We start from the raw sequence: 55261 nt of genomic DNA on the forward strand, positions 1-55261 counted from the left end.
CTTTATTTCTCTTCTTTTTTTCTTTTTCTTTTTTTTTTTCAAAGTAACGGGCCTGCTCTCCAGTCTGCAGTCACTTCCCTCTACACGTCTCCTCCTCCAACCCGTACAAATTAGCACTGAGCCCTCCAAGCCACCGTCCACAGGTTGGGCCTGCCCAACGCCGGCTGGAGACACGACGAGCCACTCCTTCGGGTCTCTGCTCTCCCTCCGCCCCACTTCCTCCCTCTAGGCCCCGCCCCACGCCGGTGCGCATGCGCACAGACGAACACGTGGCTGCCGCGGAGCCAGGGCAGCAATGGCGGCGGGTGGCCGTGGTGTTGCCGACCCCCTGTCCCCGGCAGGGCTTCCGTGCGCTTTCTCCCCGCTGAACCAGGCCTACTTCGCTTTGGCGTCTGCCGACGGTCAGTTGCGAGTGTGGGAGACCGCCAACAATAGGCTGCACCAAGAGTACGTGCCTTCCGCGCACCTCAGCGGTACCTGCACCTGCCTGGCCTGGGCGCCAGCGCGACTGCAGGCCAAGGTAAAGCAGGCGGGACGGCGGGGGGCGGGCATGCGCCCAGACTCGGACTCAGCGCACCCCCGGTCAGACGGCGCGTGGCCCGGCATCTCGCGCGGCCCTCCGAGGCCCCGGGTGAGGAGGCACGGAGTGCGGCGGCGGCGGCGCGGACTCGGTCCACTTCGCCAGTCCCGCGTGCGGCCTGCCCGCAGAGTAGCGAAAGAGGGCGCGGCCCTATTGGACGGGCCGTAGGCTGGAGCCCTCCTGACTGACTCCATGCGGTCTGCGCCCCGCGCCCCGCTGTCGCCGGGGCCGCCATGTTCGCGTAGGCCCCCAGCTTCCCAGGGCGGCTTCTTTCTGCGAAGCCTGGCGCAGCAACATGTGCTCCTCAGCGTCCTGGATTTTGACAGAGCCCCTTCTTGGGGCTGGAGTACCCTATTCCGATTTCCCTAGCTCATCGTTTTTGCCTTAGGAGATTGGAATGAATAAGTCTGTTTCCTTGCTTCCGGACACCCCCCCCCACCCCCGAATCCTTGGGTGCAGGCTCACCACGTGTTCTCTTCCACGTCCAGTGAGTGGTATTCTCACTCTTGAAACTCTGGACTTTCTCAGGCTCATTTCCATTCTCCGTCATTTGAAACTTTATGCTTTTTTTTTTTTTTTTTTTTCTTAAACCTCTGCTCAGTTCCCTTTTATACACCCCCTCTTAGCCAAGTCCGAAGTCTGCGTTAGGATGTGGAGGTAAAGTGAAGTAGCCGGTTTAATGTAATGAAGGTGAGTTCAGGTGAGGTTTCTCTGAGACAGGACATTGCCGTGTTAGGGAAGGCTTTTCTGTTAGGGCCCTATCTCAGGTAAGATGTCATTCACTGTGGAGTCACTCGACCACGTCTGCTCTAACGCAGTTGCACGTGGGTACTACAGGTAAAGGGTAGGCAGTCGAATCAGTCTAATGTGATTTGGAAGAACGTGAGTGTTTAGCTGACACTATGTGTAAAACTTCAAAGTCTATTCAAGACAGATTTTTAACTCCCATCCGACTACAGTGCGGTAAATGTGTGCTAAATTTGGGGGTTGAAAGTAGGGGTACATCTAACTATGCTTTGGGTGAGTATGTTTAGGTATTTTTCGGATCTTAAGATAGTTTCTTAGTTTCTAGATGAAGTGACTTTAGTTAATAAATAAAAGAAACCTTTACAAGTGCTCTTAAGTCAAGGCAAACTTGGACTTTGGAAAAAGAAAAACCATAGCCATTGTTAAAGTTACAGCAGTCTGCTATTTTTCTTTTTTAAAATTGTTTTCTGTGTTTCTATTTAACAGTCCTGTAAAGAGGTGATAAGACTGATGCTGGGGGAATACGTGGAGCAGAGATTAGATGCATGGATCCAAGCTCTGCTGCTTCCATTTGTATCTAGGTTTGGCTTCATAGTGGTGATTGTACTTCTGGTTTCTCCTTTGTAGAACAGGGAGGGGTGATAGTATCCACCTCAGAGTGGTTGTGAAGGTGAATGTGGTTAGTAACGTAGAAACATTTATTAGTGTATGTAAGTGCTGCAAGTGTTGTTACTAGTATCTCAATATTTGTATGGTTAGTCCTTGCCGGTAGATAAAGGCTAACTTCTTGCCTTGTTTGTGAAGAAGAAACTGAGACTCTGGAAAATTAGTCAGCTTGCATAAAAACCAGAAATAGAACCAGGACCAGAACTCAAGTATTTAGAGCTTTGTGCTCCATTATCTACAACAAATAATAATTAATATTAGGATAGTAAAAATTTGTTGTCCCCTACCCCTTTGCTTTTCTGTTGACTTAAGTCACATGATATGCCTCAGGAATAAAACTTTGACCTAATCTTAAATTTCCTGTTTAAAGTCAGAGTTTTGGATTATGTATGCCACTCTGAAATAGTAGAAAAATATCTGGATTTGGTTTCATGTCCAGGACTCAACTCAAACTTGCTTTTGTCACAATGAGCAAGTTACTAATTTGGAGGGCCTCATTGAAAAATGAGAATTTGGCTACTTAAAAAAAGTTTGTATAGGTTTCAGTATTCTTTTAGCTGCATGTTTTCATTTTAGCCACGCAGCTCTATAAAATGTCCTGAAATAAAATTTTTAAAAACTTGAGAGTCAGAGCTAAGGAAGTTCCAGGTGACTTCACCAAATCTTTAGTAACCAGTAAAGAGACTGTGACCATTAGAATCAAGGTCCTCTGACTCCTGGTCTACTGTTCTTACACTGTAATCCTAGATCTTGAGTCACAGAATTGAGAGCTGGGAGGAATGGAGAGAGGACATTTTGATCCTCCTCATATTGGGGATGTATCCATCTAGAGCATCAGTTTTAGTTGAAGATTAGAGGGAGAAGTGGTTCTCTTAAATATGCACATTTATTACAGAATAAAATTATAAAGTCATGTGATTTTTTTTAAAAAAGCTAGATAGGGCGCCTGGGTGGCTCAGTGGGTTGAGCCGCTGCCTTCGGCTCAGGTCATGATCTCAGGGTCCTGGGATCGAGTTCCGCATCGGGCTCTCTGCTCAGCAGGGAGCCTGCTTCCTCCTCTCTCTCTCTGCCTGCCTCTCTGCCTACTTGTGATCTCTCTCTGTCAAATAAATAAATAAAATCTTAAAAAAAAATAAAAATAAAAAAGCTAGATAATGAAGAACGACGTGTAGCAGCTGCTTCAGTCTCTGGTCCCAGGTCCCTGGGTTAGGATCCTTGCCACGGAAGTTTTAAGATGCCCTCATTTTATTAAACCTATTTATTTTAAATCTTTGAGGATTAGAGTATGAGTCTTAGTAAGGATGTTATTCTGAAGCCTGTGTTCCCAACAACTTAAGATTTTTTTTTTTTTTAAGATTTTATTTATTTGACAGACAGAGATCACAAGTAGGCAGAGAGAGAGAGAGGAGGAAGCAGGCTCCCTGCTGAGCAGAGAGCCCGATGTGGGACTCTATCCCAGGACCCTGAGATCATGACCTGAGCCGAACACAGTGGCTTAACCCACTGAGCCACCCAGGCGCCCAACAACTTAAGATTTTTGTTACTCAAACATGAAGTAGAGATTATGCTACCCACCTTTTATGGTCCTTTGAGAATTAAATGAGGCAGTGTATATGACTGGTGTAGTAAGTGAGTAGTAAATGTTAGGTGTTATTATTGAATGATACAGTGAGCATTCTCTTTGGGCTCTTTTTATAATTTACTGCTACATTTCTCAGTGTAAATCATTTTGTAAGAGTATCCTGTATCTGGTTCAGTAATTGGCAGTTTGCCACCCAAGGACAAAGTTTGGTGAACATTACTCCTGTGAGTGGAATAAAATGAATTAGTGCTGGGTTACTTGGGTAATAAGAGTTAAAGTAGAGGTTCCTGGATGTTTAGAAAAATCATACTGTTTTCTTGGCCAAGAATGATCATAATACCTCACATTTATGCCACAGCAGTTTTTGGAGGGTTTTTGTACATATTAAATAGCTGAGTATTTCATTTGGTGGATGGAGCCCGGTGGGGGGGAAGAGGACCTCAGATGATAAGAAAAGTGCAAGGAGACACATGGGTGGACTATAGATGGATGCTGTTTTTAAAGCTTCGCAGGTATGTGTGTGTAAACTGAGGCTGAGCTGTTAAGTGATATGCCAGAGCCACAAAATAAGTGCCCTTGTCCCACCTAGTAACTGGCCCTATTTTGTTGCCCCCTAAAATCTCTCAAAACTTTTCTACTTTCCTTCCCTAGCTGGTGTATAGCCCTGAAGAAACAGACTTTGTCTCCTCTCAGCTTCCATGCTGCTTTGCTGTCACTGCAATTAAAATGATCTCACACAGCTTAGTTCTTGTTAAACGAAGCACATGGCATTTCAGACATGAGACAAGGCAAGCCCAGTAGCATTAAGAATGTTTCTTGGAAGAATCTAAGTTGAGTATCCCCATTCCTATCCTTTGGAGATATGGTGCAATCTCTTTGTATTCCTGAATGTCTGGTGCTGTATCTTAGGGTCTCTCCAGTATGTAGACTTGAAACAAGGAAGAGTGTGCAGAGTAGATCCTGTTGGCAGGAATAGAAGGTCCTGGTATTAGAATTTGTTTTTGATATAAATATTATGTAATTACATGTGAAATGTACACATTTTGTTCATTGTTACCCATGACTTAAACATTTGCCAGAGAACTGACAGTAAGGTGGGCCAAGAAAAGGCATAGGAGACTAACTTGCAGAATGAAACTTGAAACTTGGGCATAATTTTCAGTGTCTAGAGGTCAGGATTTTTCAAAGTTAGGTTTTGATCATTATGAAACAGATTTAGTGGGTTGTGATAGAGTTAAAAAAATGAGTATTAAAAAAGTGAGTATATTTTGCATGGAAATGACAAGTTTTTTTGTGGAGCTGGTTTCAGTTATATGTACATATATTTTTATGAGTGTATGTACTAGCTCTCAATGTAAACTTTTCTTCCTTGGGATCTCAGTCTAAAAAGTCATTACTTGATCAGATTCAGACTGCTCAGCACTTTCCCTTTTTTCTTTTTGTCTTTACCACATCTGCTCTATGTCTTGCTTCTGTAAATTATGCACTTAACCCCTTGAGACTCACTCAGCCTTCTGATTGCCTTCTGCATCAGATGCTGATAAAATTTTTCAGACTAGTGTTACTTTTTTTTTTTTTCTTTTAAGATTTTATTTATTTATTTGAGAGAGATACAGCGAGAGAGGGAGTGCAGTGGGAGAGGGAGAAGCAGTATTCCCACCAAGCAGGGAGTCTGGAGCCTGATGTGGGGCTTGATTCCAGGATCCTGGGATCATGACCTGAACCAAAGGCAGCTGGTTAACGACTGATCCACTCATGTGCCCCATGGTGCTACTCTTTATTGCTTAGCCTAATCCGACTTTCACACTGAAAAAAACTCTTGAAAGAAATCACATTTTGGGGGTCTTCACTCCTGGTACCTCTAGAAACTCCAGTTTTTTAGTCACAGATACGAACTAAAGTTTTAGCCTACCCTTTTCATTATTTGGTGTATTTACATGCATAATGAGTGTGTACATAACCTTGTGCTAGGTACTTCAGAGGAGGTAAAACTGAGTGTGATTGAGACACATCAAAGAAGAGTGGACAGTTCAGATATACCGTGTCTGTAATGCAGAGCACGGTGTGATGTGTGTCTTAAGAGAAAGAAGAGGGGGGACCTGGGTCGCTCAGTTGGTTGAGCATCTGCCTTCAGCTCAGGTCATGATCCCAGGGTCCTGGGATAGAGCTCTGCATTGGTCTCCCTGCTAAGTGGGGTCTGCTTCCCTCTCTGCCAGTCCCATTCCCCATCGTGCACTCTCTAAAATAAAGTCTTTACATAAAAATGTAGAAGAGGTTTTTGTAGAGGGATGAGAGTTGGGGTGGACCTTGAAGCATGGATAGATTTTTAACCAAAAGGAAGTTGAGGGAAAAGCAATTCCCAAGTTGAGGGGAAAAGCAGAAGCAAAATGGGAAGATGTTAGTGATTAGGGAATGTAATGTAAAGATGGAAATTGGAAATAAGGTTGGGAAAGGTGGTCTGGAGGCAAATTGCAGATGCCAGTACAATGATTTATTCCCTGGGGAGTCATTGAAATTTTTGATCACAGGAGCAACAGATTCTGAAAGAAAATGCTGACAAAGGTCTGTCATAATCTGTAATTATCAGCACTAAATTCTTGGTTTCAGAAATCCTTGGTAAGGGGTAATATTTAAAACAGATTTTACTAAAATGCACATTGCTTATATAAACTTATCTGGGTGACCTGTCCAGACAGGCTCATCCTGCTTCCTAGGGAGTGATTTTTAAAAAGATGGTCCAGCTGTGCAAAAATATGCTTGAGTCAGTAGTTACTTGAGTTGCATTAATTGTGTTATTATTTAGGCTTGGACCACTGATTCTCAAAATTGGGCATTAGTTCTGTGGATGCTCCTCCACTTGCCTCTCCTTGCTTCTCCCAAAATACACAGATCTTGTTGATAGGGAAATTAGGGTTTGAATATGTTAATGATTAATATAGGAAGTTTTTAAGTGCTTTTTATTTTATAATTTTTCAAAATTTTGTTAAGAAATCTCCATAGCCAGTGTGGGGCTTGAACTGATAACCCAAGATCAAGAGTTGGTGCTTTTCCCACTGAGCCAGTCAAGTGCCCCTTTTTGTGCCCCCCCCCTTTTTTTTAAGATTTCATTTATTTATTTGTCAGAGAGAGAGAGAGCACATAAGCAGGGGGAGCAATAGGCAAAGGGAGAAGCGTGCTCCCTTCTGAGCAGGGAGCCCGATGAGAGACTCGATCCCAGGACCCTGGAATCATGACCTGAGCCAAAGACAGATGCATTTGTATCTGCAGAAAAGCATACACGTATTTGGAGCAGCCTATGTTTCACACGTTACAAACGTCAGTGTGAAATGATTTTAACTTGATTTGGTAAAACCAGGAGTTAGTTGGAGAAATAATTTCTAGAATCTTTCAGAGAAGAGTTTTCTACTGAAATGTAGTAAGAGGTTGGTACACATTCCCCTACTGCCCTTGCCTGAGATGGGTGTTTGTGTTCATAACCTTGTGCTGAAACCCTATCTGCCTGTGGGATCATTCAGAGGTGTCATTAGACGTTCATTGAACTGATGGTGGGACCTAGGACATTGCTTGTGCTAAGGTTTCACTGTTTAGGGAAATTACAGGTTACTGATAGGACCATCGGATTTTTTAATACTTTCTTTTTTTAAAGATTTTATTTATTTATTTGACACAGAGAGAGACTGATCACAAGAAGGCAGAGAGGCAGGCAGAGAGAGGAAGGGAAGCAGGCTCCCTGCTGAGCAGAGAGCACAATGTGGGGTTCAAACCCAGGACTCTGAAATCATGACTTGAGCTGAAAGCAGACACGTAACTGACTGAGCCATCCAGGTGCCTCTCATACTTTGGCTTTTAATCATAACTTCTCTTTGGGGTTTATTAATGTAGATATATTTCTTAAGACTTAAAAATGTGTAATTTTCTTTATATAAAAGTTACTTTTTTTGTTAAATATTTTCACTTTTTGTTGACCTTAATGTGTCAAGTGAATAAAATTTTTCAAATGTAACATCTCCATAAGACTAACTAAATGAAAACAAAATGGAAAATGCTTTCTAAATCTTATTTATCTTTTTTTTAATTTTAAAAAATATTTTATTTATTTATTTATTTGGCAGGCAGAGAGAGGAGGCTCCCCACTGAGCAGAGAGCCCGATGCGGGGCTCGATCCCAGAACCCTGGCATCGTGACCTAAGCTGAAGGCAGAGGCTTTAAGCCACCCAAGCACCCCAATATTCTTTTAAAAAAAAATTTTTTTTTAAAGATTTTATTTATCTGTCAGCACACATAAGCAGGGGGAGAAGCAGGCTCCGCTGAGCAGGGAGCCCAGTGTGGGACGCTTCAGGATGCTGAGCCAAAGGCAGACGCCTAACAGACTGAGCCACCCAGGCATCTCTACTCCTTGATACTCTTTATACACTTGTAACATCATAGTTTTCATTGTGTGTTTTGGATTAGGCAAAGTTTTACATATCCTGGGCTTCTGCTTTGTGTGCTGTAGAGCAAAGATCCTGCACAAATGAGAAAATGTTCTTTTTCCTGTGATAATGGTCAATTTTATGTTAAAAGAATGGATATCTCAGAGCTTTATGCTAAAGCACAGGCTGGCAAGCTTTAATTTTAAAAAAACTCATGTAAAGAAATTCTTAAATTATATGTTTTCAGTATTGTAAACTTTGATGTAATATCCCGAAGTCGTGATCATTGATTGTCTTTGGACTGTAAGTAAGCTTCAGTACCGTTTTTGAAGCAAATCAAAGCGGTCTTGTGGCATTTGACACTAGGTTGGAACTTGTGCCTCTTAAGTGATTAGGATCACTAAGACCGCATGGAACTTTCAGACTAATTCTCACACACTAGGGCAACTTCTACTGTGCTCTATTAGTTCCAACTGTTTTTTTACGGAGACTGAAATAAATATGTGTTTATAAAAACAAGTTTGAGTCCCCTTTCCTGAGAATGAAGCTAGAACACAGGAGAGATGAGGAGGAAAAGGGGGAAATATTGGTTACTTGGCTATGGATCTGTATTCTCTGCTTGGGAATGGAGACTTCACTTGGCCCTGTAACAGGTGGCTCATTTCTGAGACTTAGAAGCAGCGTGAGGCTGCTTGGATCTTTTAAGAGAATACCAGGAGCATGTCCTATTTGTCCTGTTCCTTCCAGAGAGGTAGGGGACAGGGACAGAGAATTATAAGCACTTCTTTTCCATTGGGGTGATTCCCCCCCCCCCCAAATAGTGAAAAAGAAAGCATTTGAGAGTGAGTTATCTGTCCCCGCCCCCCCCATGTTTAAGTTAAGCGTCTTTTGGTAGCAGTCACATTTCATTTGTGGGTTAGTGGGCATTTGTATTTATGCATTAATGATGTCTTGTGTTTGAAATACAAAATGAACCTTTTTTTTTCCTCCCCCAGGAAAGTCCCCAGAGGAAAAAAAGGAAATCAGAAGCTATAGGAACGAGTAACCAGATTGACTTGTTGGCTATTGGTACAGCAGTTGGTAGTATTTTATTATACAGTACAGTAAAAGGAGAATTACACAGTAAATTGATAGTAAGTATAGATAAGTGTGTGTGTGTGTGTGTATTGTATATAAAAGAAAAGGGGAAACTGATCATTAGAGATTTAAAAACAAAACAGAATAGTGTTGTAGGATCTTTATTACAGGGTTGTTTTTCTGCCCCCACATTTAAAATTACGAACAGTAATATTTGTTAAAAGCTATAATAGGTAACATAATCCTTGTTACAGGTGAGAATATGAAGAACTATTGGCTAGATTTAAAATAAAGGGTAGAAAGAGTTCTAAGTACCACAAACTGACTGCAGGAAGGAGCTCAGCACCTCTAGGGAACAAATGAGGGAGGTGGGATTACTGCTGAAACGCAAACCTTTGAGGACCAGATGTTGTTCTCTTTGCTTGCGGTCCCTTGTGGAAGAGTGGCCCCATGGGCTTGGGGGCCAGACCTCTGAGGACAGAGTTCTTAATTGACTGCTGGAGTCCTGGAAGGAAGGGGAGACTCGTTCCTCAGGTTTTGGAACAGTTGCATATTGGGTTCAGCTTCTACCAAAAGGATTGCTCTGCTGGGATGAAGAAATGCTGGGCTGATGCACACTAGGAGGCAGGATGGAACAAGCCCCTTGTTCCTCTTCCAGCCTTGTCTGTCTCTAGCACCTCTTATTGACGGTGCCTACTGGCCATCTAGCTGCAAAGCAGGAGTGTGGTCTGTGGAGTCTAGCCCCAGCATCACAGAGCAGAGTGAGAGCTTGGCACTGCAGGGCAGTGATTTAACTTTTAGCATAATTTGTTTCGGACATTGTCTGTTACATTATGTGTTTGGTGTTCACTGAACTTCTGTCTTTGTATAGGAATACTTCTGTATATATGAATCAGTGTTTCCTGTTTTAAGTAACATTTTTCATAGATAATTTGAAACTACATTAATATTGAAAAGGGGAAAAATTATTCTTACATCACCAGGAGATGTTTAGTAGAGTGTGTATTTCATTGTGCATATGTTTAACTGAATTCTCATCTATTTTGTATCCTGATGTTTTCCATTAAATTACAACATGAGCAGTTTTTGTATTTGTCAAGAACTAGTTACAAACATTTTCAATGACTGCCTAAAGTCCACTAAATTGGATAGTCCCTTGGTGATTTAACTATTACTGACCATTAAGGAGCCTTTCAGTTTTTTGTTACACATTTTGTTTGCTGTTTACATGGATTCCCAAAATTACTGACCTGTAATTAATGAGTAAAAGGGTTTTAATGTTAAAGCTTTTTATGCATGGTATTCAAATAGTTTCTGAAAATTTTCCTAATTTTATGTGTCACTAATGGAAAGAGTACCCGTATTCCAATGGCATTATTTCCGCCATTGGATATACCCATTAAAACAGCAGTAACGTTAACAAAAGCCCAGTTGATTTGATATATGAAAAATTTTATCTGATTTTAAATCTGCATTTCAGAGTATGTTACTTATTTTCATGTTAAATATTATAAAAATACAACTGTAAAGTGAATTAAAGCATTTAGAGGTACAGATAGTAAGGGAATTTCTCTTATTTCCTCCCTCCTCTCCAAGTCAAGTGTTGTCCTCATGCAGGCTTTTACCCCACTGTAGCTGGGAGCCCATCCTTTGATTTGATCAATCTTTTGTGGTGAACAGGTGCCTACAATCCATGCAGTGTGATAGCTGCTTTACTGAACTACTGTGGATGTGGACATAATGCTAACGAAACCTGGAACTCCTTTTTAAAGTTTTTGTTTGTTTGTTTGTTTGTTTTAATTTGACAGATGGCAAGAGAGGGAACAGAAGCAGGGGACGTAGTAGAGGGAGAAGCAGGCTTCCTGTGGAGCAGAGAGCCTAATACGGGGCTCGACCTTAGGATCCTTGGATCATAACTTGAGCCAAAGGCAGACACTTAGTTACTGAGCCACCCAGGCGCCTCTCAAACTCCTTTTTAGATTTTGGTACTTCATGGGATTATACATAAATCTTTAATAGGGAATGAGTGTATTAAAAAATAAGCAAGAAGATCAGAATAAGGGATGTTGGGATTATGATTGGGGAAGTAGAGGGGATCAGGCTTTGGAGCTGAGGTTCCATCCTGAGGTTGACTCCTTCTAGCTATGTGGTCATGGGGAAGTAGCTGAACTTCTCATTTCTTGAATGGGTATTCTATAACCTACCTTGCATGCTTTTTAGGGATTTAGATGTAATAGTATATTGTGAATCACAGACTTTGGCCACTGTATTGTCTTAGTGCTGGCATACCTGTCAAAAGCAAGTGGCATTTAGAATTAGCATCCTTTGGGGCACCTGGGTGGTTCAGTTGATAAGAGGCTGCCTTTGGTTCAAGTCATCTGGGATAGAACTCCACATTGGGCTCCCTGCTCAGTGGGAGGCCTGTTTCTCTCCGAGTCCCCCTGCCTATGTCCCTCTCTCACTGTCTCTCTCTCTCTGTCAAATAAGTAAATAAAATCGTTAAAAAACAAACAAAACTAGCATCCTTTGACTTGTGATGTGGAAGTGTATTTTTTTGGCGGAGAAGAGAAAGTTAACATTTGATGAATTTATAGATGATTTATTTCAGTTTTGATATTAGAAATGGATAGATGTGGGTTAGGGTGTTTTTAGTTGGGTTAAAGCCTGACTTTTTTGTTAACTGTTAGTAATGATTCTGGGATGTGTAATTATGTTATATCAGGCTGGTTTTTTTCTTTTAATCTTTTTTTTTTTTTAATCTGTAGAGTGGTGGACATGACAACAAGGTTAATTGCATACAGTGGCATCAAGACAATGGCTGTTTGTATAGTTGTTCAGATGATAAATATATTGTGGAGTGGAATACACAGACATGCAAAGTAAAGTGGTGAGTAATGTTGAGGGTTCCATGGTACTGGAGGGGTAACTTGGTTATTGTTGAAAACGCATTAGAGTTGGACAAATCGACTGTTCTTGGCGGTAGGTCAAGTTTGATACTGGACGCGGAGAGGAATGTAGATACTAAAGAGTTTATAGACTTTTCAGGGAATTTTTAATCAAATTAGGCATGCAAGATTTTAATACATGAATGTTAAGTAATGATACAAGAGTAAATACTTGCACAAGAGATATACCGTAAGATAGCATGCGAGTACTGGTCGAATGAGTTGGATAGCATTGGCAAGGCCTGGTGGAAGAAAAGAGATTTCAGTTGGGCCTTCTAGGAGAGGTAAGATTTGGATAAAGAGGGTGGGAGAATCCTTTTGAGTGGGGGGAAGGGTGGTAGGGAGATGGCAAGACTAAAGGCTAGGAGAAAGGGAAGTAACATATTTAGAGGATTTACATACTAGGGAATAATGGCTGGTAGAGGATATGGGCCAAATTATTTTAAGAGTCTGGCCTTAACTGTCATAGATAAAAATCTCAGACTACTCTTCTGGTTCAAGCACTTAATCTGTGGTAAGCTTTATAGTAGCTGTTCAGTGAATGTTGAATTGGTTGAACTTAGGCAGATGAGGATGGATAGGAAGGATAGGATGATACTAGGAAGGATAATGATACGGTCTTACAGCTAATAAGTGGCAGGGAAGAAGTTCTTTCATACTATCTTGAATTCTGGTACAGTGTTTTTCTACTGCATTAAAACTGTTTTCTTGGAGTTTTAGATTCTATGTCATAAGCAGGAGAGCACCACTGAAGGTAATGTCTAAGGAATAAAGTCACTAAGATAATGCTTTAGGAAAAGGTGCTTTGCCAGTATTGTGTACAGTAAATGGAAAGGAGCTAATTCAAAGGCAGAGAAGTCATTAAAACAAAGCAAGGCAGAGAGGCCGGATTCCAGGTGGTTGTAGTAGTTCAGGTGTGGGATGGTAAGAGTAGGAAGTGAGAATGAAGATACCAACTAAGAACATTTGGGTAGCATGGAAGGGGAGGTATTACGTAACAGAAATAAGTTAAATGTAGCTCTTCATTTTCAGCTTTGTGAACTTCCTAGGTGAATAGAGTTACAGTTCAGAACAAAATGGTTTTGAGTTTTCAGAGAAGTTGAATTTGAAATAATACATGAAAGGCAAGACCCAGCAGATGCGGTGGTGATAGAGGCTTAGAATTTGAAGGGGTTTGGGGCAGGAAGTTTGGATGAGCAGGTCATGTGCCTAGAGTTTCGGTAAGTGTGTGTCTCCGTTTACTTGTGGCAGTAGTTTCCCAGTGATGACTGTCAGAGACCCCTGTGCCGATTCTCCCCCACTGGGTCTGGGGTGGGCCCTTAGAATAGTATTTTTAAAATGCTGTCTGGGTGAGAGTTCATAATGTCAGGTCCTTCACATAGGGGCTACCAGTGTTCAAGGCTCTGTTCACTTCGTACACAGTGTTGGATTTAATTGTAATGCTGTGTGGTGGGCTCTACAGTTGAGAAATAGGTTGGATCCGAGCCTGAGCTCTCATCCACGGTATGGTCCCATACGGTATTGCTTCATTCTTGGCATTCTTATGCTGCTGTTAATAGAGTCTGTGTTCCATCTTGGGTACTATGTGTTGACTTCCTGCTGTGGAAGATGAGGATTTAGCTCTCGGCCTCTAGCCTCTCCCCTCTCTGTTCTCCGAGTATTGGTACATTACAGTTTTCGATGAAGGGCTAGTCATTGTTTGCATTAAATATTATTATAGTTGAGCCTTGTACTCTACCAGGTTTATATTATTTCTGGGCATAAAACTCTTATTTTCTTGGGGGTGTATAATTACCTTTTGTTCATTGCTTAGTTTCCTATATACTTATCATTAGCTCCACTCTCACAGTAACATGTTATTTTGGGGCACATCCGTTAATCAGTTACATTTATCCTTTGACAGCTTCCCCCAGTTTTATCTGTTTCTTGGAGGACTTCTTCGCTTTCCTCCAGGATCTGCTGAACAGTGATGATCCTGGGATATTCTTTCATTATCATCCTGAAAATTCTCTTGTCAGATGGAGCCTCTATTACTTGGATCCCATTTTTCTCTTTGTTGGGTTATTCTCCTCTTTTGTGTAAAACACACCAGTCGGTAGCTTCTGAAGAAAAGTATGCAGATAGTAAATTTCATGATATTTTGCTTGTCTACCAGCACCGTTATTGTATCTCATGGTTGATTTATAGTTTGAAGATAATTGTAGGTTGGAAATAATTCTCTCTCAGGATTTTGAAGCATTGGTTTATTGGTTTATTTTTATTTTTTTTATTTGTTTTTGGTTCATTGGTTTTTAGCTGTCAGTACTAGTTGTCCTTATGTTTAGTCAGTGAGTTACATTGGCACTCAAGGGACCATTTAGCCCGGGAGTTTATGTTCTTTTTATTTTAGTATGTGTTTGACCATTTCATCCCTCTGTTGTCTTTGATCTTTCTCTAAGTGCAACCTGTTGCTACTTAGATGTTTTATCCTGGGCTAATCCCTCAAGTTTATTCCCTCTTATTTTCTTTTTTGTCCTTTTCTTTTGTTACTGGGAAGATGGCCTTAGTTTCATCTTCCAAATCTAGGGAATTTTTACATTTCTCTAACCATATTTTTAACTTCTGGGAGCTTTGTTTTTGTTCTCTGTTTTCTTTTTATTGCACCATGTTTCTTTCATGGATCTAATATTTTCTAACTCTCTGAAGATAATAATTATAGGATTTAAAGTATTTTTCTTTTATTCCTTATATCATCTCCCTCTTGTTTTTTGTTTTTGTTTTTGTGTTTTGATTTTTATTTGATTTTAGCTTCTGTCTTTTGTTTAAGGCATTCTTCGAATGACTGAGGATGGCTGCCTGTCACTATTTGAAAATGAAACATTAAAAAGCTGATGGAAGGCCCGTGTGGGTGGGTGGCTCAATTGCCGAGCTCCATTTGTAGAGTGATGGGGAACTTTCCAATGTCAGTATGTGTGGGTTTTTACTTTGGCACCAGTCATATTTCCGAGAGGAATCTTCTAATCTAGAGCTTCTCAGGCTCTGGTGTGCATGTGAATTACTTGTGCAGATAGAGCTGATTCAGTGGGTCCAGTTGGGGTTTGGGAATTGGAAGTCTAGTAAGTCTCCAAGTGATGCCAGTGTAGGAGGTTACACTGTAAGTTGCACAGTTCTTAATGGGGGATAGGAGGGAGCTGTGGCAGTGGTGTTAATTCTGTCCCGGCATTTTAGTGCTGATTGGGGGGTGGATTCAGGGAAGCTTGTCAGGTGGTGATCCTGTCTTTTTTTTTTTTTTTTAAATATATATGTTAAGTGAATAGGTGTGGAATAGGGAATATAAAATGTGGGATCTCTGGGAATAGATGAGAAATTGTCAGAAGTGTTAGGAGCTGGAAAGGGTAAGGGAAAAGGTCTACGCTATTGCTGCATCTCCTTGATTACTAGTGAGGTTGAGTGTTTTCATGTTTATTGACAATTTGAATTTCTTGTATGAATTGCCTGTTTATATCTTTTGTGTTTTTTTATTTTGAGTTTTTTTTTTTTAACTTGAGCTAGTTCTTGAATATAGAGTTTATGTGTTCTGAATATTAATCCTTTTCTTAAAGTATATATTTTTGGTATTTTCTAGCCTTTTGCTAGAAAGTTTTTTGTTTTTACTTATTTTTAAAGATTTTATTTATTTGAGATAGAGAGCTCAAGGGGGTGGAGCAGGAGGGGGAGAGGAAGAGAGAGAAGCATATTTCCTGCTGATCAGGGAGCCTGATGCGGGGCTTGATACCAGGGGCTTGATACCAGGAGCTTGAGGTCATGAACTGAGCCAAAGGCAGACACTAAACCAACTGAGCCACGCAGGTGCCCTTAGCCTTTTGCTTTTAAATTTATGACTTATTTTGTGGTACAGAAGTTTTATTTATTTAAATCAGGTTATTTTTGCCATTATGATTTGTGGTTTGTAACTGCTTTAGAAGTCTTTTCCAAAGGGATGCAATGGACTTGTGGTCCTGGTACACAGCCTAATAGTTCCCGGGGTATTAAAATCTACCTCATATGTGGATATGTGGTAGATGTACATATACCTCACAGGACACACAACTGCCCATTTTACATTCTTAAAACTCTTACTCTTCCATTTTCTGAAACCTCTTGAGAATCTCTGTTTTATTGGGCAGGCTTTACCTTAGTGCCCACGGTTAGTCACTTGACACAGGCTTTTAAGGAATGCAATGTGGCATAGAACCTTAGTGATATTTTTAATGCCTGATTTGCTTTTTGCTATCCTTTTGCTCTCAGTAAAGTTTTCTCCCTATTCATTGAGACGTTTTTGTTTCTCTTCACAAAACAGCAAATGGAAAGGCGATAATAGCAGCGTTAGCTCCCTGTGTATCAGCCCAGATGGAAAGATGTTGCTTTCAGCTGGTCGAACAATCAAACTGTGGGTTTTGGAGACCAAAGAAATCTACAGAGTGAGTGAACCAAATTAGTTGTAAACCTAACAGTCATCTAGAGTAAGTATGGAGCAGGGCAGGAAGTCTGAACTGTTTTAAGGATATAGATTTGTTTTCAGGCATATCAAATAATAGAATCAGTAGATAAAAGTTAGTCTCCAAATCTGGTTTGTTGATACTAAATAAGTTAGATGTGTTCATTTCACATGCATTTGAGTAGAACAAATAAGTAGAATTTGAATTAAAAATATTTTATTCTGTGTGTAATGATAATAGTTTTGGTTTCTAGCTTACCTCCAGCATGTAGTGCATTTATAGTATTTGACTGTGGAAATGTAGTGTTATGTTTTGAGTGTGCTCAGGGGTGTACTTTTGGTGCTGTGATGATGCCCTAAAATTGTGGTTTCGACTCACTGAGAGTAAAATGAGGACCTACAATTCCTTGGCTGTGTCTGAGCACCCAGGCACCCCTTTAAATATGGATAAAATTAAGTGGATTTTTAATGCAAAAATGGAAGAAAGAAAGATTGTGGGTAGGACCCTAAGAGAAAGACATTGTGATTTTTCAGTATTTTCAGATGGAGTTTTTAAAAGGGAGAGGAATGTAGCACAAATAGCCTCAGTTGCTTAGAATTAAATTTAGTTGTTACCTTTATCAGGAGTTTTAATTTCAGATACGGATCATATATATTGCTTATGGTCCACATGGACTCTCTGATTTTTTTACTGCAATGTGCCCTCTCCTAAATGAGATTTAACTTTCTCCAGCACTTCACAGGCCACGCAACGCCAGTTTCGACACTCATCTTCACTACTATCAGACCTCCTAATGAGAGCCAGCCTTTTGATGGAATCACTGGTCTTTATTTCTTGTCTGGAGCAGTACACGACCGGTTACTCAATGTCTGGTATGTAGTCTTTTGGGTCTGGGAGGTAGCGTTGCCTTGAAAGAATGTGTCAGCTTGTATGGTTAATACAAGTGATGGATGTGAGTCTTATTTTATTGTATTTAGTATTAGATTTACCTTGACTGGTAATGAAGAATTGAGCCTGCCTAAAAAACCGATCTATATAAGAAAAATTTAAGAACATTATATGATAGAACCTTCTCTTTGCTTGTTTAGAGGTAGAACAGTCTGAATATTTTTGTGACTGGGCAAATTATAAATAACCTTTAAAAAATTTGGGATAATCTCTGATTTTGTTGAAGAAGATAGGACTTCTGGGTTAGTGCAGTAATGTCTACTTACTGATGTTTTACTGAGGACACTTAATTCCTTGGCTTTGTATGAAAATCCTCAGTTAGCCCCCCCCCCCTTTTTGTTTTTGCTTTTTGCAGTGGTTGCTATTCCTAATTTTCCTTGGAACTCCCTTTTTCTTTTCTTTTTTTTTTTTTTTTTGAGATTTTAAGTAGTTGACAACCAATGTGGGGCTTGAATTTACAACCCCAAAATCAAGAGTCATGTGCTCTATTGACTGAGTCAGCCAGGCACCCTTGGCACTACTTATTTATTTACTTACTTATTTAAATTCAATTAGCCAACTTAACAGTACTTCGGTTTTGATAAGATTTATTAGTTGTGTAATAACACCCAATGCTCATTACATCACATGCCCTCCTTAGTGCCCCTCACCCAGTTGCCCCATACCCCTGACACCTCCCTTTCCACAACCTTTTGTTTCCTGGAATTAAGTGTCTCTCATGGTTTGTCTCCCTCTCTGATTTCTTCCCATTTAGTTTTCCCTCCCTTCTCCTGTTGTCCTCTGCTCTGTTCCTTATATTCCACATATGAGTGAAACCTGACACTACTTTTAAAAGTAAAAATTAACTTGGTATTAAACAGCTATCAGAAAGTTTTTAATTTTAAGAAAAATAAGAGTTTTCTTAGATTTTATAAGATCTGATGGTGAAGATTTTGTTGTTGTTGTTGTTGTTGTTTTTAAAATAAATGGAGATTTAAAAAACATGTAGTTTCTCATCTTAGTAATCATTTGAGGATGTTCTTGACCATATAAAGTTACTATGAATTTACACAAAATAATATTCATATAGAAGTGGGCCTCATCAGATATATAATCCTGACATAGTTGGGTGGGGACAGGTTCATGAGGCCCAGTGTGGACCTCTGTTTACCTTCAAATTATCATCTAAGCCATAGTTCCTAAATATGCCTATGATAATCACATTGTGTTGGTTTTCTGTCCTGTGTTTGGATTTTGAGATGTGCCTTTTGGGGTGATTCTTTTTAGTTCTATGTATTAGTGAAGCCAGAAAGTTAAAATACACCACCAATGCCTCCTGATATTACTCAGGTGTTTCAGTCTTTTATTCTTTTAAATTTTATTTTTCATTTATTAGAGTGTATATGTGCATGCGCACAAGTCAGTGGTGGACAGAGGGAGAGGGAGGAGCAAACTCCCTGTTGAGCAAGGGAGCCCGTTGTGGGGCTCACTCCCTGGACCCTGGCAAGAACGTTTTAATATTTATTTTCTTAGTAACTTTGAAGTATATAATACAGTATTGTTAATGATAATCACCATATTGTACATTAGATCTCCAGATCTTATTCATTTTATAATTGAAAGTTAGTACCATTTCACCAGCAGCCTCTCTATTTCCCTTGCTCTGTAGGACCTGGGGTCCACCATTCTCCTGTTTCTAGGGGTTATGAATAAATAGCACATATTCAAAGTATACAATCTGATAAAGTTTAACATATGTATATATCCATAAATTGTTACCACAGTTGACAGTGACCAGGTGCATTGCTCCTAAGAGTTTCTTCATATCCCTTTACAATCCTCATCCCCACTCCGGTCGCCAGGCTTACTGACATGTTTGGGACATTACAAATAAAGGGACATTTGTGTAGAAATCTTTGTATAGACATAGGATTCATTTTTCTTGGGTAAATAAATACATAGGAGTGCAGTGGAGGGGGAGGGGAATCATCTGGTAGGTGTATATTTAACTTTTTAAGAAATTGCCAAATTTGGGATGCCTGGGTGGCTCAGTTGGTTAAGCAGCTGCCTTTGGCTCAGGTCATGATCCCAGCGTCCTGGGATCGAGTCCCACATCGGGCTCCTTGCTCAGCAGAGAGCCTGCTTCTCCCTCTGCCTCTGCCTGCCATTCTCTCTGCCTGTGCTCGCTCTCTCCCCCCGCCCTCTCTGACAAATAAATTAAAAAAATCTTAAAAAAAAAAAAAAAGAAATTGCCAAATTTGGGCCCCCTGCTGTCTCGGTCAGAACACATGACTCTTGGTTTTAGGGTTGTGACTTCAAGCCCCACTTTGAGCATACGGCCTATGAAAAAAGAAATTGTCAAGTTTTTTCAAAGTGATTATACCATTTTATATTCTAACCAAGCTGTGTTTAAGAGTGTGAATTCATACTCTCACCAATACTTGATATACTCATTTAATTTTAGCCATTTTAATGGGTGTGTACCCTAGTGTGGTTTTAATTTGTATTTCCCTAATGGCCACTGATGTTGAGAATCTCTATGTGCCTATTTGCTGTCTGGATATGTTTGATGAAGTGTCTATTCAAATATTTTGGTCTGTTCCTGGGTTTGTTTTCTTACTGAGTTTTGAGAATTGTGTGTATATTCTGAATATAAACCCATTAGTCAGGTATGCACTTTGCAAATATTTCTCCTAGTATATAGCCTTGTCTTTTTGAAGAGAAGAAGTTTTTTAATTTTGATGAAGTCCAGATCTTGTTTAGAGATCTTTGTCTAATCCAGGGTCACAAAGGTTTTCTCCTGAAAGTTTCAGTTTTAAGTCTTACATTTGGTTTTGTGGTCTGTTTTATTTTCTGTATATGGTGCAAGGATGCATAGCTTTTTTTTTTTTTTTTTTAAGTTTTTTTTTTTTTTTTTTTTTAAAGATTTTATTTATTTATTTGACAGAGAGAAATCACAAGTAGATGGAGAGGCAAGCAGAGAGAGAGAGAGGGAAGCAGGCTCCCTGCCGAGCAGAGAGCCCGATGCGGGACTCGATCCCAGGACGCTGAGATCATGACCTGAGCCGAAGGCAGCGGTTCAACCCACTGAGCCACCCAGGCGCCCCTTTTTTTTAAGTTTTATCTGAATTCCAGTGTGTATGTAGTTAACATGCAGTGTAATACTAATTTCTGGTATACAATATTCTGACTCAACACTTCCATATGGCACCTGGTGCTCATCACAAGTGTACTCCTTTTTTTTTCCCCCCTGAGAGAGCAGTGTGTGGCAGGGGCTGGGAGCAGGGCAGAGAGAGAATCTTAAGCAGACTCCACCCATGTCATTGCAAATGGCAAGATTTCATTCTTTTTCATGGCTGAGTAGTGTGTGTGTGTATCACATCTTTGTCCATTGATCAGTCGATGGACATTTGGGCTGTTTGCATAATTTGGCCACTGTAGATATTTGTTATTATAAAAACATCAGGGTGCATGTATCCCTTTGAATTCATATTTTTGTATTCTTTGGGTAAATACCTTATAGTGCGATTGCTGGGATCACTTTTTGAGGGACCTGCATGCTGTTTTCCAGTATGGCTGCACAAGTTTGCATTCCCAAGGAATGAAAGGAAATGTGTTTTGGTATTGAAACTATCCAGTGGTCCCAGTACCATTTTTTGAAAAGACTATTTACAGTGAACTGGTTTTGCATATATACATGGGTATTCACATACAGTCTTCATTATTTGCAGTAGTTATGTTGTATAAAATCCTCATGAGTACTGAGTTGGTGATACTGAACTATTTATTCATCTGGGAAATAACAGGGTTAGGTTTCTGTAAGCATTGGTCACATCTTTGTCATCTAATCAATATGTAACCTTGTTTTATGTGTTTCTGTTTAAAAATACTTCATTTTATACACCCACCCACCCACACACACACAATTTGCTGTGTATAACTATATTCCCATACTATAATATACATATACACAACACAATAATTTTATATATAAAATTATTATAAATTATATATATATTTATATATATAACAATTGTGTTGTGTATATGTATATTATAGTATGGGTGTATAGTTATGCATCTATATATATATATATCTATATATCATAGTTCATTAATTCATGTCAGAGCAGAGTTTACCTAGCTGTTTTCCATAAGGAATATCAGCTTTTTTCTCTTAAGTACACTAGACAGCACTTCAGCACTATACTTGGGGGATGTTTTAAACAGTGAAATCAACAAAAAACATAAAAGCAAAAAAAGTGGCACTAGAAAGAATCTTGTAAGTATTCTAAGTAATACTTCTAATACTTAATACTTACTACTATATATTATGAGAGCTGAAATAAGAGCATATAGCCTTGTTTAACATTGTTGGCAACTCTTAATTTCACTGCTCTGAACATACCTGTTAAAGACCTTGGAAGATCCACAAATACTGCTTTGGGGGTTTACAAATAAATTTTAGCAAGTAGACAAATTCTCAAACAAGGGATCAATAAATAGTGAAGATCATTTGGGTAAATATATTTGTGGGTCTCTTTCTGGACTCTTTGTGTGCTATGATATAAATTCTCAGATTAATCTATAGATTCAATGTGAACAGTCAAAATCCTAGAAGACTCTTGTAGACATTGACAGTCTAATTTTAAAACTCAGATGTAAATGCAAAGAACCTAGAGGAACCAAAACAACATTGAAAAAGCAGAAAAAAGTTAGAGGGCTCACATTGCCTGATTTCCTGACTTAATAAGCTACAATAAAGGTATTGGTATTGGCATCAAGATAGGCAAATAGATTCATGAAAAAGAATAGAGAACATAACTCATTGCTTAAATCTGCATAAATGCATTAGTGCTTTTTCTTTTCCCTACAGCCATGTTAAATGGCGGTGACACAGATGGGTCACTAAGTTTGATCTGTAGTCCCCTTACTTGGCTTTGAAGATGCAAAAGCTGTGGCGAATCTAATGCTGTGACTCCCAATAGGTGCTCGTCTTTTTTTTTTTTTTTTAATTTCTTTTTATCTAATCATTGGTTTTGTTATCTAGGCAGGTCCGGTCAGAAAACAAAGAAAAGAATGCAGTGATGTCTTTTACAGTTACAGACGAACCTGTCTATATTGATCTGACTTTGTCAGAAAATAAGGAAGAGGTAAATGACTTGATTTTTGAGAATTTGTTTTTTGGATTTCACAAATTGTATTATTATAAAATTAGTGTTCTGATGATTTAATGATTTGGGAAAGAAGGGGACACGAGGGAGGGAGAAGAAAATAGAACAAAAATCTTAGACTGTCCAGAGTGAGTGTTTAGTCATCAGGGTGCACTTGTGAGGGGAGGGGCCAGCGTGCAGAAGCATTTTCAGCAATCCTGACTGCTCTGCTGTGCAGGACCTGCCAGGTCCCTTTTGTCAGTCTCCACACTTGGTAGAGTGACTTTGCTCCTCTGACTTGCAGGCTGTTCTCTTCTTTCCCTAAACTTTTATTTCTAAGCTTTACAATAACAATTCCAGTTGTCATTTTGATGACAGTATGATTTTTAAATGCAGGGGTTATGCAACCTTGGTGTTCTAACTTTCTCTTTGGTTATTTAAAGGAGGGGGGGAAGAATAGTTGAAGTTTGGTTAGGTTTCTAAAGCAGTTATCCATTAGAGTAGGTTGAAGTATATTAACCCATTAGAGTAATCAGTTAAATTTTTCTTTTAGCCTGTCAAGTTAGCTGTTGTTTGCAGAGATGGTCAAGTTCATCTTTTTGAACACATACTAAATGGGTAAGAAATTTCTCAAGTCAAGTTTATTTTCTTTTCCTAATTTGTTACTCCTTTTTATTCCCACCTCAATATTTTTTGCATTATATTCCTTTTCAGTTAGATTATTTTGAAAGCATTATTCTTTATTCGTATGAGTACATACATTCCCAGTAAGAGCTCGAGTTTTTGGAGTCATAGACCATTTCTTCATATTTGTGGTTAGTAAAGTAGTTTTACAATACATGCTTTCGTAAATGTTGGCCGTTCTAATAATATATTTTAAAAAGAAAGTGGTTCATTTGGAAAACTTAGCTTGTGATCTTGGTAAGACCTTAGTTTCTAACTTTGATAATACATATGTGGATCAGTGAAGCACGGTAATGCTAGTGTTTTGGTGAATAGAAGGGAATGTTGCTGTTGGGATGTGTCGTAGTCATAGACCAGGGCTCAGTAAATTTTGATCTGTGGGTGAAATCAGTCTGACCATATGTGGCCCCCCAAAATTAAAATATCTGCTCTCTATAGAAAGTTTTCCAATCTTTGCTATACTTTATAAACATGATCTAAGACTCAGTCATGTAAATTTTAAAATGGTTTCAACTTTTTGTGAAGTTGGTATCCTTCTTTTACAATCCTAGTGTAGCAATTTATTTAAATATAAAATAGTTACAAAAGCATAAAACATTATTTTAAAACATTTGGTTGTATAGGCAGTTGATAATTCTCCCTCCATTGATTTCTGCTCTGTAGAGGTTACTGTGAACAGTTTGTGTGTAACACTTGAGGCCTTTAATTACATAGTTATGTGTATGTGGAATATATACTTGGGCCCAGAAGTAGTCTGCGGTGAGGACTTGGGCAATAGTAGTAAGCCGTTGCTTTTATGCAGAAGATTGAAGAGGTTTAACCTAAGTGTTAAGGCATTAAGGCTTAAGTCATTCTGTCTGATGTGTTGAGAATAGACAACAGAGGGATCAAAGGCCAAAACGGAGGCCAGAAGTCCTGGATAGAGATGATTGTGGAGTCCGGAAAACTAAGGGGAGTGAGTTGGAAAGATCGGGATAGTGCGGTGTACTTACTGGTGATAAGATGTGTATGGTGTGAGTGGCCATGGTTGTTGGAGGTGGGAAGGGTTCGGAACTGGGAGGATAGTATGTCAGAAAGATAATCAACCTGTGTGATGGATATGGAGACCACTTAAAATGTTGGACAGAATGACAGTGGAGCCACCAGAATCTCAGAAATAAGGGGGGGAGTAACCCAGAAATCACTGGATGACAGCAGGAGAGGGGGATAGCTGGTATCTGGTGACAACACTTTCCAAGGTTATAGAGGTGAAAGAGGGAGACTGCTTGTCTTAAAATATTCGTGAAGAACAAGGAACACACTTAAATCATGTCTAAGGTTTCTGACACAAAGAGTATGGAGGGAAAACAGCTGCAACTTGGGAGATCTGCCCTGATGAGATAGTGTAGAGTGAGAAGGTGAAGAAAACCCTTAGAGAAGAAATTGAGGATGAGATTCTGTTGATTATGCTTTGCTGATAATTTTGCTCCTTGAACTGTATTGCAGAGATCATAGTGAGGCTTTTGGGGGTTGGAAACAATTGGGGATGGGGCTGATTGGAACACATGTAGAGAGTCATCTAGGGTTCAAGCTCAAGACAGCAAGAGAGCACTTGGAGCTTGGGCCTCTTTTGGGGCTTGACAGTGGGATAGAAGGGTACGTTGTCTCCAGGCGGATATTGATAGTGAGGTCTTGACAGCAACACTGTTGCTGTTGCGACCCTGGTCACGGTTATAGTGTGGAGGCCACAGGAAGGTTACATTTCCTGACTTGATGCCAACTTCAAAGCATTCTTGTGAGGTGTTACTTCAAATTTTCTAATTATTTTTTTTTTCACTTGTAGATACTGCAAAAAGCCTTTGACATCAAACTGCACAATTCAGATAGCAACACCTGGGAAAGGCAAGAAATCAACACCAAAACCCATCCCTATTCTAGCAGCTGGTTTTTGCTCAGACAAAATGTCACTGTTGCTTGTATATGGCAATTGGTTTCAGCCCGTCATTGAGCGAGTGGTACGTAAATGCTACTCTGGCGTAGAGCAATGTAGCATCAGCAAGGCCATGGGAAAAAAATGATTTCAAAATGATTCATTGGTCTGCTTATTGGAATCCTTAAAAAGAAGTCATGTATTTTCCCATAACTGAAGGACCTTTCATTGAGTAGTTTATTTTAGTTTGTGAGAGCTATGTATTTAATTTTACTTAGCCCAGTGTATCCAAAATATTTTAATCCTGAGTCAGTATGAAAAATTATTTGAGATATTTTATTTCTCTCCTTTATTTGATATTATGTCTTTGATATTTGGTGTATATTTTCACTTACAAGCACATTTCAGTTTGGAATAGCCACATTTCAAGTGCTCAGTAGCTCCACGTCCCTAGTGGCAAGTACTCTGATCAGCATAGGTATGAGTGGATTTTGCCCAGTTACCCAAAAGCTAAATCTTAATGAAAGAGCCCTTAGTAACAGTACTCATTGAATTTTCTCTGTGGAAATGTAATGGGTTATTTTAGTCACTTAACTTTTTGATTACAGAAATTTTCTTTGAAGACTTCCAGTGAGTTTGAGCATGTCCAATAGGTGATTTCTTCAGCTTGTGTTTGTACTGCTTTTACTCAGTAAGGTTCTCTGGGAGATGATGAGTGGAATAGTACATGCCCAGGCAAACCCCTGTTGAGTTTAATTTAAACTTGCATTTAAGTAAAACTGAAATTTAAGCTCTTGTTGAGTTAAACTATTCGTGTTTTGAAAATTTAACACATAGTTATGGTTTAATAGAAAAAGGAGACAGGCTTGTTAAGCTGTACACCCAAGTCCTCTTGTCTTATGTGGATTCCCTAAGCCTCCTCTGCCCATAAAGCCATTGTTTTCTGCTTGTTCTGTGTCCTTCCGGATATGGATTTGTTATATGGTTATAGAGAATTACGTATAACCTTAAAGCCTCAGGGGTATGGGTATCCTGTACTTTGCTGTGTCTGATTGTCCCCCGTTTAGTACCACATCAGGATGTAGAGGTCCACCCTAGAGCATTTTGGCTCTTTAGCAGTGGTGTGTTTGACCTGCTTGTGAAAAATATAGCAGTAGGAAGTTTTAGGGTAGGGCCATTCTTTTTTAGCCTAGACTGCTTTTTTTTTTTTTTTTTAAAGATTTTACTTATTTATTTGACAGAGATCAAAGGCAGAGAGGCAGGCAGAGAGCGAGGGGAAAGTAGGCTCCACACCAAGCAGAGAGGCCTATGCGGGGCTCGATCCTAGGACCCTGAGATCATGACCCGAGCTGAAGGCAGAGGCTTTAACCGCCTGAGCCACCCAGGCATCCTGTAGCCTAGATTGTTCTTTGCAAGGGTGACAGATGGGAATGTTTTCTTTAAAATCTGTTACCTTTTTTTTTAAAAAAAAAGATTTTATTTATTTATTTATTTATTTGACAGAGTGAGAGAGAGCATAGGAGGCAGAGCAGCAGAGTGAGAGGGAGAAGCAGGCTCCCCACTGAGCAGGGAGCCCAGTACGGGGCTTGATCTCAGGACCCCAGGATCATGACTTGAGCCAAACTGAGCCACCAGGCACCCCTAAAATGTGCTACATTTTAAAAGCCTGTTGATCTTTTAAAGCTATACATGTGAAAAATTTGAGCAGCTCATAACTGAAGAAAGTATACATTATGCTTAATATCTTCAGAGTTTTTCCACTTTTTTCTGCTGCCATCATCAGTCTGAATGGTGATCAGTCTGAGTGGCTCAGTTTTGGGGAAAAAGCTTTGGGGAACCTTTCTGCACTTTTTTGTATTTTTATAAGAATGGACGAGTAGGAATTTGCTTTTCATGTTATTTCCAGTTGGTTTGTTTGACATTCCTTTTTTTTTTTTTTTCTTCCTTGTCACCTCTCCCCTTTAAAATTATATTCCCAGGCTTTAAATTCCAAAGAATCTCATATGTGTTTAGTAAGAGATATTTCAAACTGCTGGGCCCCCAAAGTAGAAACAGCCGTAACAAAGGTGAGTGCATTTCATATTAGAAGTTGAGAAAAAAGAGATTTGGGTAAATTGAATTATAATATAACATTATGTTTAGACTCTTTAATATCCTCTTTATAATCTTGACAAATTGGTGGGAATCGTTTTTGGGTAAGAGATTATAAAATCACTTTGTTTCTGTGCTCTTGATACATTGAATACATACATGAATGAATAGACAACAAGTAGAAGTTTAAGGCCTTGGAGTTAGCCCCTCCCCCCATGTGTGATCATTAAATAAATATTACCTTTATCAATAAATTATTTTACTGATGTCACTATTTAAAGGAGCATAGTTTTGAGAGGAATCTTATATTTAAGGGTGGAATAAAGCCTAGAATTAGGGATCTGGAATTGAACACTGTATTAAGATGATTATCTTGATACTTTATTTTGAATATAACATGGTATCTACATGTAGATATCATATGTTTGGCAGTTTAATGAGAAAAGGAAAGCCAAGACATGCTATGATGACATCCATATATGGTTTCGCTTCTGGCTGAATTCCAGAGATGACACTTTTCTCTTGGCTGTCTGAGCATTTCTGGCCTAGCTGGATTCCTGGAGGTGGTCATAAAACGTACAACTTCACTCTAACATTTTTAAGTAATCTGTAATCTGTAAATGTTCCTGGTTTTTACTCTTACTTGGTATTGAAAACTTTAAAATTATGAACTTTCAGATTGTAGTTTAAAAACTTACTTGCCAACATTCAGTTAAAATTTATCTTTAATTCATAACATACTGAGTTATATTAGATTTTTCCAGTAGAAAAACCTTTTAGATGCTGTTTTCTCATTGGGGCTCAATTTTGCCAGGACTAAGACATTTTGTTGGTCATACCCTTGCTGTTCGTGTTCAACAGGTGAGAACACCAGTGGTGAATTCTGAAGCAAAAGTTCTGGTGCCAGGGGTACCTGGTCATCATGCAGCTATCAAGCCTGCTCCTCCACAAATTGAGGAAGTAGAGAGCAAGAGGAAATTGGGGGAAAATGAGGTAATGCAATCACTTTTACAATTTTTGAGTTTGAAATTTAAGATAACTTGTGAGACTCTAGCAGATATATTGGATAGAGCCAGACTTGGAACTTCAGGAACTCACTGAGATTGCTGCTGTTACCCTCTTTCTCATCCCCAGCAGCATAGGTTCAGAAATTCCAGATTGTAGCCTCTGAGACGTTTACTTGGTCGCTTCTAAGGCTAAGGGAGAAGACAGACTTGCACTAACTACAGAGGGTGCTGTTTGGCCATTGTCAGTGGTCAGCTGGACCTCATAATTGAATACATGAAGCCAGGACTTGCTGTGATGATTTCCATTGGGTTTCGCATGTTGCTGACTATCAGTGATGCCTCTTCTCTTGGCTGTCTGAGCAATCCTGGCTAGTTTAGTGATAGTTGGTCTTTAGAAGTGGTCATTATAACCTCTTAAAGTGCATATAAATTTTATTTTTTCTCAATTCCCTAAACCTTCCTTCCTGTGGTTACTGTACTTGCTCTGCAGCCCTTCATGTGTGTCACCCTAGATGATCTAGAGCTTTAACTGTTCTATCTTTAGAGAAAGAGTGTTCTATTTCTTTATGCAGTTTTAAATGTCTTTATTGGCTGGGGGGTTTGGGCTGAATAGCTATTCCTAAAAATTATTTCTAAATAGCATGATACCTGTATTTAAAAATAATGTGCCAACTTTTTTAGCTTGGCCTAGATCCAATTCTTTAATTTCCTCCTGCTTTTTTTGATAAGATAACCCAAATAGGAACCTTTGCCAAAGCCTGTCTGGTTTGGTAGTTGTAGAATATTTGTATTTTAATCTAAGAGGCTGGGAGAACATGGTTATTTTGTTTTAATAAGAGATCAGTTCTCTACAATTGAGGTTTTTTTTTTTTTTAAGATTTTAATTATTAAAGAGCCCACACATGCATGTGCGCATGGGGTGGCAGAGAAGGGGTAGAGGGAGAGGGAGAGAGTCTTAAGTGGCCTGCACTGAGTGCAGAGTCTGATGCTGGGCTCAGTCTCACGACCCTGAGATCAGCACCTGAGCTGAAACCAAATGTCAGATGCTTAACTGACTTCGCCACCCTGGCACCCCTACAATTGAGTTTTTGTGTAGCAAATTGAATCATGTTTACTTACACTTAAATTTTAGGTATTTATGAAGGAAACTTAGTTGTAGTAGAGCATCTTCTAGAAAATAAGTCACCATTTGGAACTGACTAATAAAACAACATAGTTGTCTTTATTTTTAATTTCCTTTTGATAATCCTTGTTTCCTTTTTGCAGATCTGAGGCTGATGACAAAGCTTTTTCCATAATAGGTCTTTTCTTGTGTTTTAGTAATAGATGCCAGGTGCTTGCCTTTTTTGAATCTTATATAGCTGTGTTTATGAATTACGTTTTTAAATCATGGTTTCTTTGGCAGTTGTTTTTCTCACTAGAATCTGGAAACTTGGATTGGGAATCACCGATATGGGAACTACCCAGTTACCCCTTGACTAAACAACTTTAGGCCTTGTCTGGTTTAACATTAATAGATCGTTTCTGTTCCGCAGATTAGCATTGAAGAGCGCTTGGGAGCACTGGATATAGATACAAAGAAAGAAAAGGATGACCTTCCACAGACAAATAGCTTTCCAGTTCTTCTCACACAGGGTTTAGAAAGTAATGATTTCGAAATGCTAAATGTAAGTATTCTGGCAGTTTTAAAAATGAATTAACACAGTTAATTTTTCTTAAAAAGTGATTGACATAGCATACTTAGAGTGATAGTCACGTGATGTAGCTGTTTTGAATTTAATATTTTGTGAGTCTAGTCAAACATTTATCACTTGGTGGCACTATACAGACAGTCACCAACCTACAAAGGCATTGTATTAAATTATTTTGAACCTGGAATGCATTTTCTCATAGAAATACTGTTATGAATTGTTAATTAGGTTTTAGGCTTTAGTTGACAAAAGCCTTTATAAACATAGTGTAGCTGAACTATAATACTCAGCATTCTAGATCACAATTTATATTTTTTTCTGTAGGAAAATGCGTTCCTGAGTTTTTACTCTGGATTCCAGAAACTTATGTCCCCCTGGCCGTGAGAGGGGGCGGTGAGGTGGAACCTTGGCAATGGGTAGGAGGTTTGGGGGAAAAATTCAGGAGGGTTGGGGGTTATGTTGTGAAGTATTTAGAGGTTAAAAATACTAGAAATTTGTATAAAGGAGGCATTTATTCTTTCTGTGTTTGTAAGTTGGTGACTGCTTGTATGAAGTTACTTAATTAGTCCTCTTAGACTCTAGAATTTAATAGTGGTCTGTAGGAAAAAAACAAGTGTAAAAATTGGATTTAAGCATTTCCTGATTAGATTAAAGCAGTTTACATTTTCTTAAGTGCATATTCTCAGTGATTCAGTGATATTATGGTGCCACTTAGTATTGATGTGACTTTATTCATACGTTACTTTACTCAGGTAACCTATGAATAGTGTCTTTCTGATTTATATTTTGATCTAAATGGGAATATCATTTGTGTCTAAGGAAGGTGATTTTTCAAAATGAGAAGGAAAATCAGCACATTCTAAAATTACTTTTAAAATTACTTATAAAGTAGTTTGTGAGTATATGTAATTTGGAAAGTGGTTTTTGGTTAACATGGCATAGAAACCTAGGTGAAAAATAAGCTATGGAAAACAATGGACAATGTTTTTAAAATGTAATATGACTTATCTGCCGTTATCTCCTTAACTGTCCTTTCTCAGTAGTACAAAACCTTTCTCAGTAGTACAACTAAATTAGCTACCAATTTTTTTGTTTTAAAGAATCATTTCAAAAAATTTAAAAATTACTAGAGTGGACCCCCATGAACTCATCACTCAGTTTCAGAAATTATCAACACTAGCCTTATATTTCTGTCCTTGTGTCATCTGTCTGCCCACATGCCTCCTCAGGTTATAGTGAAGCATAGGGACATTGATTTTATCCATAAATACATCTCTGTTTAACTCTCACAATAACAACCCCTTCTGAAAACAACCGCAATCCATTATCACACCTACAAATAAACAGTAATTCTCAGAATCGTCAAATATCCAGTTAGTGTGTTTACATTTCCCTGATTGTCTCATAAACTTAAGTTTTTATGTTTGCTTTCTTCAAAACATATCTCCGTGAAGTCCACACAGAATGGGGGAGAGAGGTCTCTTCTATCTTTCGTAGCTGATTTTTTGGAGAAGCTAAGTTATTTGCCCTATAGAGATTCTCACATTCTGGATTTTGCTTCCCACAAAACTCCATTTTGTTGGGTCATTTAATTTAATCTGATAAATGGTATCATTTAACATGTTCCTCTGACATATTTCTTATACACTGGTAGTTGGCTCAAAGGTGACTGTGTGTCATCAGGTGTCACAGAGTTGTTGGAAGAAAAATGAAATGATCTTTATGGAAGCACTTCTTAAATTGTAAAGTATTCTACACGTAAGACTTTTTCATTATTAAGGATCTTTAGGTGATATATTGTTTTATTTCAGTAGAAGTAATTGGAAACTAGAATCCTGGAAAAAACCTGTAAAAGTTATAGTTAAGAGTTTCAAATAATCCTATAAAAAATAAATATGGAGATTTTACCATAGTATTTTAGCCTAGGAGATGATGCACTCATATTCTGTACATCTCTCTTAAAGTGAGAGGGGGACAGGTTAAAAAATGCATATATTTTTTTCTCCTAAAAACAGTCTTCCCCATTCCCAAAAATTACTTTATGGGGATACATGAAATTTAGTAGGAGGACAACAAGAATGAAGGACGTGAGCAGTGGCAGAGATACACCATACTACTAGAAGTGAGGATAAGAATCCCTGCACGGAAACTTGACATTATTTGTGGCGTTCCAGGGGCACCTGGGTGGCTCAGTGGGTTGGGCCTGTGCCTTCAGCTCAGGTCATGATCCTAGGGTCCTGGGATCAATCCCCGCATCGGGCTCTCTGCTCAGCAGGAAGCCTGCTTCCTCCTCTCTCTCTGCCTACTTGTGATCTCTGTCAAATAAATAAATAAAATCTGGAAAAAAAAAAAGAAATTTTGTGGCATTAGGAAGGTGGAAATTTGACTCAAAGAAAATGTCTATAGCTTAGGAGAAGAAGAGAAGAGAGGCCTAGTCATTTATGTAATTTATGGCATCTACAGAAGATAGATATTATTAAGATTTTTAAAAATTTATTTAAATAACTTCTGTGCCATTTATAGTAGTACCAAAAAGTTAGAATAAATCTATAAAAGATGCCTCTCCCTCTACATTGATAATTACAAAAAATTATAAGAAATTAACAAAGATTGAGTATATAGTGATGTAAACCACCTTTATGTGTTGAAAGATTCAGTACTGTTAAAATGAGGGGAATTCTCCCCTTATTTATCTGTATATTCAGTACATTCCCAATTAAATTTCTGTAGCATCAGTAGTAGTAAAATTGGAGGGTTTAGCCTACTTGATTTCAAGGTAAAGTTTTAGTAATCAAAGTAGTTTGATATTAGTGAGAAAAAAAATACAGATTAAGGAACCAAAATTGGGAGTCCAGAAATAAACCACTCACTATTGGTTTTTAGTAAAGGTACTTAGTTGAGTTAATGGAGAAAGTAAAATCTTACCAACAATTAGTTGTGAACCAACCACATATCCATATGGAAGAAAAGGTATCTCAGCCCTTCACAAAAGTTGACTGAAAATAGATAAACGTAAAACCCAAACCTAAAAAAACTTCTAGAAGAAAACAGGATAAAATCTATGCAAACGTTAGCGGATGAAGTCTTCTTAGATGGCATCACAAAAAGTATTACACGCTTCAGGAAAAAAGTGGTCATTTGGACTTAAAGTTGAAATCTTTTGCTCTTGAAATGATAGTGTTTGTGATTTCTGAGTGATTTTCTGCAGTGTTGGTTCCTCCTTCCAGGTGGGGAGGTGAAAACCACCATCCCAGGAATTCTCAATAAATTTCTGTTACTTAAAAAAAAAAAAGAAAAAGAAAAGAAACAACACTGTTGGGGCACCTGGGTGGCTCAGTGGGTTAAAGCCTCTGCCTTCAGCTCAGGTCATGATCCCAGGGACCTGGGATCGAGCCCCACATTAGGCTCTCTGCTCAGCAGGGGTCCTGCTTCCCGTTCTCTCTCTGCCTGCCTCTCTATCTACTTCTGATCTTTCTCTCTGTCAAATAAATAAATAAAATCTTAAAAAAAAAAAAAAAAGAAACAACACTGTTAAGAGAGTGGAAAGGCAAGCTGCAGGCTGGGAGAATATTTTTAATTTCTACATCAGACAAAGGATTCATATCCAGAAGATACAAAAAACTTTTAAGAAGGAGACTCAAATAAAAAGCAGTTGGTAAAGGTGTGAACAGATACTTCATAAAAGAATTCAAATGGCCAATAAGTGCATGTAAAGTTATTATACATCACTGGTCATCACAAATGCAAATTAAAATGACAGTGAGCTAACACTGTATTCCCAGTATGGATTGATTAAAATTTAAAAGACTGTTCCATCTGTTGGTGAGAATGTGGTGCAACTGGAACTTCCTATCTTGTTGGTTGGGAAAATAAAATGGTACAGCTACTTTGGGAAACAATTTGGCAGTTTCTTTAAAGTTAAGGATTCATCTGCTTTAAGACCCAGCCTTTTTCTTGCTACGTATTTACCTGGGAGAATCAGAAACATATTCATATAAAGCCTGGTACATGAATGGTTATAGCAACTTTATTTTTTTAATAGCCAGAACCTGGAGAGCACCCATGTGACCCTCCTCATATGAACAGATAAGCAAATTCTTTATCTGGCAGTGTAAGGAAGATATTATTGATACATCAACAACGTGGATGAATCTCACACTTAACACTGTGAGAAAGAAGCTAGGCAAAGAGTGTGTGCCCTCTGTGATTCTACTTATGTACAGTGCTAGGAAATGCAGACCAATATGTAGTTCAGTGCTTGCCTGAGGGTGCGGGTGGAGGAATAGAACGTTAAGGGACCCAAGGAGATTTGAGGATGATGGAATATTTATCACAGTGTTAGTTTCATGGACAAATGTTTATGTCAGACTGATTAAATAGTGTACTTCAAGTGTGTACAGTTTATTATGCTTCATTTATAGTGTAGACTTGTAAAAAAAAAAACCTTTAGTATCTTGCTAGTTACAACTGTGGTTTATAGAATTGTTTTTTAAATATATTTTCAACGGAAGTTAATGTTAACTTCTGTATCCATTAACACTTCACTTTGTTTTGGGATAACTTATTTTTACTTGTTTATTTTAAATTTGAAAATTATCATAGAGCCTGTTAGTTGGCATAAGAATTTCTTGAGAGGTTGTTAAAAACTTCTGCCCTTCAGTTTGATTTAACTTCTGAATAGCTAGGCCATAGGTTCTCTGTCTCTCTCTCTCTCTTTTTTTTTTTTTTTTTTTTTTTAAGAGAGAGGGAGGGAAGATGGAAGATGAGGATGGGCGGGAAAAGGAGAGAAAGAATCTTAAGCAGGCTTCCTGTCCAGTGTAGAGCCAATGCTGTCAGGGCTCCATCTCACAACCCGGTGAGACCATGACCTGACCTGAAATCAAGAGTTGGACTCTTAACCAGCTCTACCGAAGCGCCCTAGGCTATAAGTACTCTTATTTGCCTTTGATAGTTCTGGTTTATACCTTTTTTCTTGATACAGTAATTACTAGTGACTTCTTTTGTTGTTACAGATATCCAGTTCAGACAACAGATTTTATGATCACTTTGCATTTAGGGTACTAGGAGATTTCATAAACTATGTATTTTTTAAACCTTCAGTGCTACGTTGTTTTATAACTAAGCTTTGCAGAAATAATGTGCAGCAGCGGTTCAAGTTAGTATTCCTTGACCTGAAGGGCAGTTGCCCTACTTGACCAGTTAAGACAGTGAAACCTGATGGGTTGGTGGACATCCTGCGAAAATTCGGGATCTTAACAAGGGCATGTCTTACGTCAAACACTAATTTGTAGACTAGTTCAGACACATTGTTCCCTATAACCTGTACATTGTTGGAACTTTGTGATAACTAATAGTTACAATAAATGAGGTGATTTGAGGAATGTTTAGTATCGTCACACACCTTCCGAATTGCTGTAGAAGTTCTGATCAACATATTTTGCTTTGAGTCCTGTATTCTGATTATTTGAAAATACAAATTTAGGTTAATTGGGACTGTTAAATAAGGACATTCCATCCCTCATTTCTTCAGTGATTATGTATAAAAATTTTTATTTCTTTTGCATGAGAAATTATGTAGTTATGCCAGTGGTAGTTTTTTATATAGTTCCTGATGGATTTATTAGAAGGGCTTTGTGTAAATATATTTTTATAAGCAAATGAAATTCATAGGGAATTCTGAAAGGATACTGTTAAAATAGGCTGTAAACCAGTTTCTATATTTTGTTTGTTCTTTGGTACTTCTACTCTTTGTATCTTAGGCATGACTTTCGTAGTACCAACCACCTCCAAAACCGTATGCACCCATCGTCAGTGAAGTTACTCTGGGAATTAAGCCCTTTGGAAAGAATAAATCTATAGAAGTATTCAAGAGGAATGGGTGATCAAGGTTTTGAGACCTGAAAAGCCTTGTATTTCCCATCCTTTCCTGTAGATGAAGCATTTGGGGTTTGAGACATGGAAAGGCCTGCCAGGATTAGGACTCATCTCTCCTTTTCTGTCCTCTGCGGTGGAGACTGAGTTTCTCTAGTTGATGCACCCTCCCAGGATTTTGACTCAAGCACTCATTATATATGATCTTTTGATTGGCTTGAAGTTTTATCAAAAAGTTGTCAGTTTTGAAAGATTTGTTGCTAAGTGTGGTATTAGTGTGTTTTGCTCGTTCTCATATGGATATGTTTCTGATTTCATAAAATAACAGTTTGACAGCTTCTCTACAGTGGCATATACTGTATTTAAGTGTCTAGAGGTATTTTATATAAAAGTTTGTTCATAAAGATTAGAATCTGTAGGAAAGTAACCCATTTATCAAAGTAAATGTCCTGATTCCTGAAGATGATAATTTCCTGATAGTCAAAGACATTAACATAACATTGTCTAGTTAGTCCCTCCAACCTAAAATCCAGTTGGTAGTTTATTGTTTGGTTTTTTAAAACAGACATGTGAAAAAATGCTCAGCATCACTCAGCGTCAGGGAAGTACAAATCAAAACCACAATGAGATATCACCTCACACCTGTCAAAATCGCTAAAATTAAGTCAGAAAACAACAGATGTTGGCAAGGATGTGGAGAAAGGGGATCCCTCCTACACTGTTGTTGGGAATGCAAGCTGGTGCAGCCACTCTGGAAAACAGTACAGAGGTTTCTCAAAAGTTAAAAATAGAATTACCCTATGACCCAGCAATTACACTACTAAGTATTTATCCAGAGGATGCAAACATAGTGATTTGAAGGGGCGCCCGAATGTTTTTTAGCAGTAATATCCACAATAGCCAAAATACAAAATTCTAAATGTCCATTGATAACATGAATGGATAAAGATGATGTGTGTATGTACACCCAAACACGCACACGGGAATATTACTCAGCTATCAAAAAGAATGAAATCTTGCCATTTTCAATGACGTGAAGGGAACTAGAGCTATTATGTTAAGCGAAATAAATCAGAGAAAGACAGATACCATGATTTCACTCCTGTGTGGAATTTAAGAAACAAAACAGATGAACATAGTGGGGAGGGAGGGATAAATAAATAAGACAAAAACAGGGAGACAAACCATAAGAGACTCCTAACTATGGGAAATAAATTGGGGTTTCTGGAGGGGAGGTGGGAAGAGGGATGAGGTAATCAGGTGATGGGCATTAAGGAGGGTACTTGATGGAGTGAGCACTGGGTGTCTTAGGCAACTAATGAATCGTTGAATTCTTCCCCTGAAACTAGTAATACATCGTATATTGACTAAATAGATTTTAAATTAATAAAAAATCATTTTTTACTGTTTTTCCTCTAGTGTCTTTAGCTTCTGCATATGCTTATCTTCATATTTCCTTTATTTTCTCACAGAAAGTACTTCAAACTAGGAATTTAAACCTAATTAAGAGGACTGTATTAAGGATGCCCCTGCATGCTGTTATTCCATTGTTGCAAGAGGTAACTGAATACTCTTTTAATTTTAAGGTCCTAACACTGTGAGTTAAAGAGAAAATCTCTTGTTTAGAGAAGCAGATTTGTAGTGTATAAGCAAGCAAGGTATTTACAGTAGATAATAGATCTACTAAAAATTTACCTAGTCCACATTTTTTAATGTATTTTTTATTGAGATAAAATTCACATAACATAAAATATACTCTGTTTAAATGTATATAATTCAGTATTTTTTCATATATTTACAGGTTGTGCTGTTGTCACACCAAAAAAAATCATGTACCAGTTAGCTTCTCCCCATTCTCCTTTACCCCTAGTTTCTGGCAACCAGAGATTACTTTCTGTCCCTGGATTTGCCTGTTCTAAATTTTCATTCATATAAATTATAACCTAGATTTTTATCAGGTAACTATTCTTCATGTGGGAATGTGTACCTAGATTATGATACATTGGTTGAACATTGAGGAATTAGGAAATTTAGGAATCCTTTAGGAATAGTGATTTCCTAAGTCTTTTTTGGGGAGAGGGGCAGAGGGAGGAGGAGAGAGAATCTTAAGCAGGTTCCCCACCCACTGCGGAGCCCCAGTTTGGGACTTGATTTGATGACCTTGAGGACTCTGCGCTGTTATGACTTGCGCCGAAATCAAGAGTTGGGTGCTTAATCAACTGAGCCACCAGGCGCCCCTTTAAATATTTTTTCTGTATTTTCTTTGTTCTCCTGGATGTGTGTATGGTGGGAATTGGTGCATATGGGCTGCCTCTGAAGTACGGTCGCTAATACAGTTTTTTCCTCCCTCAGCTTACGAAGAGATTGCAGGGACATCCTAATAGGTAAGATATTTAGGTGACTTAAATTGCTTTGATTTTATCAATATTTTAGAGGCGATTGTTTAAAAAAAACAGTTTTTGGCTTGAAATTACATAGTGGGCAGCTCCACATTCTTAATTAAGAGTGTGTATCTGTAAGGTCAGATACTGCTCTTCCCTCTTCTGTGAGTTGAATGACTTTTATTCCTAAGATTTTAGTACAGTTTTTCCCTTTCTTTTAGGAAAATCCTGTGTAGTTTTTCTAGCTTCATTGTCAGGTCTTGTAATGAATTTAGTCTTATGTAATGATTTAGCCCTGATCAAATGTAAAATTGCCATTTGCCCAACTCCCCAAACCTCTGGTAGTTGGTGAGACACTGTAAGGAAATATTTTATAGGACTGAAGTTTTGTGAGTCTTTTTTGTTAATAATTTGATGATTAAGTATTTGAATAGGGAGTTGGTATCTCAGAGATCCTAAGCTGACAGTATAGTATTCTCAGTGCTACAGTATGTAGTTGGTTTTTGGTTTTGTTTTTTTTTAAAGATGTTACCTATTTGAGAGAGAGCGAGAGAGAGAGTATGAGCGGGGTGGGGGGGTGTTGGAGTACAGAGGGAGAAGCAGACTCCCAGCTAAGCAGGGAGCCCAACTCAGGACTGGATCTCAGGATCTTGAGATCATGACCTGAGCTGCGAAGGCAGATGTTAACCGACTGAGCCACCCAGGTGTCCCCTTTTCCAAGTTTTTCCCCCAGATAGACTGCATTCCTGTTTGGAGCTCACAAAGAAAAGCCAACGAATTCCTTGATTAAGCCCAGCTTCCACATTCTTGGTCTATATTTGTCTTTGAATGTGGCATGGAAATCTTATGTTATGTGTGCTCTTTGTGCTGTGCTATTTATGCTATTATGCTATTGATAGCGAGTAGATGATGGGTGTAAAAATGTAGTAAGTTGAGCCCAGTTTACTGCCTTGGTATCAGTTGGAGTGAAGCATGTGCTTTATTCTTGAATTATTTTAGAGGAAGAGTCTTGTCTGGTTCAGTTGATGTTACTCTCCCCTCCTCCCCAAGAGATGATTCTGTTTCACAGATCTCAGACTCCCGGTGGGACGAGAAGATCATCAAAGTCAGTGGTTATTTAGTAGGGTTGTATTTTACAGGGCACAATTTACAGATCTTGGTCTGAGTTTATCTAATATTATCACTCCATTATATTTAATTTTGAAATCATGAATATTCATTTACTTAGATTTTTCTTGTTTTTTTCAGTGCTGTTTTAATGGTTCAGTGGCTAAAATGTGTGTTAACGGTCCATGCATCCTACTTATCCACAGTAAGTCTTCAACTGTAGTTGCTGAATAGTTTGGCTTTAATAAGGATTATGAACTGATGTGTTAATGAAACATTCTCCTTCCACCTGCCCTTCAACCTTCAACCATCAGTTGCTCGCTTTTAAAGACTTTATTTTACCCCAGGTGCAGTGTAATAATATCATCATTGCCTATTGAAAACTGGCCCTTTTTTTGCCCTGGATTTTAAAAGTAATACACATTTTATAGAGAACTTTGAGAAATAAAGAAAGGAGAAAAGTAACATACCGTCATGTTAGCCTTTAAGTGTTTTTTTATGTGTATAACCTGTTTAGCAAAATTATTTTTACAATATATGTGCCTTTCCATTGTTCTGCCTTGTCCCAGGACAGTAGAAGATAGCTTGTGGTAAAAATGAAATTAAATATTAAATGGTTGTCATTTTATGGGGCTGCTGTCAGCTCTATTACAAATGGAAGAGAGGAAACATCAAATTTTAATCAATACCAGAAAACATAAATTTTATAATACACATATTTACATACATTTCATAATATGAATTGGGTTCTTTGCTCATTAAATCAGTTACATTTTAAGTTAGAAATAAAATTACACAGTTCCCTTTTTTCTTTTTCTTTAATTTTAATACCTAGCACCTTTTAATAGATTTTTTTAAAAGGTTATAATGGATAGTTGAAGAAAATTCATAATTGCTCTTCTTTCTTAACACAGTGTCACCCAGCTCTGCCTGCTTGCTGTCCCTTGTTCTGTCTCAGGCTCATTTTGCCTTCAGTAGTTTGAAATAAGGGAAACAAGTGGATAACCTGCTTTGAGGCCAGCAGTTTGTTCTTTCTGTGTCTGGGGGAACTCTGCCAGGATGTTAGAATGAGAGGAGGTATAAGACACTAAGAGTGGCTGTGGGGTTTCCTAAGTTTGGAATCTTGGGATCAATTGAGGGCAGTGGTAAGTGGAATGGCTGAGTGGTGGGCAATGGGCACTAGAAGATTCCCACAAGCATCAGGATTTGGGGTGAACAGGATAGCACTTATTTTATAATCTCATTCATTTGCTTAGAAGTGAAAAGAGCCCTAGAAGGCCTTGTAGAGAAATCCCTTCTGGAGCCAAGGGTGAACTGCTGGGTTAGCAGTTGTGTAAAGTTCACAGTCATGGCACAGTAGACCAAAGAAGGATGGTGTGGAGAGGACTCCATGGCCTGTGGGAATTCTCTTCTCAGAGAGCAGTGCTTTTTCTTTCATCTTCTTTTGGTCATCTTCCTTTGGTTCCTCCTCCTTATCAGGTGTCCTTACCTTCTCCAAGCTGAGGGACTGCTAGGCACAGGGCTTAAGGAATGGACAAGATACTGTGGTCCCCCTGTTCCTGGAGCTTACTGTGTGAATATGGACAGATAAAAAATGAGATGATGGCAATTGATATGTGATCACCTTAAACTTTGTTTTATGCATTTTTGTGTGTTTGCTGTTTAAAGTTTAACATTTGAATGAAACTCTGATTTATGCTAAGTTGTCAGCAGTCAGAGGGCAAGTAAGGCTACTTAAAGGGCAAAGAGTGGGGTTCTTTTTTTGTCCCCCTGGAGGGACAGATTTCAGGCTTTACTTCCTTAAGTATTGTTCAGAGAGTTCTTTAACAGGATGTATGTTTGAAATACTATATGGTCAGCTTTGTACTCTGTCGCTCTGTTTTCTGGTCTCTGGAAGCTGTGCAAAGCTCTCTTTAGCTTGCTTATGGTAGAGGTAGATCATGTGATACTATCAAAGAGTAAGTTTTAGAAGAAACCCTCTTTAGCCCGGAGATAGGTGGTGATGGTATTTTTTATTTAGTGTTTCAATTTACATTGACCTCTCAATATTTTATTTAAATTTTTTTTTTTATTATTTACTTTTTTAAGTAGGTTCAGGGCTTGAACTCTCTACCCTGAGATCAAGACCTGAGCTGAGATCAAGAGTCAGATGCTTAACTGACTGAGCCACCCAAGCCTCTTCCTCCTGCCTGTATCATTATTTTAAAAAGCACACAATTTTTTGCCATTCGGACATTAAAGGTCAGCTTGTGAAAATTTTGAAGATGTTACTGGGGTGTGTCCCAAGCAGCCACTGCCACAGGAGGTGTAAGCAGATGTTTGTGGTGTGGTGGCTAGATACTTGGTTGTATCTGAGCATGATTTGTATGTCTGTTGTCTGTACTTTGTATCTATGTCTGTTGTCTGTACTTTGTCATGATAGTGTGATAATTTTATTCCCCCCTAGTTGCCTGATCTGGTACCCCAGCTGGGAACACTGTATCAGTTAATGGAAAGCAGAGTAAAAACTTTTCAGAAACTCTCCCACCTTCATGGAAAGCTTATTCTTCTAATCACTCAAGTGAGTAAATCAAGATTGTTTTGTGCTAAGCTTTGGATGTGATAGGAATAGAGAGGAATAAGGATTGTTTACCTGAACAGCGAAAGCCCCATGTTTCAGCAAGAAATTGATAAATCAGGGTCCAGTCTTTAACTGGAAGTAAACTTCCTTGTGATTCAGCTTTTCCTCAAAGGTTCTCACTGTCCTGTTCAAGTTGTTATTACAGTTAGGATGGCTGTGCTACTATGAATAGCAAGTTACAGGATATTTATAACTTACATATATTAAAACATGTATATATAATAACTTATATATATTATAACTTAATATAGGATATTGTTGCAGTTTTGGAAACAAGTTCTGATCACCTTAGGTTTTCAGCTTTTACAGAGTAACTATATTCTTGCATTTGACAAGTTTGTTTTTTGCCCTGTATTTGATCTGTGTCGTATTGAGATCATCTATCATACTGGTTGAGGACAAGTTTACTGTTGGGGAAGGTGGAGCATAGCAGTGTCTACATACTTGAGATGACCTTGTACTCAGCTTCATGAAAATACTTGGTTATGTTTCAGGTTACAGCATCTGAAAAAACAAAGGGAATGACTTGTCCTGCACAAAAGGCAAAATTGGTGTACGAGGAAGGTAAGGCTTGAGGTTTCTGAAGATCTAGAATTGGAATATTAATTTTTTAACATTGAGTTCTGTTACCTTATTTTGTAGAACATGACTAAGGTCATACTATGGCACATCAGATTTTCTGTTAAAGTGGACAAGCCTGTGGCAAAAATACGATCCAGTAAGAAAAGAGAAGGTGCAAATACCGTGCAGTTAAATGAGAAAGGGCACTAGGTATAGAAGAGATTTAAGTAGGAGAGCACTATGAACAAACTTTTATGCCAGCACAGTAAAACCCTAGATAATAAGAGATAATATCTTAGGAAACATGATTGACCAAAAGACTTATGAGGGGCACCTGGGTGGCTCAGTTGGTTAAACGCATCTGCCTTTGGCTCAGGTCCTGATCCCAGGGGTCCTGGGACTGAGCCCTGGCATCAGGCTCTCTGCTCAGTGGGGAGCCTGGCTTCTCCCTCTCCCTCTGCCCTTCTCCCTGCTCATGCTCACTCTCTGTCAAATAAATAAATAAAATCTTTAATTAAAAAAAAAAAAACAGAAATACAAACTTTGAATAAGCCAGTGGCTTTGAATTGATTTAATCAAAACCTTTGCTCAGAGATACCAGGCAGAGAGTTTTTATAGGTGAATTTCATCAGTCTTTCAAGGAACAAGTCAGTTTTGTCATATATAACAGTTCACGCATTTTATGAGTCGAAACCAGATAAGGACAGTTAAGAATGTCATTTTAGAATGTCTTTAAATATCCTGAGTAGCAAGTTAATACTACAGAAGTACTTAAGTAGGATAATATGTCATTACCAAGTAGAATTTATTTAAAGATTGTAAGGTGATTTAGCATCAAGAAATCTGTTTAATTACCATAAACAGATTAACATAGAACAATATATATTAATAGATGCAGAAAAAGAATTCAGTAAAATTCAGTCTGTATCTCATTATTGATAATATGAGTAACCTACAAATTTAAAGGAGTTTCCTTAATCTCATCAGACAAAAGTTGAGAAGCATTCCCATAAAGTCAGCAACTAGACAGTAATGTACCTTTTATTGCTTCTGGATAGCCTGCCTAGTATTATATGAAAGAAGTGAATTCTAGAACCTTGGCTATGGCAGTTGTTATCCTTTTCAACTTAGAAAATGTAGGAGAATCTACAGTTAATGAGATAGGACGTAAGTAAGTTTACTGGACACCAAGATCAGCAGAAAGGAATCAATAGCATTATTGTCTCAGTAATGTATTGTGTGTCTATTGATGTGTGTCCTGGTCAGAAAATATATTAGGAAAAAAAGATTTTATTCACACCAGCAGTCAAAGCTATGAAGTACCTAGATATATACCTAATATATAAAAAATGAAATTAAACCTTTATAGAGAAAATAATAAAACATAATTGAAGAACGTAAAAGCATGCCTAGGTTATTACTTAGACCTCTGTTTTCCAGTTTTACTGAGATATAATTTGGGTTATAATTACATAAAACATTTTTTTAGGTGTACAACTTAACGATTTGATGATCTATATATATATTGTGAACTGATCACCAGTATATGTTTAATTAATGGCCATCACCACACAAAGTTGCTTCTTTTACTCTCTTAACAGCTTTCAGAGGATTCTTTTTCTTTTTTTTTTTTTTTTTAAGATTTTATTTATTTTTTTTTGACAGAGATCACAAGTAGACAGAGCAGCAGAGAGTGGGGGTGGGAAGCAGGCTCCCCGTTGAGCACAGAGCCAGATGTTGGGGCTCAATCCCAGGACCCTGAGACCATGACCTGAGCCAAAGGCAGAGGCTTAACCCACTGAGCCACCCACGCGCACATCTGTTAACAGCTTTCAGACATATAGTATGGTATTGTTAAGTACGTTAAATTCCCAAGACTGACTGCTCTTACAATTGGGAGTTTGTATCTTTTGATTTTTCAACATTTCCCCTACTCACCACACCTCTTGCAACCTGTCTGTTGGTTTGTTGTTTTTAGGTTTCACATCTGCATACGATCATGCAGTACTTACTGTTCTCTGTCAGACTTACACACCTGACACAGTGCCCTCAAGGCCAATCAGACACTTATGTCAGTTGTCACAGATGGGAGGATTTGCTTTTTTTAATAGCTGAGTGGAATTTAATGGCTGAATGTAGTTATCCCATTTTCTTTAACCATTCGTCCAGTCCGTTGGTAGACTTTTAAGTTGTTCCCATGACTTGGCTGTTGTAAGTGATACTGCAGTGAACATGGGGTGCGTGTATCCCTTTGAGATCCTGATTTTGTTTCCTTTGACATACCCCCAGTAGTGGAATTGGTGGAACATCTGGTAGCTTTCTTTGTAATTTCTTGGGGAGCATTCGTACTGTTTGCAATAGTGATTGGCCAACTTATATTTCTACGAACATTACCACAAGGGTTCCCTTTTCTTCACATTGGCTTAGTTTTTTTAAGATGGATTTCGTTAGGTTTTTGGTACTTTGTCCTAATCAGTGAGATCTTGATGGAAGAACATAATAAATGAACTTTTATGCGGATAAGAATATTAATGTTACTGCTTAGGTGGATGATAGCTGAATGCAGTATTTCTAAAAGTAAATTCAGGAATCTGTTTAGTTGTTAGGGCTCTGCCCTCTGCTTGTTGATTACAAACTTAAGGCTGGGATTTTCCCCTTGCAGAATCTTCTGAAGAGGAGTCAGATGATGAAGTTGCAGAGAAGGACTCTGATGTGAGTACCTTGTTTCCTGGTGCATAAATCTGCCTTTATGCCCTTGCACTCTTATAAATGAGTCCTTAATGAGTGCTTTCCGTGCTTCCTCTGTTCGTACCAGGATAACTGGGATGAAGATGAGGAAGAGAAAGAAAGTGAAAAAGAGGAGGATGTTGATGAAGAGAACGAAGAGGAAGAGGAAGATGCCGAAGAGAAAGATGAGGAGAACGGGGAGGAGGACAGGGATGTGGCCAGTGAGAAAGAATTAAATGGAGATTCTGACTTAGATCCTGAAAATGAAAGTGAAGAAGAATGAGGACGGAGAACAAGCTGATGGAGCTGTCACCTCTGGCGCGCCTTTCCCAGTGCTGCCGAGTTCTCCTGGGAAGGGTTGTCTCGGGGACAGGCGCCAAGGACCGTTGCACATTTCCAGATTCCTCGTGGTGGTTCCCATGCCATCTCGCTGTCCTGAGCACCCCAGACTTCACTGTGTAAATAAGAGTGTTTCCTTCAAATGTTAATAAACTTTACACAGCAAATAGACACATTTTCTGCAATGTACTGACATAAGTGTCTGATATATGGTATATTTTTATAATATAATATCCCAGTATGGTTGGTTATAGCAAGAATTGACGTAAGTGAAGACACAGACATTTCCCATGTAGGGTTTCAAGACCTGGACTTTGTGAAGGAGTCAGCTCTTATCTCAGGTTGGTATCTTTCATCAGATCCAGACATGAAGCGGCACTAGTAAAAACCGTTTTTAATTTGGTACATTTTCATAAGATATGAAGGGGTAACTAAAGATGGAGAGTAAAAACGGTTGGGATTTAAAAACTTAAATACCAGTATCCCTAGCTTGTCTGTTACTGGTGGTGATCTGATTTGAGTCAGGTTGACTATTTGGAGTGCTTCCCCCAAACAGCCACTTATTTTTTAAGCTGTCATGTGGAATATTTTTTTAAAACACACAAAAAATTATGGTAATTAAAAAACGAAAGAATTAGCCATATTAAGGATTTTTCTTGACTGCAAGTTGCCTGTAAAGAATCATCAGTGTATAGATTTAGAAGTACTCATTATCTGCAACTTTTTAAAAAATTCAGTTATAGCTGCTTTTGAAGAGGTTTTCATTTTTATTTAAATTACTAATGGATCAAAGAACAACTGTTTATTTTTTCTCTTTGGTTTTAGATATTAATGATAACCTTGTTGGAATTTTTTTCCAAAGAAAATATTTTTATAATTCAGTAATTTAATGTTTTCCTTCCTTTTCATTACCCACTCTTGGCAGTGTTAGGGTATCTGTTTACCTTTAAAATAATAAATCTGACTCGAGACTTTTTATGTATGTATAAATAAGTATTTTGGTGTGCTATAAAAGCCTTTTCAAATTATCAGTAATTTTTTTTTTTTTTTTTTAATTAAAAGAATGAGCCAGTATTTGTTTAGTGCTCTCTAGGGAACATGCAGATGGAAGCTCAACTCTAAGGGAGGGCTGGGGAGATGGGTTTATTTTTACCACCTGTGAATATGTAAAACACAAAACCATTATCTCTGAGGGACTTTTTAAGCTTAATGGCAGAACAGAGATCTGTGCTCAGCTCACAGAGCTGGAGCCACACAAGCATCTTGGGAAGACAAGTTTGAGCCGCTACTGGTGTAATGTACAGTTATATTTGTCTATAAATGGAACTGTTTATGGCAATTTAATACCATTCTCTTTGTAAAGTGAATAAATATTCATCTTTACCCGGTGCTCGTCTTGTGGTATATGTAGAGGAGCATAGCCATGTTTGGGCTCGTGTGCATGCGTCAAAGTGATCTTACTCCACTAGCATTAAAAGGTTAAAAATTGCTCTCAGGGTTTGTTGGAAAGCCTAGAATTTGCAAAGCAGTGAAAGAACCAGGAACTTTGAGTTTAGATGCAGCCCCGTGTGGCTGGATGGTGCTTCCGCTGGCCCAGGCTGCAGTGGTGTCGCCGGGGCCAGGCCGAGAGCGCTCATCCCCTGGGTTCTGCCTCGCCTGCGTCTCACTTCCCGACTCTCATGAGGGAGCCACGGACTGCAGTGTGTAGTCATGGCTTACTCATTATTTTTTGGGTTAGACTAACCCAGGGCTTAATTAGGCTTGTTCCAAAGACATTCCTGGTTTCAGGGTATTTTTCACTATATTTCCCATTCCTAATCCAGGCAACATTCTTTGTGGGTGGGGTCATCTTTTCTGAGATTAATTTTTCTTCCCAACCTTTTGTTTTGAGAAGTTAACCTTCTATCAACATCAAGGGTTATATATTGTATTTGGTTGTGTTCTTGATCTGTTAATCCAGGATTCTCTTAAGTGTGTGTGTGTGTGTGTGTGATGATTTTGATGTTTAAATGATTCCATGTAAATTAAGCTGTGTTGGAGAATGTTTTACAGTCTGGATTTGTCTGTTATGATTAGATTTTGGCTTAAATTTTTTTTTTTTTTTTTTAGCAAGAATACTAAATAGGTAATGGTATGGGTATAGGTGAATATATATGGAGTATAAATATGTTTTGACATAAGTAAATGTCAAGCTTTTAGGTTTGGGACTTCTGAAGTTTTAGTGCACAGGGGTGCTTGAGGGTCAGAAACAGGATCTTGGTAGTGAGAACACTGGGTAGGTATATTGATGCTATATAAGGCTGTTTCCTGCAGAAGTTAGCCATTTTACATTTCATTCATTTAACAAATATTGACTGATTGCCAACTCGACCAGGGATTTTGTAGTTGCTTGGTATATGTCACAATTTTGTCCCGAGGAGTTGACATTCTACCAGAGAGATATATGCAAAAACAATATCTAAAGAGTAAGTAGATTCTGTGTAGTATGTTAGAGGGTGGTAACTTGGGGTTGGGGAGTGGAGTACGGAAATGGGTAGTCTGTGTGGGGGGATGTAGGTTGCAGAATTAAGTACACGTCAGATTAGAGTTTATTGAGATGGTGAGATTTGATCATAGGGAGGGATGAGTGAATTAGCAAGTGCATATCTGGGGAAGAGTGTTCGGAGTGAGGAAAACAGCAAAGGCCCTGTGGCTAGCACATGGCAGTGATTGTGTTGTAGAGAGAGGTCAGTGAAACGAACAGAGGGAGAAAGAGTGCATCAAGAGGTTAGCAGAGATAATGAGCAATCAGGTTGCATAAGGCCTTTCAGGCCACTGTAGGGACTAGCCATGCTCTCATGCTCATGCTCTCGTGAAACACAGTTGTAGCGTTTGAGCAGAGGAGTGCTCTGTGCTCTGGCTTCTTTGATCACCCTGGTGCTATGTTGAGAAATCGAAGAACTGCATCCTAACAGGCAGAAGCCAGTAGGATGCTTTTGCCGTAATCCAAACGAGAGATGATGGTGACTTAGGTCAGGGTGATGGTCATGGAGTTCGGTTGGTTTCTGGGATTGTTTTAAAGTTAGAGCTAATGGGATTTCCTATGAGGTATGAGAGAAGCAGAGGATTCCGATTCCAATAAGACTACCAGATATTTTTTGTTTTGTTTATAGAGCACCTGGATAATGCTGTGGGCGGAACAGATTTTAGAAAATTGAGGAATTGAGTTTCAGACATGCTGAATTATAGATACCAAGTTGGGAATGTGTATACATACCTGATTGACTTGGGGAAAGGTTGAGAGGGAGGCAGATACTTGGTATTGACATGTATGTGACAGTAAAGCCACAAAACTGAGCTTCCCGTGGAGTGAAGGCACAGAGGCAGAGCACCCGGGCCTGGTGCCCCAGCACTGGAGAAGAGAAGCCGCGAGAGACACGTCCAAGAGAGCGTGTCCGTGAGGTAGGAAGGCTTGGCGTTCATTTACTCTTCATTCTCTTCAAATCTGAATTCATGACAACCTTCAGCCCTGATTTCTTTAAACTGTAAGTGATGTTCCTGGTCAGCCCTCCCGGGCTGCAGGGGATGTGATGTCCGCCCTTCATAAATGACCATTCGTTGATCCCTTCTTTGAAGGTAACTTGGGCATACGATCTGTTTCTTTAATCTGATGTCGTGGTCTTCACCTTTATGGCCCCTCAGCACCGTCCCTTGTGTCAACCCATTATGTGTCCAAATTGTATACTGCATCAGAGGATGCAGAACGAGAGGCCACAGCAGTGAGGCGTCATTCAGATCAGAACACAGTCTGGCAGAGCCCCAGGGCAGGGGGCGGTTCACTCTTCTGTACAGTGCTGGCTGCCTTGCTGTGAGAAAACCAGGTGGGCTGTACTTGGCAGTACTCTGATCAGATTGTCATAAATATGTGGATAATTTTTAGTAAGGTCATTCAGAGATGAACAGGGCGATTATAAATGCACTCATGGTGAAGAAGTTTAAATGAAAACCCAAAAGTTGAGTTGCCTGGCCGGCTCAGTCGGTTAATTGTCTTTGGCTCAGGTCATGATCCCAGGGTCCTGGGATCGAGTCCTGCATCGGGGTCCCTGTTGGGTGGGGAGTCTACTCTCTCTGTGTGCTCTCCTTTCTCTCTCTGACAAAAACAAAACAAAACAAAAAACCTTAAACCTGGAAGTTGAAAATCACCACTTTAAAAATTGCCTGGCATATTGTTTGCAGGTAGTAAGAGGCTCAAACAGGGAGGAAATATTCTACTTATTGGCTGCTGAAGGTAAAGGATTTCCTGATGGGATAAGTAGGTGTGAAAGCATTCCATTCTACTGCGGCCCCACCATGGGTGTTTCTTAGTTAGAAGGAAGGGAAGGGGCATGGTGGTCTGCCAGTGTGGTCCCTGAAGTCTGAGGCCACCTGGCTGCTGCCTTAGCTGGCCCGGTGTGGTCACGATGCTCTGAAACTGGGCCAAAGCTTCGCAGGTTCAGAATGTTTTATCTTTGTCCTTGGAGTCGATGCAGTTTCATAGAGTGAAATCATTAACCAGCCTTCTAAGAAAAATTGGTATCTGGTGTATTTACCATGAGAAGACAGCATCTCCAGCAGAGCGGAGTGTTCTTGCTGGGTGGTGACATGTCTTCTTCCTGCACAGGGAAGCCACAGCGCCGTAGAGGAAGCTGCCTTTATAACTGGAAGGCTGTCTTTGCACCAGAGGGTGGAATTGGAATAAGAGAAATGAATTGGATGGTCTTACCGGCTGGTGTTATGGCCAGTGTTGAGATCTTGGCTTCCTTTTTTTTCTTTTTTAAAAAGATTTTATTTATTTGACAGAGATCTTAAGTAGACAGAGAGGCAGGCAGAGAGAGGAAGGGAAGCAGGATCCCCGCTGAGCAGAGAGCCCAATACCGGGGCTCCCAGGACACTGGGATCATGACCTGAGCTAAAGGCAGAGGCTTTAACCTACTGAGCCACCCAGGTGCCCCACTTGGCTTCCTTTTATGTCGCTCTGGGTCCTCTCGCTTAATATTAATCCTTCTTTTAACAGACAGTCACTGTGGTTGCAGTACTGGTGTTTGGGGTCTCCTCAGACACCCACTTAGGGCAGCTGGTTAGGGTATTCTAATTATTTAGGGGACAGCTTTCTCCTGACCATGGGTACCATCACCACACGGTTACACCTAAGAAAGAAACTTGCCATTTGCAGCCCAACTTTGACCTTGTTCATTATATTTAAGCTAGCAAAAATGTGGCTCTCCCCCTTTTCTTTTATTGTGGTAAAATACAATAAAATGCAGCATTTTAACAGATTTGAAGTGTACGGTTCTGTGGCATTCGTTACATTTATATTGTTGTGCAACTGGCAAAGTCAGTTGGTGAAATTTGTCATAGGGTCAGGTCCAGGAAATGAAAGAGGGCAAACGTGAATACAGTTGCTATTCTGGGGAGGGGTCCAATTTAGGGCCAGAAGCTTCAGTTCTGGGCCCCCACTGCAGGACGCAGTGATAAATCTACGTTATTTTATTTATTTATTTATTTATTTTGGTGTGTGGCAGGAGGGTAACAACCGTGCTGTCTGTGACAAGAATGCCGTGAGAAGCAAATGGAACAGTGTCTGGGCGACACTGAACACCAAACACCAAGGCACGGGACTTGGTGAGGAGCTAGTTTTCAGAACAATTGTCAGACATTTTTCTAACAGAGGGGAAGATGGGGTGCGAGTTCTAAGGCAACCTCCTTTTTGTGTCTGGCATTTTCAAGAAATTCACAAAGCCTTATGGGTGAACACATCCCTCCCCACTAACACAGGTGAAAAGTAAAATGAATCCTTTCTCCTTTCTTTCATATATATATATATATATATATATTTTTTTTTTTTTAAGATTATTTGTATTTAAAGATTATTTGACAGAGATCACAAGTACGCAGAGAGCTGAGCAGAGAGCCCAATGCTGGGGCTTGATCCCAGGACCCTGAGATCATGACCTGAGCCAAAGGCAGCGGCTTAACCCACTGAGCCACCCAGGCGCCCCTGTTTTAGTCCTTTTATATCTCCCCCACCGCCCTCACATTTACCTCTCTAGGCACTGGTTGTGATTTATCATGCTTGTGGAAATAAAGTTGGTTGCAACTATCCCTTTTCAAAGTAGAAAAAATAATTACTATAAAATCTATCAGTACATTGCATGTAGTTGAGAGTAATTGTTCAGGGGCATAGATATGTTAGGTTGCTATGTAAAATGTGTTTCTGCAGGTAATCCATTTGGAATTCTTTTCAGTGTATCTGTGAGATGAGGCTCTAATTTAGTTTTCCCCCTACACACATCAGTTTTCCCTACACTGTTGAATACTGTCTCCTACGGACTGAATTTGTGTCCTGAAATTCCTGTGTCGAAACCCTAATTCCTGATGTGATGGTATTTGGAGGTGGGGCCTTTGGGAGCTAATCAAGTCAGGAAAGTGAAGCCCTTGTGGTGGGATTAGTGCCTTTATAGAGAAGACCTGAGAGAGCTTGCTCCCTCTCTCTGCTTTCTCCATGTGAGGACACACGGAGGACGGCCACCCGCAGGCCGGGAAGCGGGTCCTCAGCACGCACCAGATCTGCCGGCACCTTCATCACGGACTTCCAGCCTTCAGAACCGTGAGTGTCATTTGTCATCTAAGCGCCCCCAGTCTGTGGTAGTTTGCTACAGCAGCCTGAACGCACTAACACTCTCTCCCGTAGACCCGAGCTCCAGCCGTCGGTCTGTCTCGGTGCCATCCGCTCAGTCTACTCCCCTCTCTTGGGTCGGGACTCAATAGTTTGAACTATTGTAGCTTTACAGTTAATTTTATTTTATTTTTGGTATTTTTATTCCTACATATTTCCTAAATCTTTGTTTACCTTTTCATTCTTCCATATTATTAAGGAAGGATTCTTTGGTTGTAAGAAACAAAAATTTAACCGGAGGCAGCTTAAGCGAAACAGGTGTATTAAAAGTCCAAGGCATCTCTGCACACAGGCCGAGCCAGCTGGACCTCGGGGAGGGACTGCAGGTGGCAGGGGCAAGAACCGCCAGCGTCTTCGTGAGGTCCCTTACGTGCCGCCCTCTGCTGCCTCAGAGTCTCTCCGTCGTTTGGCTGCCTGACAGGGCCCACGTTGTGATGTTACAATCCAGGCACTGATGACCCTCAGGAGAGCTGGATATTCTCTGCCTCCCCAGCTCCACTCTCCGGCTTTCTCCATCTGCTCTGTGCCCTGGGAGGCTGAGTTTTACACATCGCATCAGCCTGGCTCCTGGGCGGGCAGCTGGTTGGCATCGGCGATGGGTGTCTGGGCCAGGAGGGCGATGTTGATTTGCCTGGGGCTGGCGAGCTCCTCACCTCACTCTGGGGTAGCAAGGGCTTAGCTCTAGCCAGAGGCCGGTGACAGTCACCTTTCTTTGCTCCTCTGCTGACTGCAGTTTAAAGTTCGATTTGCTTTCTTTACCTTGTCTTAGAATGCCTCCCCCTCCCCGGCCAATTTCTCCTAACTCGGGCCACACCATTGTAAGCAGCCCCGTGATGAAACTCTTCAGATACTCTCGGAGTGTGCCCCTGTTTTCCGTAGGGAGCCTGAGCCGGTCAGGATTGCCGGGTCACATGCAACCGCCCAGCGCCATATGGGTGCCTTCGAGGAGCCCACCTCAGTTAAGGCAGGTGCGGGGGGCAGTCTTCTGCCCAAAGCCAGGTTCATTGTGAGCTGAGCTGTTGTCTTGCTCATGAGAGTTTAAGCATTTAAAAAATATATTTAACAAGTTTTAAGTTGTGGTTGGATATACAGAGTATGAAATTTACCACTTGAACCATTTAAGTACACAGTACGGTGTCAGGAAGTATATTCACAACTGCGCGACGATCACCGTGGCCATCCGTCTCCAGAACCATTTCATCTTCTCAAATTGCCACTCTTCACGCATTCAACACGGACTCATCTCCCCTTCCCCGTAGCCTCTGGCAACCACTGTTCTCCCTTCAGCCTTTGAGTTTGATTACTCTAGGCACCTCATTAAAAAATAAATCTTAATTAGACAAGTAACACAAATACATTCTTATAAGAAAGGATGAAAGCATTAGGTATAAGGCTAAACTAAACGGGCCCACCACCTTGGCTCCCTCTGTCACCACTTGCAATGGTTACGTGCAGAGGGGAGCGTGGTTATTTTAGGTTAAAAGAAGCTTGAGTTCCTCCAAGTTTTTTTTTTTTTAAACAATGTATTTATTTTAGAGTGAGAGAGAGCGTGAGCACGCACCAGTGGGCGAAGGGGCACACAAGCAGGGGGAGGGGCAGAGGAAGAGAATCTGGAGCAGGCTCCCCAGTGAGCGCAGAGTCCAGTCGGGCCTTGATCTCATGACCCTGAGATCATGACCTGAGCTGAAACCAAGAGTCAGTTGCTTACCTCAGTGGGTTACACTGAGCCACCTAGGCACCCAAGTCTTTTCCTATGCTTTTCGGTACATTCAGGTGTGCTCTTAGGAAATAAATAGTTTCTTCTTTTCTCATGTAAATGGAATCATACTGTATTCTGCAACTTGAACTCACTCTTCCTAGCCAGCGTATCTTGGAGGACTTTCCAAGTTAGTAAGATAGAACTGCCTCATTCCTTCAAACTGCCTCAGGACCAGCTGGTGGGGCTTGGAATAGACCAGTACATTAGGAGAACTGATTTCATTTTGAAAGATTCTAACATTAAAATTTATTTTTCCCATTTGATAGGAATATCACATGATGATTGTGAATTTTTAAAATTGGGAAATGGTGGTTCTTGCTTCTACCTCCTCAGGCTAGGGTCATTGCATTGGAAGAAATGACCTAATTGCTCCTTAAGGAGTGGGTGTGGCTGAACATCCCAGTTTGGGCAAAGTAAACAAGATTCTTGCACAAAATATTTGCTAGGCCATTCCTCAGGATTGTATGACTTTGTGTGTTTGTTTAGGACTCCAATAGGCTAGGGAGGGACTGGGCTTCTGCACAGGTGAGTGTCTTCAATGGGAAGGGTTTTTTTGTTTTTGTTTTTGTTTTGTTTTTTGGTCTCTCTTCTTCCCCAGATGGGTGTTTAGTGGCGTTGAAGTTCCCTGGGATTGCTGCTTCCCGCACTTAAAATTTGGGGGCAGGGATGAGTAGGGAGAGACTATGGAAAAACTAACTAGAAAACAAGTAGAATAAAGTAAGAGTCATTTCCTTTCATAAGAGAGGTGCCGTGGAAGTCATGAAAAGGGGGCGACAAACTACTCCCAATCAGGAATCAGAATCAGACTTTACTACACTGACCCTGGCCTGAGGGAAGGTCTTTTAGGAAGCAAGAACAACGAAAGCGAGCAGCAAATAGATGCTTACTAGGTGTGTTCTAGAAACTTCCAATGTGAACACCTTAGGCCTGAGATCCTTGATCAGTGAAGTGTGGGAGACTATCCACTTTTAAGAAACCAAAATGAGTTTTGATGACCAGAGAGCCTATGGCAAAATTTTCCCAACACACGGTGCACACGTGTGTTGCTTATTGCCCTGGCTTGACTCTGCTGAGCCCAGCGAGTGCATTTAGAACCAGAGCATGGCATTTTCTTCCATCCTCACCAGGCCTTGTCCGGTTGCCCTGGTACGTTCTCAGCTTAGAAGGACAACATCAGTATAAAAACAACCACTAGGTGCCATCCTTGCTTTGTGCAAATTGCCCAGCTCTCTTTTCTGGGGTCCAGGTCCAGAAACAGAGCCCGAGGGTCTCAAA

The 55261-nt window shown here is 39.5% G+C and overlaps 1 protein-coding gene across 1 annotated transcript; it reads left to right on the forward strand.

Annotated features, from left to right (window-relative positions):
* The first annotated feature begins 232 nt into the window (after positions 1-232).
* On the forward strand, positions 233-46919 carry WDR43 (WD repeat domain 43). Its single transcript, XM_082745085.1, has 18 exons — positions 233-520; positions 8983-9120; positions 11830-11951; positions 16328-16448; positions 17199-17338; positions 22443-22545; positions 23099-23163; positions 25052-25223; positions 27118-27204; positions 28091-28222; positions 29772-29903; positions 37271-37357; positions 38151-38182; positions 39428-39491; positions 41733-41846; positions 42401-42470; positions 45130-45179; positions 45283-46919. Exons 1-18 carry the CDS (start codon positions 296-298, stop codon positions 45475-45477), a joined length of 2049 nt encoding a protein of 682 aa, XP_082601211.1. The 5' UTR covers positions 233-295; the 3' UTR covers positions 45478-46919.
* Positions 46920-55261: the final 8342 nt, after the last annotated feature.

Source organism: Mustela nivalis, assembly GCF_964662115.1.
Source record: "Mustela nivalis genome assembly, chromosome: 8".
NCBI classification, from domain to species: domain Eukaryota; kingdom Metazoa; phylum Chordata; class Mammalia; order Carnivora; family Mustelidae; genus Mustela; species Mustela nivalis.

What these genes read in the sequence shown, in the direction of transcription:
- WDR43 (XM_082745085.1), top strand. Translation starts at nt 296, where the DNA reads ATGGCGGCGGGTGGCCGTGGTGTTGCCGACCCCCTGTCCCCGGCAGGG. An exon ending in AATTACACAGTAAATTGATA is followed by an intron (nt 9,121 to 11,829) that starts GTAAGTATAGAT and finishes TTTAATCTGTAG; the next exon opens with AGTGGTGGACATGACAACAA. An exon ending in AGACCAAAGAAATCTACAGA is followed by an intron (nt 16,449 to 17,198) that starts GTGAGTGAACCA and finishes AACTTTCTCCAG; the next exon opens with CACTTCACAGGCCACGCAAC.